The sequence below is a fragment of the Marmota marmota genome, unplaced genomic scaffold (assembly GCF_001458135.2).
Source record: "Marmota marmota marmota unplaced genomic scaffold, marMar, whole genome shotgun sequence".
In the NCBI taxonomy this organism is placed as follows: Eukaryota; Metazoa; Chordata; class Mammalia; order Rodentia; family Sciuridae; genus Marmota; species Marmota marmota.
In genome coordinates, this window is record NW_026000185.1 from 2,258,373 (window position 1) to 2,324,259 (window position 65,887).

Sequence of the window (65,887 nt, forward strand, 5' to 3'; positions counted from 1 at the left end):
GGTGCATCTCCAGTCTTCCATTCGGATGCGCCACTCCTCTGCCCCCACTCTGCCCCGCTCAGCTCAGCTCCCTGACACCCCTGCACGCACTTGGCTCTCTGGCCCCAGAGGGCTTATCTCTCCCTGGCATTTGTCAACAGGGCATTGTGATCCTCAAACCATGAAACAGCCCTCTTAAAATCGATGGCAGGCAGGTGTCAAAGTCTTATTTACTTTGCTAATGAGATCTGTGCAGGAGGACAAAAGAACACAGAGACCCAGACTTCCTGGCAGGGAACAGCAATCGGATCCAACTGCCGTGAGACACAGATTTGGCTAACGTCCTACCAGGCAAAAGCACGGACCCCCGGTGTCTCACAGGTGGACCGAAAAGCAAACGCCCACACGGCTTTGGCTTTCAGGAGCTGTGACATGCTGTGCCCTGATTGGTGGTGGACGCGGTTCTCCACAAGTGCTTCAGTCTGTGGTCACCTTTTCGCCTTACTTCTAGTTTGGGGTCACTGTGCCTTCCCCTGCGTCACAGGTATGTGTACCCGATCCACTGAGCTTTGCAACTTAGCAACAGTGCGCTGTGGCGCACATGGCGGCCCAGGAGGGGGGTCAGAGCTGGAGGGTCACTCCCTTCCTGACCTCCCCACCACCTAGTGACTACCCGGCACCTGGGAGGGGCTTGGAAAATGTTTACAGGAGGCCTGCCACTCGGGCTGCCAGTCCTGCGTCATGGAACTCAGCCCAGGAGGGGACCGACAGCCACCACGGCAGGTTTGAAAAGACCTGTGATGTGGGAAGGCTCTGTGGATGGTTTTGGGGGTGGGGTGCGTCCAGGCACACAGTGGCAGCAGGGGCCACTCCGTTAAGGTGGGCAGGCAGGTGAGAAGGGCGGCAGGGTGCAGACCTTGGAGGGCCTGTGGAGGGCCGGGGGTCACACCATGGCTCCTCACGGCCATGTCCACAGTGCAGCCTTGACACCCCCGCTGACACACCAGCCTGGAAAAGCAAGCCCCCACCGGAAAGGTGGGGTCAGTCCACGGCAGGAGGCTCTCCTGTCACAGTCACCGGCTGTAGAGTAAGTGAAGGCCTCACACGTCCTCCTGGGGCGTCCTTCTGACCCACACCAACTGCACCTGTGGGCTCCGAGCACCCGGGGTCCATCTGGCCTTCCCAGACCCAGCAAACTCTCCGCTGCGCCCAGCCCTGGGGTCTGAACTGGAGATCTCTTCCTCCCCTTCTGGCCTCCTGCAGCTGCAAAAGGTTTGCACACACCCCACAGCCCCCCTGCATGGCTGAGTGCGCCCTTTAGGTCCTCTGTGATTTTCCTGTTGCACAAACCAGGGGATTTAAAACAACAGAAATCTGCTCGTGTTTTTCCTCAAGTCCAGAGTCAAGGTGCTGGCAGAACCCCACTCTCTCTGGAGCCTCTGGGGGTCCCCCTTCCTCTTCCAGCTGCCGGGGTCTCCAGGTGCTCTGCCACTGGACCTTCCTTCCTGTCTCACGTCTCCCTCTTGTTTCTCCTAAGTGGACATTGGTCACTGGATTTAAGGTTCACTTGGAACCCAGGATGACTCCCCGAATGAGGCCCCATTCCCAGGTCCTGGGGGTTAGAACGGGAACATGGGGCGGGCACTAGTCAACCTGCTACCATTTGTAAAGGCGGAGACACCAGTTTTCTTTTGTTTCTCAGGAATGACTGAAGTCATCTGGAGCTCAAAGTGTAGAAAGGAGCCAGGTTTCACAGAGGAGGGGTCTTCCTGCCTTGGTAAAGAGGGGCAGGAGAAAGAAGGGACCGCAGCATCTCTCCTGCTCCAGCCCCGTCACCTCCTTCACGACACTTGCTGAAGCTGCTTCCCACGTGTATTATATTGACTTAATAGTGTCTAGAAAGTCTTTAAAAATCATCAACTGAGCCTCAACCAGGCAATGTCCTTCCTGTCTCGGGTTTGCAACCCCTAGGTAGGTCCCCCTCCCCCAACACACACAGCAGGGTGCAGAGGTAGGGTCTGCTGCTGAACCAGCCCCAAGGGTGACTCTAAGCAGGTTTTGTGGGACCTTGTAATGACACAGATCCACCCAAAGTGGAGACTTCGTCCCTCATCTTGCTGTGGGAAGGGTCCCCCTGAGTGAACTTGGGGGTGGCAGCAGTCACCAGGACACAGGAGCACCCCTCACTGCTCCTGTGGAGGTGGGTGATGGATGGCTGCTGCTTCTCCTGCCCACACAGCAAGTCTGCATCAGAACCACTCTGTCCCCTACTTGGCCAGTGGCTGCAAAGGAGCCTAGTCTTCCCAGCCCGGGTGGCTGGTTGTGCAGTTGATACCAAGGTCTACTGTGTCAGCCCTGGGGGAGGGCAAAAGGACCCTCAAGGTCCAAATGGAAGATTACGGGGAGTTGGGGCCATGGAGAGGAGAGTCCCTGCTGAGAGTCCCTACCGTCTGCCGCACACAGACCCGGGGTCAACTTCCCACCTCACTTACCACCTGCCCAGTAGCACGGGGTCAGAATCGGCCACACTCTGAGAAATCGTGTTCAAGCAAAGATGAGGAGGTTAGGATTCATTTTGGGGTGAGTGTGTGGTCTTCCCAAGGTGGTCCCCAAGCTGGAAAGGCAAGCACCCACCCCCTTAGCCCCTCGCATGCCTCGGGAACGGTCCTTGGCTCACAGGCCTGGGGTTAGGACGCGCAGACCTGATGGCGGGCTGGAGGAGGACCACGCCTCTGTGTTGGGGGCAGGCTCCGTGCTGCTTCAGGGAGGGATGTGTCCTTTGCTGTCTCTGTGGGCAGCCTCTGACATGGTCCCCAGTGATCCCCCTCTGGGCGGTCCTGTCCCCTCCAGTGTGGGCTGGACTTACTGACTCACGTCTAAGGGACTGGAAGGACAAAAGTGATGGGGTCGGACCTGAGTCTCTGGGTCCGATCCCAGTCTCAGAATGGGGGAGCAATGGGGTGTCCCCTCTGAGATCACAGGAAGCCTGGTCCTCGTGAGCATGCTCTGCTATGTCGCCGTCAGGTCAGGGAGTCTCGGGGCCTGCGGCCTTCCAGGACCTCAAGGCAGAGGCCCCAGTAAGAAAAGCGGTTTCAGGCCCCCAGAAGCGGTGGGATAACTGCCTGCAGTTCTGTCACACACAGAATGGAGAACTAGTTCAGTTTCTGTCCCCAGCGCCCCCTCAGGGCTTGGCTGATGTGGAGGGGGCTGGGCAGCTCGCGTGGCCCCCACTTCTGCCCCCTTCTCTGTAGGGCTGGACTTTGGATTGCACTTGTGGCCATCAGCACTTCTTGTAAAGAGCAACAGGCTGGAAACAAGGGTAAGACCTACCGTGGGCTTCAGCTGCCATTCTGCCTGCGGTCACTTGTTAGACCAGGACGCAAGAAAAGACCACTGACTCCAATTAACATCAAATTAAAGCAAGCTCATTATTTCTACCGGTCGGGCTGCCTCTCCCACCCAAAACCACGGGAACAAGACAGCCGCCGCAGCTTTCCTGCAGCCCAGCTTTATAGCCCAGAAAGTTACACAAAGGGGGGTTACAGATAACAGAACTCTGCCGAGCATCACACAAAGGCTAGTTTACATTTTTGCTGGCCCCGACATCAGAATTTATGAAAGTCGTTAGAGTCTCAGAGAGGGTCGTTATCTGGCCAGGGAAGGCCAAGATTTGTGAGGCGTCACTAAAGTTCAGAGAGGGCTGCTAGCTGTTCGGAGAGCCAGGCATGGGTGAGTTCAAGGCACGGGCAGACATTCCAAGCAGGTTCAGAATTTGCAGTAATTTATAGTAAAGCCGAAACTATCTTTTCATGGCTTTGTGGTGAGATGGCTCCCAATTTTAAGAGAAAATCAGGTTGGGTCTATCACACTCTCCCCTGGCCTGGAGCCGTCCTGTTCTGTGCTTCTGGGCCTCCACTGGAGGAGTGTGGTGCAGGGCCTGGCAGCCCCAGACCCTCCTGAGGACTGGTTTTCCCTCTAGATTGCTTCTCTAGGTCTTTCTAGAATCTTTGGGCCATAGTTGATTTTATTTTTCTAAATTGGCTACAAAGTCATATTTCAAAGGTTGGCTGGTTTGACCCACTTGCCTTCAAATGTGTTTCTTGGTGGAGGGTGACTTTTGGGTGTGTGTATCGTTATTTTCAGTAAAAAAAATAAAAAACAAAAACAAAAACAAAACATAGAAATGACCCACACTGGTTGTAAAAACAAACCATCAAGGGCATCAACGGCATCAAGGGCGGTCTCTTGACCATACCTCTCCCCACCCAGTGCCCAGGGCTGGCCACGGCCAGTGGCCTGCTGAGGGGTTTGCACATACCAACACACGTGAGTTAGGCCCTGGTGGCCAGGTGACCTGGAGCCCCAGATGGCCTGGACCCTGGAGCCAGACTTCCTGGTCCAAGACCTGGCTGTAGCCTTCCCCACATGAGACCCTTGGAGGGTTACCAAGCCCCTGTGCCTTAGTGTCCCCGCTGCAGATGGGGCCAGTACTCCCTGGCTCAGGTGGGAGTGGGGCTTCACTGGGCAGGTGTGCAAAGGCTGAGAACAGCTGGCGTTGTTGCTGCTGCCATCCTGATGTCCCCAGGCCTCCCACAGTGCGTCCTCCTCCAGCTGGTCTGGACCCAGGCTTCCCCCAGACTCTGGCAAACTGAGGATCACGTCTCCCGGTGGGAAATGGCTCCACAGCGCTCCTCTGCGGCACTGCCAGGCAGCGGGCAGCAGGTCAGCGCCATCACCACGGCTGCTCTTGGCCTCCTGCCGCCTCCCCCGCGTGGTCCACGGGCCCAGGTGTTTAGGTGCAGGGGGTGGGGACCACGCGCTGCGGATCCCGTGTCCACGTCCCTGTCCTGCCCACCTCTGGAGCCTTGAGCCAGGAAGCGATGGGGCAGCAGGTTTCATGAACTGCGTTTGGCCAAGGCCATCTTCAGCAGCGGGAGGACAAGGTGCATTTTAATCCCACAACTCGGCTCAAAACCTCCGAGCCCCTCTGCCGATAGCCAGCTCAAGACCATCCCTGCTGGCCTCTCAGCCGAGGAGATGGATTGTTGCTTAGTGTGCCTGTCCACTGCCCTGTGCTCAGCCCTGGGTCCCGCTGCCGTCAATCGCCCACGGTGGCTCTCCTCCCACTCCTCACACCCCTTCCTGACATCCCAGCCATACTTTCCTGTCATTAGGAATCACAGTCCCCGAATGCCAGACCCATGTGACAAGGGTTGGTGATGCTGCAAGGACAGAAGTCAGCCACCCTTCAGAGCCCAGGCACCAGTTTTGAAGCAGGCCAGAGACCCCCACCCAGAAGACCCTTACCGTAATGAAGCAGAGACCCCACCATGTTTGTGGCATGTGAGTTCCTCCTCCGATCAGGGAGCTTTGTGCACAGAACATTAGCTCTCAGCAAAAATCTGCAGAAGGCAGTGTGGTCTGTAGCTTCCTTTGTTTTGGGAGACCCCTGTCTGTCTAGAGGATGGAATGAGACACCCCTGTCATGTGACCCTCAGAGCCCTGCCCCCCACACCGGGTATGAAGTTCAAGGACTGTCCATATCATGGTTCAGAGGAAGAGTTCTTAGGTGAGAGCCACCTCGGAACCCTGTAGTCAATACACCTGCTTCCTGAGAATTCCCCCCGTGTCCAGCCTCTCCTGTCCTACTTCAGTTTGAGGGGCGGGCTCTGTCCCCTTTTGATTTAGATCTTACCAGAGCCCTTTGTGGTCTTTAAAATTCACAAAACTACCAGGCTGGTTTCTCCATCTGTTTGTGGAGAGTCCATCAATAACAAGGACTGGCTCACGGACTTAGAAATGACCAGGTGGCCGTCCCAGAGAGCCTGGGCAGAATCACTAAGCAGTGCTGGAGAAGCCAACGGTGCTGACACCCATTGTGGGCCACCCGTGGGGAAAGGCGTCTGGAAGGGCTCCCGCCTGGAGGTATTGCGAGCCCTGACCCGGTGCATACCCCAGATGTGGAAGGCTCCACTCTCCATCACTCTGCCCAGCGCCCAGAGGACGCAGACAGGACACGGCACCACCCACCTGGAGCACCAGCTCCCAGCCACCGGGCTTTGTTCCCCCGGGTACCACTCAGGGGTGCTGCAGTGGGCTGTGGAGGGCAGACACGGCAAGTCTGCTTATCCCACAGTCACCAGGGGCTAAGGGCTGTCCCCAACCCATGGCCCCTGGTCTAGGTCAGCTCTGCATGAGTTTCACAGGACAGGGGCAGACACGTCCACTTTTATCTTAACTGTGATCTGAAGAACACATCCTTGATGATGTGTGGGGGAGGTGATTTGGGCTGCTTCTGGCCCTGGGGGCGTCTCCAGTAGGTGTCAGATATTCTTTGGTCCGGGAACATTTGCATGTGGGCACCACTGGTCTGTGTGATGGTAAGTCGGATTTGTCTGGCATCATTGCCTGCTGGAGAAATCACCGTGAGCCATCTCTCCCCATCGAAAGTCACCTCCCTGGTGGCATTTCTCTGCCAAGGTCAGTGGTGTGGAGAATGACTTGCTGTTTCTCTGAGGGCCTCCAGGGTCCTTCCGAGTGACTTTCGTGTACAAGAAGAAGCCTGGTTTGAAATCAGGCCTGTTCAATTTGACTTTTCAAATTTGTACTTTCTCCAGCAATTCCTCGAGGATGGGGCAACAACTGGGATTCATTTTATTTCTGGAGGTGGGTTATGTGCGGTTCAGAGACCGCCACAGAAAGTCTTCAGGAAGCTTCCAGCAGCCATCCTTACGATGGGGCCCTAATGGGCCAAGAGGGTAGATTCAAGTTTCAGGCCACATGACAAATGGTGGACGGGATAAAGAAGAAGAGACCAGGGTGCACCATCTCCTCTTAAGGAAAGGTCCCCAGATGGCTCCACGACACTTCCTCTCACATCCCTTTAGCTGTGGGTCATGCTAGTTGCAAGGAGGGCTGGGGAATGTAGTTTTCAATTCTTGGTAGACATAAGTCCAGCAGAGCTGTTATACAACCATGGGAGAAGAGCGGACTGGATACTGCCCATGCCTCTGGGAGCAAGGCGAGGCTGGAAAGGTCAGCAGGACCCAGATGGAGAGTTTGAACTTGACCCTAAAGGTGACGGGAAGCCTGTGAGGACATGAATCACTTTGGCGTCATAGTGATAAGCTTCCCAGACCCCAGCCACTCTCTGATCAGCTCCGTGAGGTACCTGAGCCCCCGAGATGGCCAGTGACATTGAGTCTGCTGTTCTCCACTTTGGTTCAACAAACTTTTGCAGCTCTGAGCACTTCCTATGTGCCAGGCAAAGTGGACAAGTCTCTCTGCCCTGCTAGAGCGCACAGTCTGGTGGGGCAGGTGGACATTAAGCACTTAAACAGGTAAAATATCTAGTCTGCCAGAGAGTGAGAAGGCTAGGGAGGACAGGGAGCGCTGGGGCGCGGAGAGATTGCTGGACATACGATGGTCAGGGGAGGCCTCTCCACAGAGGCAACCCCGGAGCCAAGGCCTGGAGGAGGTGGGGAACTGGGTGAGGCAGGAGGGCGACTAGGGAGAAAGCATCTTGAGCCCGCGGAACAGCCCATGTGCAGGACTGGGGGGGATCATGGCTGGGGCTGGAGGGGCTGAGTGGGAGGTGAGATAGGGAGTGGACGAGAGCCAGAGGAGGGACTTGATCCCATCCTTGGTTTCTTTTGTATTGATTTTTTTAAAAGTTGGCTTATTGCAGTTACAGTGTGGAATTCACTGTGACGTTTGTTTTTAAAGATCGCTCTACTTGCTTTATTCCCCCAAGTTTAAAGACAAAATCTCCCAAGGGTGAGGACGCCACCTCCCTCAGGCCCTCCCTACCAGTCCAAGACCCCTGGGGAAACTGAGAAATCTCTCAGTGGACTAGAGAGAAAGCCAGGACCTGACTCAGGTCCCAAGCTGCCCTGCTGTCTCGCTTCTGTACTGTCCTAGGAGATTTCAGGAAATACAATCTGTTTCCTTCAAAATAATTTTTTTTTTCTTATTTGCGTTGTCGGTCCCCCCATCAACCCCCTGTGTTTTATCAACAATAGCCATGAAATGGATGTTGACTCATTGCTGTTTTGAAAAGAGAAATCTATTTAGAAGTAATTAATCAAAGGGCGCCAGCTGAGGCTGTGTGTGTGTGTGTGTGTGTGTGTCTTCACGCGCTCAGACAGGCACAAGTACTCTACACCTGTGAGAACTTCCTCATGCCAGCAAAGTGGACGAGTCTGTCTGGCCTGCGTGTTTCCGATCGTGTGTTCGCTGGGTTGTGAGTTCTGTGGTGGACACAGCTGTGTGTTTCACCCACCTCCGCTCACCTCTTGCCAGGCCACTTGATCCCTCTGCACTCCCCAGTCCTCTTCTCCGTTAACACCCATTGCTACCTGGCACACTGTGCTTCTATTGTATCTCTGGCTTTCATTGCCTCTTCCCCAACAGAATGAGGGCAGGAACTTCCTCTCCTTCCCTCCCACCCTGCACCTAGGATAGTCTGATACCCGACAGGCACTGGATGAATACTTGTTAAGAACAAATATCCCTCGGTAAATTCTGGGGGGGGGGGTCTGCGGATCTACAGGTGCACACTTGTGTGTATCTGTCCTGGCACCTGCATGGGCACACGGGTGTGGAGTGTCCATCTGTCCGCATGTCTGCTTGAGCCTCGTGCCTGTTAATGTGCCTCTGGGGTTTTCTTGGCTGCCCTGGTTGAGTACAGACCAGACGGATGCTGAGTTGTCGGCCAAGGCCGCAGTGTTGGCAAACATGGGTGAGGCAGGTTTGGGCACTTGCAAACCTGCGGCTCATGGGCCAGGACCATGTGGCAGTGATGACCCTCTCGTTCTGGGCAGGCTCCATCCTGTTTTTAGCAACAGAGATGAAGTTCACCCCGGCCTGAGGCCTCCCAAGGGCTCCCCCTCTGTCGTGTTCTCTGGGCCCCCTTCTCCAGGAGCCCTGGTGCTCACAGAGAAAACACCCACAAAGAGCCCCTGGATGATGCACAGAGGCTACGGGTTTCACATCAAGGCCTCCAAAAACCATTAGGAGCTTTATGGTTTGGGGGTTGTGAGGTAGCCCCCCAAAAGTTCATGTTAGACAATGCAGGAATGTTCAGAGATGAAACAATTAGGTTGTGAGAACTGTAACCTAATTAGTGGATTGATCTACTCGATGAATTAATAATTAGGCAGTGAAGCCAGATTTACAGATAGGTAGTTAGTGTAGTTAGGTAAATTGGGTCTAATATCGAATAAAATAAAGAAAACGGAGGCCACTATAGAGAATGGAGTCCAGGGAAGCAGAGAGCACTTGGGGAAATTGAAATGTTAATGTCCCCAAGGCCCAAAGCCCATCCTAAGGAAATGTTAATGAAACAGCTCCCAGCAAACAGGGAGGTGCTAATCAAAAGCTGCCCCAGGCCCTTCCTGCCCAGACTACTGCTCCAGTCCCCCTATGTCCCACCTTCTGGCCTTCCCACCTGCATTCTATCACTGCAGGATGGAGGGAAACCAAGGACCGGGATGTGGGAGGACTAAAAGAAGACCTCAGATACAAAAAAGGGAAGACCTCCCCCTTTCTCGGATTCCGCCTTTTGGGTCCCCTTCTTCTTCCTGGAGAAGTCTTTTCTGCTGTCCTTTAATAAAGCTTCCACTGTCCACTGTCCACTCGCCTGGGCGTGCTTCTCTGGTGTTATACTTCAGCATTCGGGAAGCAAGGACTCCAGTCCACAGCGGCAACAACAGGACTGCTGGACTGGGTGATAACTGCAAGGCCTGGCTGGGGAAGGTAGGTCCCTATCTTCTTTGCATCCCCTCTCTCGGCTTCCCAGGAGTCATCATCCGAGCCGCTTTCCTCCACAGCGCCCTTCTGCCATTATGTTCTGCCTCACCTAGAATCCTAAGCAATGGAGTTGGCCCACCATGGACTACGGTCTCTGAAATCGCGAGCTCAAAATTGAATTATTTCTAAGTTGTTCACGTTTGGTATTTTGATCACAGTCACAAAAAAAGCTAAGGCAGGCATCTACCACCTTCAAGTTGACTCAGAGTTTCACTCCAGCACTGGATTTTGTTTCTTGTCCGTTAGACTCCCACAAAGACTGCAATGATGGATCGGCCCTGGTGTTGGAGACTTCGGGAGTGGATGGATGAATACCAACTCTTAATAGTAACCAGCACTAGGGACAAGGACAGGGTGGCACCAGGGGTATGGAATAAGCCAGCACGTGGGTGAAGGGCACAGGCTCTGGAGCTGTGCACCCTGGGCTGGAATCCAGACAACACTACTGAGGAGCTGGGTGACCTTGGGCGACTTATTTAACACCTTTAGAGGGTTGGGGTCGCACACCCTCGGGTAGAGACACCCCCTGCCAGGCCAGGCACAGCGAGCAACGCTGGACTGGCAGCTGCCGCGCCTCCCAGACACCGCAGGGCGGGCCGCCGGAGCAGCCACCCCACACGCATGCGCGGCCGGCAGGTGGGTGGGGCCACGGTTGCGCGGGGCGGGACGGGAGGGATGGAGCCGCGCCTGCGCACGCCGGCTGTCAGGGCGGCCGCCTGAGTACCGCGGCGAGCGTAGGGTGGGCTCCCCGCCCGGCTGCGGCGGGTAAGTCCCTGAGGGGCGTGGCAGGGTGGGGAGGGTCGAGCCGGCCTGCGTGGCCGCGCGGCCTGGCGGCCGTGGCGGGCCGCCACCCNAGGCGGAGGGGCAAAGGCTACGGCGGGACGTGACTGTGGTGTGTCCAAGCCGGGGCACGTGGTGGTCAGTTCTCCTCCCTCCGCCTTTCTTGGCTGTTGAAAGTTTCCATAGTGGAAAAGTTGGGGGGAAAGAGGAGAACGGGACTTCATCACCGTTCACAGGTCTCCTGCCGTAGACAGAAGGTTGCTGTGACAGTGGACAGGGTGCGAGCAAGACACCAGATTCCCGCTGGATTCTTGTCCCTGGCCAAGGCTCTGAGACTTTCTCCTTAGAACTGGGAATTGGCAGGGGAACACCCTGGTGATAGTGGTGGTGCACAGTCGTTGGCCCCCCGGCTGGGTATGTTACCTTGCTCTCTTCCGGAACCTGCCTTCCTGAAGACCTGTTCTTGCCTCTCAGGTGCTTCTCCCCAGGAATAACTGGGACCCCACCATGGATGAGGTCACCTTCAAAAGTGACACTGTGCTGTCAGATGTTCACCTCTACACTCCAAACCAGAGACACCTCATGGTGCGGCTAAATGGTGTGGGGCAGCCTGGTAAGGACCTGGGTGGGGTGGAGTAGCTTAGCACCCCCAGAGTTCCCACCTCATCTTCTATTTTCCCCTATTAGTCTTTTTTGGGGTCGATTGGGAAGACAAGATTGTTTAGTTGCCGTCTTCACCACACCAGGTCAGCTCGCCCTTGTTGATCAAGGTCCTGCACTTTCCTGAGCACCTGAACCTGTGCTGTGCCAGGCCCAGGACTTGATGCTGGGAATACAGAAGTGAGACAGACTCTACCTTCGGCAAATTCACAGTCCCCAGAGGGACCAGTGCTGGCTTGTTCCGTCACTGCACCCCGTTCCTCTGCCCAGCCCAGCATCTCCACCTCTGTTTGCCTGGCTCCTCTGTTTGTTTACCCCAGGCTCCTCAGCTTTTCTTCTACACGTCTTCCCCCATCTTCTCCCAGCAGCCAAGAGGTTTGTTTGAAAACGCAAACCAAATCACAGCACTCTCCAGACTCAGATTCCCATTAGTTTCCCTTTGCTCTCAGAGTAATGTCCAGACTCCTTGTCTTGGCCTGCAAGGCCCAGCCTGAGCCAGCCTGGGCCTGCGTGTCTGCCCAATCACTCTCCCTCCCTTGCAGCTCCGTGGCCACTTCAACTTCTCCCTCAGACCCTGCATCTGCTTTCCCCTTCCTAACCCTGGCTCTGCAGGGTTCAGCTCCTCAGACAGGTTCCCCGATGACCCTCCCAACTCAAGTTACCCTGTACTGGTTTTTTTTTGTTTGTTTGTTTGATGTGATTATTTATTTTTTAAATACATACCCTGTGTTTTTTTTAAATAATTATTTTTAGTTTTAGTTGTCAATACCTTTATTTTATTTTTTCATTTTTACATGGTGCTGAGGATCGTACCCAGGGCCTCACACATGCCAGGCAAGCGCTCTACCGCTGAGCCACAACCCCAGCCCCTTGATGTGATTATTAATAACTCCCATTTCTCTCCTGTTCCAAATTGTTGATTAACCAGTGGTCACAAACTTTACAGCTTGTGGGCTGCACCTGGCCATGGCTTGGTTTCATAAATAAGGTTCTACTGAAACACAGCCAGGCCCACTGTTTCTGTTGTTATAGCTGCAGTGGCAGAGTGGACTAGTTGCAGCAGTGACCATGTGGCCCACAGAGCTGAAAATATTTATGATTTAACCTGTTGATCTCCGAAAAATTTGCTGACCCCTGCATTAGATGGTCGCCATATCTATGCCACATGGGATAAGTTCTGCAGAATCCAGGGGAGTTCACACACAATCTGTAATCTTGGATAATGTTCCCCATCATCACGCCTAAAATGTGCCCCTGCTTTGTATCCTCAGTCCCAGCATGGCACTCAGTGCAGTTTTGGTGAATGTCTGTCGGGGGTGGGTAGGTGGGTGACTGTTCAAACTTTGGCGTAAGCTTGGGGTACTGTGGGGGGCCGCAGGAAGGGGCAGCGGAGCTGAGCCGTAAATGCGGAAAAGATCTTTCCAATCAAGTGGAGGAAGGCACCCCAGGCAGGGGACAGCGGTACGAAGGTGTGGCCGGCTCTCCTTAGGCCTCTCCCCTGTGCTGTGCCTCCTGTGGTGCCAGGTGGTTCCCAGGAGGAGATGGAGGCCAGTACCCTCCATCTCACGTGAAGTCAGGGTGAAGGGAACTCAGGGCAGAAGAGCCCTGGAACACAGGTTGGGTGCCCACTCAGCTAGGGTGCCCAACCACAGCCTTGGATTCCCCAGGGGTGGACACTCGTGTTCTCCTGAGGCAGATGAGTAAGTTTGGGGGCATCAGACCCCTGGGAAGACGGAGGACTCAGCCCTGGGCACCCTCTGGGAAATCTTTGCTCCTCTGCCTCCAGCCCACTCCTCCTGGCACAAGCCCTTATTGAAATTGTCCCAGTGACTTTCTGGTCACCAGGTGGTAAGGGATATCTCACATCCTGTCACCCTCCAGACCTTCAGAGGCGGAGCGGTGTGGTGAGAGGGTGTCTGCTGGAGTCAGCAGGCTGTCTGCTGCCTTGGCCGCTTGGCTCAGCCTTGATCTCCACGTCTGTGAGGTGGAGCTGACGTGCCTCCTTCGCTTGGTGGTGAGGGTCAAATGAGAAGACCTGGCCTGCATGTGGGTGCTCATAAAGCAGAGGCTGCTCTCCCTGGTGGCTGGTGCTGAGTGGTGGCCCAGCCAGTGATCAGTGCCCAATGCAACGGGCCCTTTCTGCTGGTGTTAGTGTATCTCCCACTGCCTTCAAAGACTCTCCCAGGTGGTAACCAGACTTCTCAGAGAGAGGACATTTTAAACACACCCCCTGAGTTGCTCATTTGTGTTTTGTCTTGCCTTTCAGTCTTCCTGTCCCAGTTCAAGCTTCTGTGGAGTCAAGACTCTTGGACAGACTCGGGAGCTGAGGGTGGCCATCACAGAGATGCTCTCTCATGGGAGGTCCCTCCTGCTGGCTCAGGCAGCCCAGGGTCCATTCCTGGAAGTGGCCACAGCCGTGAGGGTTCCCCTCTCCAGGCAGGGGCTGATACCTCTGGCCAGGAAGGGGCAGGAGCTCAGCTGGATGAGGATGGGGATTTGGACGTGGTGAGGAGACCACGGGCTGCCTCTGATCCTGATCTGGAGGGGTCTCCAAGAGACAAGGTACACCCCATGATTCTAACACAGGAGGAAGACGACATCACGGGAGACGAAGCACCAGAGAGCTGCCCCCACAGTGTCATCCGAATAGGTAAATAAAGGTCAGTCTCTCCTGCCACCGGGGCGGCTCCCCAGCAGCAGCCAGGGCGCAGGAGCGTCAGTGTCGGCTCTGGCTCAGGCCCAGGCCAGGACGGCGTAGGCAGGATAGCAGCAGAACGGCAGACGCAGCTGGAAGCAGGCGGTGCCGCTGCTGGCCCAGGCTCAGGACTCCGCAGTAGCTCCCCGTTACCTCAGGATAGGCTTCAGATGGCTGCTTGCCAGGCCGGGTGTGACGTGGCCTCTGCTCGCCTCCGCAGCTCAGTTCACCCCGCCTTCAGCCCTCCTCTCTGCGAGCCTCTTTGTGCTGTGCTGGGTTCCTGGGCGCTTTCCTAACGCATCCCTGTTGAAGACTCCCAGCTTAGCCATCGGCTCCCCCAGGAGGCCGGGCTCCTGCTGCCTCCACGTCCAGGTTCTCACTCAGCATGCTGGGGTGTCGGGCAGGGGGGCTGTGAAGGCTCAGCCAGGCTGGGCTGGCCCCAGGGCCCCAGGGATTGTTTACTTTACTCTCAGCCCTCACTTCCCTGCCTCCCTGAGGGGCACTGGAGCCCGGGACTCCACAGTGAGGCTTTGGCCTCCAGTGTGTGGGCATTTCATGTTCTGGGATCTACTGTCCTCCAGGCTGAGAACCCTATGGGAAAGGGCCAGTGTGTGGTGGCCCACCCAGGGGCAGAGCAGAAGGTAAAGTTGTTGAGCGTAGGTCATGGCTTGTCTTGTTCCATTCTGGGCTACAGCACCATCTTCTGCAAACCTTGGTTGATGGGGGGCTGGATCGTGGCCCTGCAGGGCTGGATGTTGAACCCGTCTCCACCCCTCACCAGCAAGTGACCATGGACAGGGTCCTCTCACCCAGAGATTCAGTTTTTGCACCTATAGAATAGGATCAGGGATACTGCCCTCCAGGGTTTGGGTGGTAATTTAGTGAAATAATGCCCAGGAAGTCCACTTTTTATTGATTCCTGAATGAGACTCCCCCAGAGTGCACAGCTTTTGAGCCCTCACTCTCTGTGGAGCACCTTCCGGCTGCGCCTCAGTCACCACGTCTGTGTCTGTGAAGTGGGGGTGCCCCAGGTCAAGGGGAACCTCTGAGGGCGAGCCCTGGGCCCGGCTCAGAGGTGTCTGGCCAGCGCAGGTACAGGGAGAGAACGCGACCACCGTGGGTGGGGCGTGGACGCACTTCTGTTCTGGTTTCAAACCAGATGGCCACGTTGGGCCTAACACTCCCATCTCATCCTGAAAGTAACTCCAGACAGTGACGTCAAGCCCAGCCGGGTGCTGGCGGACAGCGCATGGGCCGCTGTGGACTCAGAGCCCGCGTGGGAAGTCCGCATGCTGTGCAGAGATCTTGGTCAGATTTCTCCTGGAGAAGTCCTCAGGCCCACTCTCCTGGGGGACTCCTCAGTCACTGTCACCTGGCTTGGGTACAGGGTAGTTGGCTTGTGTTGGATACCTTGTTGGGGTCCCAGGAGCCCTGGGCACAGTGAGGAGCTCACACCAAGAGCCCACGGGAACCTGAAGGAGCCAGGCTTCAGGGCTCCAGGGCTCCAGGAGCGGCAGCACCACCCACCTGCAGCCCTGCACTCTCCACCCTGGGCCCCTTCTTATTTCTGTGACATCATGGTTTGGTTTTGTGTGAGTCTGATGAGCAGTGGAAGCCACCCACCCTCCTGTGCCGCGTGTGTTTGAGCTTGGTTGCCCTGTGGTCCTGCTGAGGTGGTTGGGAGTTCTGATCTGGCACCAGAGACTGGCACCCTTCCTCTTCCTCCTCTCACCCTCGGTGCCCTCCCCACCACCAGAATTGTATCCTACCGTGTTGTGCCCTCACGTTGTGCTTGGGAACACTTAGACTTCCTTAACATGCTTCTCTTCAACCTTTTGGGAAAGGATAAGAACTCAAACTAATTTTGTTAACTTCTAGCATGGTTCTAAGTGTGAGAAAGGTTTTGGAATGAGCCGTGGTTATTACTAGCACATAAACAAGGTACAGTTTTAAAGATGCAGTACTGGACTTGGGGCCTCATGAGATGCGAGTGTTTAATGAGGCTGTTGTGACCTAGTCTCCAGCCACAGGTGGGGTCACCTGGTGACGTGAGGAGAGGGAGCCAGGGGCCTGCTTCCGAGGGATGCTTGCACACTCCTGCCTGGTAGCATGGCCCGAGCGTCCGCTTCTCTCTGGAACACCTAGCCCAGTGCCCATCTGACTGCGTTGGCAGGTTACCATTCACCCACGCCACCCACCCCTGCCATCCGGTGGCTTCTGTCTGTCCCCATTCACAGTGGGCATTTCTCTTTCGGTTTCCATCCTGTCCAGAGCACACCATGGCCACCCCCCTGGAGGATGTTGGCAAGCAGGTGGGTAGGTCCTGTCCACTTCCTGTGGTCCTGAAGAGCCTTTCTCTGGAGCCTCACATCAGCTGGTGCTCCTCGTTCTCTCCCCTCCAGGTGTGGCGGGGCGCCCTGCTCCTGGCAGACTACATCCTATTCAGACGGGACCTCTTCCAAGGACGCACCGTGCTGGAGCTGGGAGCAGGCACGGGGCTTGCCAGCATCGTGGCAGCCACTGTGGCGCGGACCGTGTATTGTACAGGTAACAGGCATTGGCTCAGGCTGCAGGGAGGTGGCGGTCCCCACAGTTGGTGCAAACCCTGTTGGGAAAGGAGACGGAGACACCGGGAAGGGGATGTTGGCTAGTCCCTGGTTTGCTTAATAATGAGTGGCCCAGCGGTGCCCAACGAGTGGCTACAGCATCGCCCAGCAGGCACCAGATCAGTGGTGTCAGTGTCTGATGCCCTTTGATGTTGACACCTAGAAAGAACAAACTTCTCAAGGAACCGTGAGGATATTCCCTCTCGTGAGCCTTAAAAACACCACAGACGTCTTGCCTGTTCGTTGGGAAATTAGTGAAATAAAGTCACTCATGATTTTACAGTCCCCAGATTTATGCAGCAGTATGCAGTTTATTCAGCACCTCATGTGCCCAGTATATGTGTGGGTGTAGTCAGGCCCGTAGTGAGTAAAATAACCACGTCCCTGCCCTCGGGCTACTTGTACTTCAGAATCTCTGCTTAACCTGTTCTTATTTGCTTGCATGTGCACGACCTTGCACACACACACACACACACACACACACACACACAGTCTCTTTCCTTTTAGGAATATGTACAGAGTCCCAGAGAAGAGTTGAAATGCAGTGTCTGGGGCTCTGTCCCGCCAGGTGCTGGAAAACATTTTTCAGAGCATTTTCCTGTCACTAGCAGTTATTTAATTATGGTTTTGAGTAATCAGATACTTTCTCACCTCGTTTTCAACCCCTCAGCTGCTGAGCGTTTGGGTGGTTGTGTTTCTCTCATTTTCATGACACTGGGGTGAAGCCTTTGCGTGTTCGGATTCCTTTTGTGCCATCTGATACCCATTGGGCCAGGTTTCCTGGAGAGGGAGGGACTTGTCTTACGCTGGTGCTCCTTGTTGTCAGCTGATTTCTTTTTATTATTATTTTGAAATCTCATTAGACTAACACAGAAGTCACTAAAATACTCTGCAAAGTGCCATATACTTGTTTTAGTCAGCTTTTCCACCACTGTGACCAAAAGACCTGACAAGAACAACACAGAGGAGGAAAACTGTTTTGGCTCACAGTTTCAGAGATTCAGTCCACGGTTGGCCAGCTCCATAGCTCTGGGCCCAAGGTGAGGCAGCGTATCATGGCGGGAGAGTGTTGAGGAGGAAAGCAGCTCAGGACGCGGCACTTAGGAGGCAGAGAGTGAGTTCCACTCACCAGGGGTGGAATATAAACCCTGGCACACCCCAGCCGCCCGCTTCCTCCAGCCACCCCCAGCCTGCCCAGGTACCAGCCAGCTAATCCCTTACAGTCAGTGGATTAGCCTGCTGGTTGGATTTCAGCTCCCACAGTCCATTCTTCACCTCTGAACATTCTTGCATTGTCTCACACATGAGCTTTTGGGGGCACCTCGCATCTAATCCCATTGATAACATCTTACACAACCATAGTGCAGTGGTCAGGACCAGCAAAGTGACACGGGTGGGTGCTGCTGGCGGAGCTAGCCATGCCAGAGTGCCCTGCTGTGAGAGGGTCAAATGAGCATGATTACCCTACTTCAAACCTGTAGTGTCTGCTGGGCAGAGAGAGGATTTGCTGATGGGGTTTGCATTTTGTTGCTTCCTAGTGAAGGTTTTCACGGCACAGACTTTTGCTTCTGAGGTGGGGAGGGAGTTGGAATGACCTGGCACTCATAATGCTGAGTCAGCCACTGGCAGGGGTTGACCAGCCACCTGAGTGCTGCCTCTTGACAGTTTCATGTAAATTGCAAGCCAGGAGCATCACTGGGTGCCTGGTGCCTAGTAGCAAAATAGCATCAAATTGTCTTATCCTGAGAGAAAAAATCTCCAACATAGAGAAGAGAACTTCACTTAGGTGGCATGTCACAGTTAGCAAGGCCCTGATGGTCAGCCACATGATGAGTGCCTAATTGTAACTTAACAGTGACAGCCAGAGAGCCAAGTTTCATTCCCTTTGTCCAGAGGGGCACACTGAGGCTAAGGTTGAATGGCTGGTCCAAGCTCATGGTCACGCTGCTGATGACAGCCAAGACCCTTGACTCAGACCTCCTGGTTCAGGGTGCGGTGCCTTGATCACAGGCAGGTATATCAGACTGTTCCCCAGAGCAGTCTCTGCAGAGGGGTGACGTGGCTTCTCCAGGGCTCCATGCTCCTACTGCGCGGTATTGTTAGAATCCCTTGTAAGATCTCTTGTAACAAAAACTACCACGAGGATTTAAAAGCTGGGGTTCTGGGGGTGTTGCTCAGTGGCAGAAAGGGAGCTTAGCAAGCACAGGCCCTGGCTTATCCCTGCAGCATAAAACAGAAACTGTTGAGGGCTGGGTTGTGGCTCAGCAGTAGAGCACTCACCTGGGTTTAATCCTCAGCACCACATAAAAATAAACTACAACTAAAAAATAAGTATTTTAAAAACACCTGTTGAAGCAGTCCTGCACTGCCTGCAATGTCCCCTTTCCTCAGTGGCCAGGACAAGGGTTGGGTCTGAGCCTTGGCTGAGCAAGCTCCCTGCACTAGGCTCCGTGTGGCCTCCAGCACGCACCGTCTGGTCCCAGGGGTCGAGGTGGCAGGGTGGGTTGAGCATTGCCGATGGCGAGACGTCCTGTGCTCCACTCGTGCATTCTCCTAGTGAAGATTGATTTTTTGCAAAGTGCTGCTTCCCTCAGTGAGAATCCACTGTATTGGTCCCGCTGAGATGTGAGAAATGTCGTCTGTCTGAGCAGCAGGCCCCCAGCAGTGACTGGGCATGAGAGTCCCTTGCTGGTCACAGCCTGCTGCATCTCCAGTGACTGTCATTCGCCCTCTGACTCCAGCCGGTTTTCTGGAGTGTCAGAGACCCTGGAATTGGATCCCAGCTCCTGCTCCCACTAGTTAGGTGACTTGCTCAGTCTGTGACATGGGAATGCTGCTGCCCCGGATGGCTGTGAACACGCAGGGAAGTGCCATGTCTGCTTTGCATACTCAGGGATGGGCACTCACCCCGCCTCTGGGCACACCCACAGCGCTGTGTCCTCCAGGACAGGATTCTCACGTAGGGAAGACAGTGGGAAAGAGCCCAGGTGCCCCTGTGTGGTCTGGGCATGGAACTCAAGGGACAGCGCAGCTCTAGTGTCTGGGTGGTGATCTTGGTGGCCGCTCTGCTGGCACAGCCCTGGAGCTGTGTCCTAACAGCCAGCATGTTTGTCCTTCCAGACGTTGGTGCAGACCTCCTGGCGATGTGCCAGCGAAACGTTGCCCTCAACAGCCACCTGGCTGCTGCCGGAGGTGAGGCCCAGCTCTGAGGGAGGTTCCTGTTTGTCAGGCAGAAGAGGCTGGGATGGGGACGCTGGGAGGTGGAGGAGGAGGCTGGGTGGATGGAGGAGCAGGCTCCACTCAGCTCCGGGGCACAGTGCTCTGTCCTGGGGCTCCTCACCTCCGCACACGGCCACATCCTCCCCAGCTTCTTCTGGCCTGGACATGGTCCCCCGCCTCATCTTTCTAGCTCCTCTTCTGACCTGTCCTGCTGTCCTCCACGTGGCACCCAGTGTGGCCTTGCAGAGTTGCAAGTGCTGCCCCCCCAGCCCTCAGGATCCCTCAGGCCAGGGGGTCGCTCCTGCTCTCTTGCGCCTCTCCAGCCAGGGCTCGCTACCCAGGCTACACTCTGCCCTCTGCCAGGAGGTCCCAGCGGCATCTGCCCAGCTGCCCAGTCCCTGCACAGCCTGCAGGAGGAGTATACACAGTGGCCTGGCTGGACTGCCAGGCAGACAGACCTGAGCAACCTGCGGTACCCTCCACCCCCAGGCCTCAGGCCCCCCAGGTTTGCCCACCCTAAGGCATCGAGGTGAACTCCTTGCTGGTCCGGCCCCCACTCTGGCCCTCCAGGCTGTCCCTCTGCCTGGACTCTCCAACTCAAACAGCACTCCCGTGACACTGCACTTAACCCTTGCTTGTTGGCTGGCTGCCTGGTGTTGCCCACCCACTAGACGTGAGCCTGGTGGCCAGGCCCCTTGCCTCCCCGAGAGGTGATGCGAGACGATGCTGAGCGCCCTGAAGGCAGGGAGGACCGACAGCGTGCTCCACGCCCTCCTGCCCTCGCCCTCCTGCCCTCGCTGCCTCACACACCAGTCCGGTCCCCTCCCCCTTGCCTTGCAGCATTGCCCTGACCACAGCAGTCACCCCTTAGGTGGCTGGTCCCCGACAGCAGGGGCCAGGAGTCAAGCTGTTATTTTTCCTGTCTCTATGGTTGCTGTATGGTTGCTGACACTTCACACTCAAAAAATGCAGAGGGGAGTGAAGGAGCAAGGGAAAGGGCCGGGTGGGTGGTGGGTGGTGGGTGGTGGGTGCCCCGCCATGCGGCCAGCCTGCAGCTGGGCCCTCTGTGTCTGTTCTCACAGGTGGAGTGGTTAAGGTCAAGGAGCTGGACTGGCTGAAGGACGGCTTCTGCACAGGTGTGTTTCCTCGGGTGCCGGCCTGGGCTCAGGGGTCCTCGGCAGCACCCAGGGCACGGCATGGGCGCCGTGTTGATTGAGCAGCAGAGCCCGGCTGCCACCAAGCCCCAACAGCCAGGCAGGGTCTCTCCACTGCCAGTGGGTGTCATTTGTTGGTTACTGAGCACCTGCCGTGTGTCAGGCACGTCATGTCCATGCCGTTTCCAGACTTCCCAGTGCCACCATGTATTGGGCGTCAAAACCCCTGGGTCTTGGGACTGGGGCTCAGTGGTAGAGCGCTTGCCTAGCACGTGCAAGGCCCTGGGTTCGACCCTCATTACCACATAAAAATAAGTAAGGTATTGTGTCCAACTACAACTAAAACAAATATTTTTTGAAAAAACCCGAGTGCTGCCTTCCCTGGGTCACATAGCTGGTACTGGGCAGGGCTACTGACCTCGGGCATCCGCCATCTCCCAGCAGGTGGTGGTTCTGGGAGACCCACTGGGGGGAAGAGTCCTCAGAATTTCCTTACAAACTACTTCAGACCCTGGTGCTTGGTCTTTACAGAGGCTCCCGCAGGTGGGGGGACCATCCCTGAGGACCTGTCACCTGCCGAGTGCCCTGCATACTGTGGGTCCCTTGACCCTTCCAGCAACCCCATGGGAGAAGTGCTGGCCCCTTTCTATGTGCACAGAAACAAAACCCAGAGAGTGGGTCACACAGCAAGTGAATGGGCAGGAAAGCCCTGGACAGGGCACGGAAGACAGCTCATAGATGGCTGGCTGAGGGGGAGGGGAGGTTGGGATCTGCCTGCCTGTCACTGGCCCTCACTGGCCCTCAATACACTACAGCTGTCCCCAGGGGCCCTGAAGCTGGGAGCTGGGACTCAGGTGTGGCCGGCAGTGCCCCCTGCGCTGAGCTGCCCAACCCTGTCTCCTGAAGCTCCTTTGGGTCATCTTCCAGTAAGAGTTGGTGGCTGGCAGAGACAGGATTGAGCCCAGGCCCTCCCCTTTCTCTGGCAGACCCTGAGGCCCCCTTCAGCTGGTCGGAAGGGGACATCGCTGACCTGTACGATCACACCACTGTGCTGTTTGCAGCTGAAGGTGAGCGAGCTCTGCATGGTCACCGTGTCCCTGTCCTCACCTGGGGGGTGGAGCACCTTACGCCTCCACTCTGCCCTGCCTCCCCAGCGCTGTCCCTTCCGCAGTGTTCTACGATGATGACCTCACGGACGCACTGTTCGCCACGCTCTCCCGCCTCGCCCACAGGCTGAAGAACACCTGCACGGCCATCCTGTCTGTGGAGAAGAGGTAAGCGGGGCACGGGGCCTGTAGCGGGTCTCCCCTGCACTGACGCACTCCACAGGTCATGCCCTGTCCAGCTCCTGCTGGTCCCGGGCCAGGCTAGTCCCTGACACAGCACCTTTCCCAGTCCCCTGGGTCCCCGTCTGCAGATGAGGAAGGAAACTGACAGCATCAGGGGACTATCCAGGCCCCTGCTAGGTTGTGACAAGACCCTTGTCTGCTACCGTTGGCGTTGCTTGTGTTTTGAGTTTTTATGAAAAGAAGACATTTTTCGCCAGGCGTGGTAGCACCCACCTGTAATCCCAGTGGCTCTCGGGAGGCTGGGGCAGGAGGATTGTGAGTTCAGAGCCAGCCTCAGCAACGGCGAGGCACTAAGCACCTCAGTGACACCTGTCTCTAAATAAAATGCAAAACAGGGCTGGGGACGGGTCTCAGGGGTCGGTGCCCTTGGGTTCAATCCCGGTGCCAAAAAAATGAAAAACCCTAAAATGAGAAGCTAAGTGTCTGGTGGTGAACGCAGGTGGAGAGGTGGCTGCACTCACGGAGGTCACCTGCTGAGTGACACAGGCTTCGGCTTCACCTCCCTGCACGAGACTTTTGCCCAGAACCGTAGGTTCTTGCACACTCGTGGCAGCATCGTTTGTGCCGGTGGTGCCGAGGGCCCCGTCCAGAGACATGCCAGCCCGGCCTCGTTGGGATCTGGCGTTGGTCAGACCAGGAGGGGAGCCGTTACCAGAAGGGGTCGCGAGGCATGCTGAAAGGTCACCAGGAAGTGTCCTGGCGGAGGGTCCTTAGTGTTTGGAGTTGCGCTGACTGTTTACAGGGAAGTGCTTGTTCATCTGGGAGGGGGCTGTTGTGAGGAGGGCCTCGGAGAGCGGAGGGGACACACTGCCCTCGGGTGACAGTGCTGAAGCTGGGTGATGGGTCCATCATGGTTTATGTGCTGTCCTCCTTTTGCATGTTTGTGATTTAAAAAACGAGAAAAGAAAAAGAAAAAACAGTGTTTAGCACTGGGGTTTGAACTCTGGGGCACCTTGCCGCTAGCAGTTTTTATTTTTATTTAAAACAGGGTCTCTAAGATGCTGAGGTTGGCCTCAAACTTGAGATCCTCCTGCCTGAGCCTCCCAAGTGTCTGGGATTTCAGGTGTGCGCCACTGCACCTAACATGATTTTTCATAATAAAAGATTTGCGAAAGAGATGAAGAGCTTGAATTTCAAGCCAAATCATCTTGCAGATTCTGTTTTGGAAAGGTGCAGAAGAGAGGGTTGGGAAACTCAGTTCTGAAGTCCTGCCCTCTCTCTCCCTCCTTCTCTCTCTCACCTCCGTAACCCAGCAACTTCCTGGCCATGTCATTGCGCTCGGCTGTGCTCCCAGAGTGCACCTGCCTCTGCTGTGGCCTCTCCCGTTAATCCATAGGTAGTCACAGGGCCACTCTGCTGGGTTCTGTGCTGGCTGCAGGCAGGACAGGTGGCAGCACCTGCAGAGACTGGCTGATAAGTCTTCCCTTGGCCAGTTTTCAGCAGCTCACAGTCGGAGCCTGTCTTTCCAGGGGTGTGATCATGGACACACGACCAGCTTCCTAAGCCTCAGTGTCCACATCTGTAAAATGGAGCTGGTAACCAGTTTCGGGAAGATCCAGGAGGGCATTTGCTAAAATGCTTTGCACATAATAGTCACTCAGTTAAAAAATGAGAGGGGTGGGGCAGCAGGAAAAGGCTGAGGAAGTGACAGCCCGAGGGTGGTGGCTGTGTGCTGGCTGCCTGCAGGCTCAACTTCACGCTGCGACACCTGGACGTCACCTGTGAAGCCTACGACCACTTCCGCTCCTCCCTGCATGCCCTGGAGAAGCTGGCCCCCGGCAAGCTGCGCTTCATGGTGGAGCCTGTGGAGGCCTCCTTCCCACAGCTCCTCGTCTACGAGCGCATCCGGCAGCTGGTAGGTCCTGTGGCGTGAAGCTGAGGCTGCTGTGCCAGGCAGAAGCGGTGATGGACCCAACCCTCGCACCCAGGCCCCCGCCCCGTAGTCCAGTGGTGGCTGCAGACGTGGTGCCCTCTGCAGCAGAACCTGCACTATGCTACATCTCCAGCGGTTTTTATTTTTATTTAATAAAATAAAATTTTATTTTAAATGGGCAGCCCCCACGCAGACCCTTGCTTCATAACGGCCACGTCCCACGGTGGCCTGGGCAGCAGACCTTCACCTGGCTTTTTAGCAGTGTCTTTCCCTGTGGGCAGTTCAGATCCAGAGGAGGCAAGGCCCTGGCAGGACTTGGGAGCTGGAGTCAGTGGAGGGGAGCTGGGGCCCCAGAGCCCAGCACAGGCCCTGCATGTGCTCTGTGGAGACAGACTGCAGCCCGGTGTCATCGCCGCTGGCCGCTCTGGCCCAGGCACAGCGGGGCCCCTCACATCAGGCCTCTCACGACCACCCTGAGGTGAGAGCCTCACGTGCCGGGCACCTTGCTAAGCACCTCTCGTCCACCACCTACCTGCCTGACGCTCACGGCAACAGCCGAGGCAGATGAGTCACCCTGGCAGGAAGTGGCAGCACTGGGGACTTAATCCTATTGCCATGTCACTTCTTATTACAGCTTTTCAACCCAGCACTTAGGGAATAGCCGCAGGTCCAGAGTCACCCTCCAGTGGCCAGGGCTGGGCTCCTGGGAGTGCGGGGTGGAGAGTCTGCATCTTTTGTTCTCTCTGCCCTTTGGCTGTGGCCTCTTTCTCTGGAAAGGGGAGGCTGGGGACAGAGCCAGCTCTCATGCTCCCTGTCCGCTTCCCGAGCAGAGGCAGCCCTGCATTTGTCTGGGTCACGGGTGGTGGTTCAGAAAGGCCTGCTCGCTGCCCGGCCACCACTGGGCAGCTCCACGCAGACCCAGCTGGTCTGCTCGTGAGGACCCGTGAGGCTGGTACCAAGAGCATGCTGTGTGCCTGCATGTCCACCTGCTGGCCGTCAGAGTGTGTCACGTGACCAGAAAGCCAGCTCCTTGGGGAACTCGGCAGCCACCGAACATGGAGGCTTCCCCAGTGGAGAGGTTGTGGTGACCTGCTGCCATCCCCCTGGTCCCTGCAATCACGTGACATCCTGATGCCCTTTCAGCTGGCTGGCCTTTGTCCACCCAGCCTCCCTGCCCAGTGAGGCCCAGGAACAGTGCAGAGCTCCAGAGGGTAGGCAGAAGCTCGCGCCCCTGTGCCGGCTCTGTGCCACCCCTGGAGCTGTGGTGGCATCACCCGCACAGCTCAGGAGCCTGTCCCTCCTCTCTTGCAGGAGCTCTGGAAGATCGTTGCAGAACCAGCAGCGTGACCAGGGCCTGGGCCAGGCCTGGCGGCTCAGCCGTTCCCATGATCTGCTTCTAATAAAACCAGAAGCTCACGCAGTCATCGTCCGAGGTCCTGTCATTTTCACATGGTAAATGTGCCTTAGGTGGCCCCACGTGGATTTCTGGGGCCTGTCGCTGCCTCCCAGCAGCAGCCAGAGAGCCTGGTTGCTCTGCGTGGGAGTCGACTCAGGCCCATGGGCCTCTTGCTGGGCACTGGGGTCAGGGAGTCCTGGGGCTGCTTGGCGAGTGCGTGGTCTCTGTGGCCCCCAGGCGCACCCCCTGGCTGGGCCTGGCAGTGCGTGGTCCTTCCCTTCCTCTCTGAGTTTCACCAGTGTCTTCAGTGCCATGATGGAAACTGCCCTAACAGCTCTGGGCAGGGAAGCTCATCTCCTCCCAGGCTCCGTGTTCCCGGGGACCTGTTCCTGCCTGCCCTGGGCCTCCCTCTCCACCTGTGCATGGTGGGTACGCTGTGTCTGTGCCCGCTCCCCTCTCTGCGCTCCTCTTGGTCCCTCTCACCGCCCCTCCTGCCCCACCCTTGGCACTCCCTGCCTTGCCCCTGCTGTGCCCTGTCACCAGGGTCCAGCACAGCCCTTCCCGCCTGCCCCGGGAGCACATCTGCCTTTTCCTGTCCAGCTGTGCCTGCCCACAGCTGCTTCTCCCGAGCAGCCGGGGCCAGTTCCTGCACTCACGTGCCCCAGTCATCGGCTTATCCCCAGGCCAGGCGTTTGCAAGTCCAGGGTCATGTTACCTTTCCAGCAAATCAGTCAGCAGCGGGTTAAACCCATTGCACAGTTGAGATGACCAAGGCTTCAAGAGGAAACCCCGTGGGGCCAGGGGCCTGGTTTGTCTGAAGCAGCTCTGCCTCCCGAGCGCCGCCCGGCCCAGAGCAGGGCCTCGCACTCACTGTGGAGTGAGCTGTTCTCTGTTCCTTCATCTTAGTTCTGCCTAGTGCTGGCTCCTTTTGACATAATGATAGAGGCACGGGATACCGTTTGCCCCGCTGCAGTCTCCAGTGCTGCCCTCTCCGCCTCCTCCCTTCCCTGTCCCACTCCTCTACTGATCTTTCCTCTTTTTATTTATAGTTTTTTTTTCACTTTGTGCATTATAGATACACACAAAGGTGAAATTTGCCGTGGGGTAGTCGTATCTGTGTAGCAGAGTGTGATCAGATTCATTGTTAGGTGAATTATCAATATAAATTACCACTCAGAACAGTGTTTCCTCGCTGTGGGTCATTTTGTCTCCAGGGACATTTGGCAATGTCTGGAGACATTCTTGGTTGTCACAGTCAGGGAGACGGGTGCTACTGGTGTCTAATGGGTGGAGGCCAGAGATGCCACTGAACCTCCCGAGTGCACAGGATGCCCCACAACAGGACGTGGCCCAGTCCAGCCATCAGGACTGCCAGCGTAGAGAGCCCATGGCTTAGAAGAAGAGAACCTGGACTCTAGGAAGAAGTGTGGGCCTCGGCGGAACGTGGAGTGCAAGGAGCGCAGGGTGTCTCGCCCACCTCTGGGTGTGGGAAGGAAACCATGCACATACAGTGTCTCCAAATCCTACAAAGACCTGAGACGGAAGAAGTGATTCCTCTTTTACATGTGGTCCTGGAGTTCAGAGAGGCTAAGGGAATTGCCCAACATCACACAGCTACCAAGAGGAAACTCGGGCTCAGAGCCAGGCCCACCTGACCGCCAGGCCCTGCACCTCCCCCGATCCAAGTGTGGTCCCTGGCGGCAACAGCATGTGTGGCCCCGCACTGCACTTGAGTCGGAATTTATATTTTGGCAAGACCCTAGGTGATTCGTGTTCACAATCCTTCCAGAGGCACCAGGGCCACAGTGGAGTCTCTGCCCTGTGCCTCTTTCCAAGATTCCTACACAAAAACATCCCTGATAGACTGGCTGTCGTCGAGCAGCACTGCAGATGGGACATGTTAACAATGAGTCTTCACAACAACCCCACTTGACAGTCACTTCCCATTCTCCTTCCCCTGGGGCCCTGGTAACTGGTGACTGCCTTGAAACTGAGGCAGCACGGAGGTCCCCTGGAATCCCCGATTCCTGCCATCGCCCCGGGAGGACTTCAGACTTGTCACTCGGAGCCACAGACATGAGTTTACTAGAAGGGATGGGAAAGGGAAGAGGGGACAGTGTCTAGGGGGAGAGTGGGCCCTGCCCTGCAGTTTTACTGGGAGTCGCAGGGAAGGTTCTAGACATAAAAGTGACTGCTTAGCAGAGCCCAGGTCTGGAACCCGGATCTGGAGCCCGGTGCAGGCAGCTGCACCACACTGTGGCCTTGCACCCGCCACTGAATCCATGCTTCCACACGGCGACGCACGTGCACGTGAGCTTCCCAGTTAAACAGCAAGATGCGCCAGGCCAGAAGGGCACTGAGATCAGAGTGTGTGTGTGTGTGTGTGTGTGTGTGTGTGTCTCTCTGACTGTCTGTCTGTCTTAAGGGAGGCATGGGTGAAGAGCTCAGTGATGGGGAAAGGGTGAGGAGAACTAGAAAAGCCTGGTCAGAAGGGCTGATCCCACGAGAATTGCCCAGGACCTTAAAGCCACTGGGAGGAAAGAGTCACTCCCAGGCTCACAGCCACTGCAGGAGAAAGAGGGCACCACAGTGTGTGACTTCTGGGGCAGCCCCTTAGCCAGAGAATCACAATGACGCCTTCAGTGATAGGACAAAGTGGCATGATGTGCTCTTGGTGCAAAGCCCCAAGCAGGTCACAGTGTCCCCTGTGAAGAGCCCCAGGGAGCCCTCGGTGCTCCCGAGGTCTCCTCCTCTCTCTCCCGACCACATTCATGCCCGTCCCTTTAGTGCCGGCTTCTTTCACTGAGCACAGTGCCTTCCAGTCTCTCCCACCTGCTGGGATGTGGGTTTTTTTTTTTTTTTTTTGTACCAGGGATTGAACCCAGGGATGCTTAACCACGGAGCCAGCCTGGCTTTGACCTTCGATCCTCCTGCCTCAGCTTCCAGAGCTGCTGGGCTCACAGGTGTACCTCTGCACCTGGCATGCTTTCTGTTTTGGTTTCTTGGTGGACCTGCTGCCATCTGGAGCGTCCTACACATTGTTTTTATTTGCTTATCATCTGTCTCTTGCTGCATGGGACTAGGGCCTTGGGGACCCACTGTGAGGCCTGGGCCGCTCTCTGCCCAGTGGAGGGGATGGTGGAGATGCCCGGCCAGCCGCTGGAGGTGCCGCTGCCCTGTGCCTCGGGAAGAGGTGGCTTCAGAGGCTTTCGCAGGCCGCCTGCTGAGAGGGGAGAAGAGGTTTCAACCATCTGCCGAGGTCTGGATCAGAGTGTTCCCTCCTGAGATGAGCTGCAGGAGTCGCCCTGTTCTTTCTGTGACTGCGTCTGGAGGTTAATAAATATTCCCAGCGGTCACAGTCCACTCTGCTTTCTGCCTTGCTGTTGACCCCAGGACCCCAGGGAGGCCACAGAAGCTGCTGGAAGAGTCTGAGTGGCTCTGTGCCCTTCCAGCCTCTGCTCCACCCAGCACTTGTAGGACCCCCTCAGCCTCCTGGTAGTGGAGGGGGTGGGCGCATCTCCTGGATACGGCCCAGCAGGAGTGGGGGCTAACATTTGCCCAGTGGACCCTTTGGGTCTCCCATCTGATTCCTTCCTCTCTTCCTTATTTTTTTTTTTTTTTAATTTTGCATTGAATGGTGCTCTGTCATTGAGCCACATCACTGGTCCCTTTTATTTTTTGTTTTGAGACAGGGCCTCACTAAGTTGCTGAGGGTCTTGCTGAGTTGCTGAGGCTGGCTTTGAGCTTGTGATCCTCCTGCCTCGGCCTCCCAGCCTCTGGGATTACAGGTGTGGCCATCTCACCCGGCTCTCTCACCTGGTTTCAGATCCTATTTATTTAGACTCTGTTTCCTTCCAGGTTGGACACTGGTCACTGGTTTTGTTTTTGTTTTCCTAGCCACGCGAGGGGGCAGTGACGCCAAGAGGAATGGAGCATCTGCCTCTCGTCCTGCATATTTTATTACTTTTTCCTCCCAATGACCCTATGAAAGGAGTGTTGTTGGTCCTCTTTTATGGATGAGGCGCAGAGAGATTAAGTTATATGCCTAAGATTCTTGTCTTCTGTTCCCTTTCTTTTCTTTCTTAAAACATTTTAAAAAATCAATAATTTTTATTTTCAGAGCAATTTTAGGTTCACAGCAAGGTAGAAAATGCAGAGATTCCTCGTGCCCTCCCTGGCTCCCCCCAGCTTCCCTGCTACTGACATCCCATGCCTACAGCCAGCGAGCCATCTTGGCACACGGCTGTCACTCAGGGTCCACAGTCTCCATGAGGGCTCTCTGGGTGCTGTGTCCAGAGCATGGACTGGAGCACTGTGACAGGCACCCACCGTGGATGTCCCACAGAACAGCGTGACTTCTCCGGAAACCTCCATGCTCCACCGGCTCGCGTCTGCCTTTCCCCAACCCTGGCCACCACCAGTTCTTCTCCTGACTCCACAGCTGGCCTTTCCCAGAAGGTCACACAGAGCAGGAGTCAGTCACACACCCTTTTCAGGATGGCTTCTTTTCCCTGGTGACACACACTGAGGTTTCTTGTGTGTCTTTTGGTGGCGTTATAGCTCACCCCTTTCCAGCCCTGAGTAGTATTCCATCGTCTGGATGCACCACAGTTTGCCCACTCCCCTCTGAAGGGGTTTTTCCTTGCTTTCAAGCCTCGGCGATCATGAATGAATCTGCAGGTTTGTGTGGGGACAGTTTCCAGTTCATTTGAGTAAATACCAGGGAGCACAATTGTTGGGCCCCATGGTAAGAGTACAGTTGGTTTTGTAAGAAGCCACCCAACTATCTGGCAAACTGCCGTTTTGCAACTTACCCCCCCCCCCAACCCCCCACCCCCACCCCAGCCATGAAGGAGCCCTTGCCACCTCTCCTCCTTGTCAGCTCCTGGTGCTTTTGGTGTTCCGGATGGGGGCCATTCTGATGGGCGTGTTCTTTAATTTGCAATTACCTAAAACATTCCCATCATGCAGTGTAACATATCCATTGAATAGAACTGTGCAGAACAAATAGCTACAAAGCCAACCCCTATGTAATTGCCGACCAGTTCCAGCGGCCCCTGATTATTCCTATTCCCTCCTTCAGAAATAACCAGCATCCTTCTCTTTGTGGGCCTCAGTTGCATTCTTGTCTTTATAACAGTGCTTTTAAGCCTGAGCCCCCCAATTCAGTTCAGTGTAGCGTCGTGCCGGGTGTATCCTTTTCTGTTTGCATATTTTTTGCTCGATATTATAAAACTCATCTATGCCATGTTCAGCGAGTTTCATCTGTTGTCATTGCAATATGACATTTCATGGAATAAACTTAAGAGGTAAATGTGATGGATGCTTGGTGAATTCTATTTTAGCTACCTCGCCTGGCTCTTTCCAACATGTCAGCCTGTGTGACCCCACGAAAGGCAAAGACAATACAGCTAATGTATTCAAGTAACTGCAACATCCCTTGGAGCCATGCAGTGACACCTAGAGGAGGTGACTTTTTTTTTCTTTGTTACTGGGGATTGAACCCAGGGATGCTTCACCACTGAGCTGAGCCTTTTTTATATTTTATATTTTATTTAGAGACAGGGTCTCACGAAGTTTCTTAGGGCCACACTAAGTTGCTGAGGCTGGCTTTGAACTTGTGATCCTCCTGCCTCAGCCTCTGGAGCCGCTGGGATAACAGGCGTGCACCACTGTGCCCAGCTAAGTTAGGTACCATTCTAAACTCTGTCCTGCCCCACCTGGAGATGCCCTGGGGTGCAGCCAATGTCTTTGTTCACCCCAGCAGATTTCTTGTCCTTATGAGGAATGAAGCTGGCTGCAGAGAGCTTCTGTGCTGCCTTCCCAGTGGCAACTTGAAATCTATGTTGATGTCGTTCTTGATGTCCAGTACCGTGGTGGCATGACGGATGATGGCCGTGGATCCTGCTCATCATGTGAAGGACAACGAGGGCTGTGCTCATGGAGATGCTTTCCTGTTTGCTTCGGAGGGTCCTCTGGGTGTCGTAGCTGCACTGAGCAAGAACATGCTGTGGTCTGACGTGGCAGGTGGGGCATACTCTGCAGGATGCAGAAAAGAACAGAGTCAGGAAATACACCAGGCTGCTTGAGGGGCCCTTGGTCTTGAGCAGAGGTGGGGCCGAATCCTACCTGTGGGGCCTCAGGCAACCCGCTGGGCATCAGCTTCCCCGTCGGGGCGGGGAACCCAGGACAGGCTTTCTCAACGCCTCCCCCATCAGCAACACCGACCCTGGGAGTGAGGGCCGTTGCTGGAGGGTCACTCTCTTCCCTGTTTTTGTGATCTTTTGTTCTTTTTTCTCCCAGCAACTCGCATTTTTCTGCTTTCCAGAAGATGATGCACCTTCAGATCTCACAAATACACTTTGATTATGTGGCTCACCAGCGGCTCCTTTCATCTCGGGAACATTTTGCAAACCAAATCTGATTGACAGTGGAGCAGTTGAGGGCTTGTGGAAGTCCATGTCTCTCCAGGGTTGGCTTCCAGAGCTCTGTGTGGGGTGAGATGCTATCCCCACCCCAGACCCACCCAGCGGTGCCGCAGAGCCCAGGCGGTGACACCTGCCGTGCTCTTACATGTGTCATCTCAGTTCTCCCAGCAGCCTCCTGGAGGGGATGGCAAGATGGCTCCATTTTGCAGAGTCACTTGCCCAGGGAGGGATGCCAGGCAGCCTTGGTCTCCAGATGCCCACCCCAAAGTCCCTTTTCCTCTTGCTGTTCCAGCCACACCAGGCTGTCAGGTGTCCTGCCAAGACCATGCCCGTCCTCAGGTCTTTGCTCTGGGAATGCCCATTCATTAATTCCCAATCTCCATCCTTCCAATCTCCATCCTTGGGACTGTCTTCCCCACTCCCTTGCAGGCTGAATTAGGGGAACTTGGTGCTCCCTCGGGCCAATGCTCACTTCTACCAACTCCATAAGGAACCTCCAGCTCCTCCCTCCTTGTTCACCAGTCCCTGGTCAGCCCCCGGCCAGCCCCTGGCCAGCTTGGGTCCACAGTACAAGCTCAGTAAACCTTGGCTGAAGGAGGGCCAGTCTTCAGTTTGACTTGTCATGATGGGCAAAGGTGTGACTTATGCAGTCGAGGGGGAGAAATAAAGAATGTCCACAGGCTTCTGCCCTTTTCAATGCTTTATTCACTCAAATCTCTCAATACAACTTTATAGGTTCTTAATCAAGAAAATGACAATCCTTAATGCTGGGCACCACAGTAGACGTAATCAATTCAGAGCAAACAATTCTAGGTTACTTCTAAGCAGTGCAGACACACTTAATCATGACAGGTTCACGACAGACATTCCCTCTGCGTGCTAGGCTCAAGTGCCAGACCTAAAGTCTCAGCCTTGGATTTTAAGTCCAGCAGATATGCAGTCTCTCAGACCAAGGTCATCAGGTCAGGAACTGATGGAGGCTTCTCCTGGGGTGGAGCTGACGGCCAGCTGAGAAAAGGGTAGTAGGGAGAAGTCGCCATTCTCACCAGGGTCAAGATGTGGCTGTAGAGTTTGAGAGTGGTGAGGACGATGCAGAGATCAGGCAGATGGTGAGAAGACTTGGATGCCAGCCCAGGTCCTCACCAGGCTCTCCGGCATGTGGGCATTGGTGTCGGCTGGCTGCATGTCTGTTCATTTGCTCCACCATTTATACTAAATTTTGGAGTTTCTGCCCACCCTTTCAGTCCCTATCAGCTGTTACCTGGGTTCTCAGTGACATCTTTCATGCTGGGGTCAGGACATCTGGTCTGGTGGTTTCCGCCTTGATCTCTCACCTCTGACTTTATCAGGGCGAAGGCAAGTGATAGTTACTTCACTCTGAGTTTTATCAGCTTGTGGAAGTGACTTGCTTTTACCAGGCTGTGCCTGATGACCACATTGGAGGGCTCCGAAGGTGTGCCTGGGGGGGACTGCAGTTTTGTTTCAAGATGGAGTTACTTAGGCTAAGGCCTTTCTTAGGTTAGGGCCACCCTTACACTTCTGTATAACTCTGGAAATTATTGCTCTTCTGTGGGGAGGTTTTAGCCACGGGTGAAAGGGATCACTTGTGCCAGAACATTTTCGATTCCTTTTTTCCCAGCTGGGAAAATGTGTTCCTGACAGCAGCGCTGAGCTCTGTGAAGAAAGAGGCCAGGACAGCTCATGCGGGGCCTGGGGAAACTCGGGGTGGGAACAGGCGGAAGGGACCGCGGGCCCCAGAGGGTCACCAGCCCGGAGGCCCTGACTTGTCCTCGTGGATGAGGGGCTCACGTGGGGGCTGGATTGTTAGGGTCTGTAAACAAGTCAGGATGGCGCCTGGCATTTTGCCAGAGGGAGTGGTTTGTGAAGTAATGCCAGCGAGCCATTAAGGGTGGAGATTCCTTATTGGTTGACTGCTGTATTGAGTTTATGCTAATTAGATAAGCTGTGTGGAATGTATAAATACCTCTGTTGTCCTACAATAAATGGCTTCCACTCCTGCTGTATCAATCTACACAAGTTGTTCGTCACCCGCCCCCCCCCCGGTTATTTTGCTGCAGCCAAACTGCAGCACTGGATGAAGGAGGCTGGAATGCGGGGGCTTGTTGGAGAGGAAGACCCCTGGGTGCTGCATGGTGGGGACCACAGACCTGGGCTTTGGAGACTTGGCATTGGTCTCGACTCTTTCCCAGAGTTACCAGCTCTGTGACTTGGGTAAGTTATCGATGTCTCAGCCTCAGTTTCCTTCATCTATGAAATGGGGACAGCAGTGCCCACCTGCTAGGGTTGTTTTAGGGACCAAATGAGACAGTCCAGCGGCATACCTGCATGGGCTGGTTGTTTGATAAACACCTTTTCCTCTTTTACGGTCCTCGACCACAGTTATGGGAAAGTTCCTGCAGAGCAGGGCCTGGCAAACCACACCCTCAAGCCAGATGAAGTTCACGGATGAATGTAGCACGTCTTATCGGGGCGCAGCCAGCCCTCCCAGTTACAATTCCCTGTGGCGCTGCTGTGCCACAGGGGTGCCGTGGCCTGGGAGGCCTCAACTGTTACTACCTGTCCCTTGAAAGAAGAGTCGGCCGCCCCTTGTATGTGGAGGACACATCCTCTCAGGTCTCTCTGCATTTCATTGATACCTGCAGAGAAGGGGACCCCAACTTCAGTGCTCAGGGGTCTTGGCTGGTGCCGCCAGCGCACAGTTTGCTTTGCAAACACTTCTGTAGGTGAGATACTCGTGCCCAGCTCTCTTGAAACACGGGTCTTCTACATCTTGCAGCTTCTGTGTTTGTTTCCATGTTTGGTAGAGATTGAGCACTGAGGGATTTATTTATTCACTAACACACCGTTGAAGGTGTGCTGTGTACTTTGTGTGTACTCTGAACGAGGCTTTAAATTCTTAGGATTCTAACAAATTTACAGTTAAGTAGTCACATGTGACCAGTGGCTGTCCTTTTGGACGGCACAGCTCTATCACATATGCTTGAAAAGATCTGCCCCTAAATCCCTCCTTTGTGATTTTTGCCAAAATCAAGATGTCTAGTTAATACTTTTCTTTAAATGGACTTGCTTTGTTAAAAAATAAACGGGGCTCGGGAGGTGGCTCAAGCGGTAGTGCGCTCGCCTGAAATGCATGGGGCGCTGGGTTCGATCCTCAGCACCACATAAAAATAAAAAAATAAACATGCTGTGTCCACCGAAAACTAAAAAATAAATATTAAAAAATTCTCTCTCTCAAAAAAAAAAAAAAAAAACAAAAATCCCCCAAACTTCTCTGTGCTTCTCCTGAAAGGAAACACTGCTCTTTCTTGTCACAACGAGACAAGGGAGGGACACCTGATTCTAGCCTGGAAGTATGAGCCTGGGGCCTGCTCCCCCTTGGTTACTGTTAGGGTTTAGATATGAGGTGTCCCCAAAAGCCAATGCATGAGACAATGCGAGAATGTCCAGAGGTAAAATAATTGGATCATGAGAACTGTCACCTGATCAGTGGATGAAGCCACTGATGTGGATTAACGGGTGGTAACTGTAGGTAGACAGAGTGTGGCTGCAGGAGGTGGGTCACTGGGGTGAATCTTCCGGGTTTATATTTTGTCCCTGGTGAGCAGAGCTCTCTCTGCTTCCTGGTTGCCATGTCCTGAGCTCCTTTCCTCTGCTGTGATGTTCCGCCATGCTGTTCGGCCATGCTGTTCTGCCATGATGTTCGGCCATGCTGTTCCTCCATGATGTTCCGCCATGATGTTCCGCCATGATGTTTGGCCATGATGTTTGGCCTCACAGGCCTCACAATAGTCCTATAAGAGCCCAGGGCTATGGAGGCAGCCGAACCTGGACTAAACTCTAAAACTCTGAGCCAAAATGAGTGTCTCCTTCTCTGTGTTGTTATCAGGTATTTTTGTCACAGTGACAAAACTGAAACTGTCATAAAGGGAAGCTGTCAACTCCAGTTAAGCCTTCTCCCTTGGGGCCATCAGACTGACCAAGGAGAAATGGACACGAATTGGTTTTCCTGTGGGGTCCGGGTGAGGCCATGAGGCCTAGAAGTTAATGCGGTATCCGGGTGCAACTCTGGGCTTTGGGGAGGTAACATGGCTTCTCCTCCTGCACCAGTTTCCCTCCCTACAAGCTGGGAAGGAGGACAGCACTTTCTTCACAGGTTGATGGAGTCCAGGCAGCGAGCTGGTTCAGAACAGGGTCTGTCACACAGGAGGCTCTCAGCCAGCCTCAGCCATCATGATCATGCCTTCATGATGGGAGGGCAGGGAGAGGCGGGCATCCCTCCCCCTCTCCTGGGCTCACTCTCCCACTGACAATATCAGGGGCAGCACAGGAGCCGTGAGTGTGTGGCCCCGTGGGCATGTCAGCTCGCGGGGCCCTGACCTTTGCATCCAGCTGGCCACGCGCATCGAGACTGTTCTTCAACCGTGTTCACTGTGTGTTGTTGGGTGGAAGGTTGTTTTCCAAGCCTGCCGACAGCAGCCCTCTGTCCTGGTGCCTGAGCTGCCCTGAGTTTGAAAAGGTTAGGGGAGGAGGGGAGGAGGTGTGTGTGATGGAGAAGATGTCTCTCCAGGGGGAGGGCCGCAGGCAGGCTGCAGGCTTCACCTCTCAACATGCACAAGTGGGGCAACCAGGTGGGTTTTGTCAGAAACCCACCCTCGTAGATTAGAGAGGGACTGTCAGTTATGAAAATAATGCCCTTTGGAAGGGCATCCTGTGATCCAGAATGGCCAGTCGGAGCGCCCCAACTTCCTGGTGACAGAATTTCAGAAATGGGCATGAGATGTGGCCAAACAACCAATCAGATTCTTCTCTGGGATCAGTCTGTGGATTTTGGGAGAGGGAAGCTTTTGTTCTCCCAGGCTTTGTAGGTCAAGAGGAAGCAAGTCTGGGATCCTTGTCTGAGAAACAGATGCAGTGTTCTGCTGAGACTGGTAAAGATGGTGCCTTGATGATAGCTTTCCGGCCCCTGGATACAGCCATGCCTGGAGGCAGCTGCCCCACTGAACTCCCTAGTTCTGTGAGTCTTTTTTGGCTTAAAACCCTTTGGGTTAGCTTCTGTGTCTTGAAGCTGAATGATTCCTACCTGTGAAGGACCTGTCATGCACCAACCTCGTACGAGACACTGGACCCAGAATTCAGTGAGCGATGTCTGGTGGGTGTTGGGCAGGTCACTTCCTGTCTTGGAAGTTGGGGTGCTCTTAGAGGAACAGGACTGTTGTGGGGCCTTGGAGAGCAGAACACGCAGAGCTCCTGGAAGCAGCCTGTTCCCGTTCAACGTCAGATACTCTGCCTGAGTAGGGAACTCTGGGATGGATGTCCTCATGCAGGAGTTTAGGGCAATCGCCTCCATTTTCCTTAGCAGAAATGCCTGATGCTGAATTGCAGAATCAAAGGCTGTTCACTTCTTAACGTCCTTGACACACAGGGCCCAAGGGCTCTCCAGAAACAAGCTGACCGTGTGAGCTGTGTAACAGACAGTCACGAAGAGTGGCTTGAAGAACATGCACGTTCTTGTCTCACAGTTAGGTCTGAGATCCACTTGGAGTTACTTTTCGCATGTGGTATAAAGTAAGGATTGAGGCTGACTTTTAGTTTTGCCCATGATATTCAATTGAGCAATGAGATTTTAGTCAAAGAGCGCAGGATGGAAACCGCACGCAGGTCTCAGCTCTGAGCGTCGGCCTTTGGTGAGCGCCTGCTACGCATGCGACTGAGTGCTTACCTGCATTGATTCATGTGCTTCTCACAAGGACTCCCGGGGGCGGAACCAGACAAACGTCATCTCAACATGATGCGGTTGGTAAGTTAGAACTGGCCTTGGCTGATATGTAATGACCCATGAGATATTTTAGAAATCGTCTGAATTCTGAGTGTGTAGTCTATGCCCCGTCTGTTCTTGTTTCGGTCACATTTTCGTGGCTGTGACCAAAAGACCTGATGATAAAACATGAGGAGGGGAAGTTCATTTTGGCCGATGGTGTCTGTCGATGGCTGGCCGACTCCAGAGCTCTGACCTGAGGCAGGACATCATGGCGGAGGCTGTGGTGGAGGAGAGCAGCGCAGGACATGGTCACCAGGAGGCAGAGGGAGCTCGGCTGCCAGACAGCACACAAACCCCAAGTCACACCCCAGGGACCCACTCCCCAGCCACACCCTGCCTCCTGCATTTACCACCCAATTAATCCACGTAGATGGACTAACCCCTGGATCAGGACACACCTCTCACTATCTAATGACTCTGGAAAGATACCAACTTCAGTTGCTTCTGGGTGGCCGCCTCAGGAGTGGGGGGCTTTTGATGGGAGGGCATCCTGTGCCTTTGAATTTTAAAACTCGTATTTACGATTTGTGTCAATATCACCTATATAAAGACTAGACACAGTTAGCGAAAAATAAAAAGAACCCCTAGTTGTCTGCCTCCAAAGTCTAGTTCCTTATCTACCACGTGGCCCTGTTTTCATTCATTTATATTCGAGTCTCTGCCATGTCCGTGGCCCCCTCTTCCTTGCTGGGCGCTCTCCCCTGTCAGCTGGAGGTCCTAGGAACCCCGTGGGGTTGTGGTGAGGACTGAGGTCCTGCTGATGAAGCACTCCAGCAGGGTCCTGTGCCCAGAGAATGCTCAGTCATCGCTCGTATCGTTATTTTAATTCATGGAAAAAACGTTACAAAGAAACAGACCCAGACAGATTAGTAGAGGTTTCTCTGGTTGTGGGTTAATAGTTGACTTTTATTTACCCCCCCCAAGATTAAAAAAAATGTAACGCACTCTGTGTGTGTGTGTGTGTGTGTGTGCAATCGTGATTTATAATGAGTGTTTGTGCTCCTTCCCAGCTCATGACTCGGAGTCTGCCCTCCAGACCTCTGGTGGGTTCTGCTGGGGCTGGAGGAGATGGCACTGCGGGAAGGCCGGGCTGGGTCTAGACACTTTATTGCCCACGTCTGCTGCAGAACCGGGCACTCCTTCGCATTGGAAGAGCTTCTGAACAAAGCCCAGGCTCTGGCGATCGTGCCGAGTTGATGGCGGTGCCTCAGTTGTCCCCGGGGAGCTCTCTCGTGGGGGTCATGGATGAGCAGGAGGCTGCACCTGAGTGGGGTAGGGCTGGGGAGTCTCCGTGCCTTCCCTCAGCTCTGCCGCGAACCCACAACTGCTCCAAAACAAATAAAGAGTTATTAAAAAACAAAAACTAGACAAAACCCAGCTGCACTGCAGGGCCAGGTGCAAGAGTGGACGTGGTGGAGGAGGGGTCAGGGTGAGGACATCCACAGGCATCACGGTGCCCATCCTTCAGGTGGGAGACGATGCTCAGAGACACCTCAAGCCCTCGAGTGGGTGGGGGCTGGGGTGCCGCCCAGTGGGAGAGCGCGCGCCTGGCAGGCTCCAGGCCTGGGCTCTGCCCGCAGCATGGCACAACCCACCAGCCTCTCGGGAGAGCGGGGGCTGCACACAGCTGGCTGGTGGCCTTCCCGGAGCTGCTTTCGCCTTGGTGACTGGGGGCCATGGGGAAGCTGGGCCGATGTCCAGTCTCCTTCCCGACCTCGTGCGTGTACATGCTGCTCTGGTGGACTGGTCCTGAGGCTCCTCCCGGGCCGCGCTATTGTCTTTCCCATTTGTTCCCCTCTGCCCCAACCTTCTTATCTGGCCTGTGCTTGATTTCTCTCTGTATTTTACAGCAGAGTGAAGACCAGACCCCACTCTTAGGGATCCAATAAACAGGCTCAAATTCCTGCTCCTTGGTGACCCCGCACACATCCCTCCTCCTGGTTCCGCTATTCTCCGTTACCATAATAAAATTCCCGAGGCAGCCTAATTTTATCAAGTAGAGAGGTTGATGAGCTCAGGGATCTGGGGGTGGTTCCAGGGATGGAGGCTGCCTTAGTTCAGCTCTGGTGAGGGCCCTCTTGGCTGCGTCACAACGTGGCGGGTGGCGATGGTGGGAGCGTATGTGGGAAAAGCAATTTCATCCTCACTCAGGAAGCCACAGAGCTGGGTGGGGCCCGGCCACCTCCTGGGGAACAGACTCAGGGTCTCACGAGAACCTTAATTTCTTCATAGGGCATCCCCCCATGATCCCAGGACCTCCCTCTAGGCCCAGTCCCTTAAAAATCCCACCCCCCCACCCTGGCCACACCAGGGAGCAAGCTGCCAGCCCACGGGCCTTGGTGGACCAGCACCAGCCACGGTGCCTCCGTCGGCCACTCTCCTCACCCCTACGTGCGCAGGGTCCAGAGTCTGAGGCTGGTCGGGTTCATGGAGGGTAAAATCGTGGCCTAAGAGAGATGTCCACCTCTCAATCCCTGAAACCTCCGACCATCTTACATGATGAGGCCAACGGGACTTTGCGGGCGGTTAGACCACGGTCTCCTGATGGGGGCCGTTCTCGGGTCTAGATGGGCTAGTTCGGCTCAGTGGGATCAGAGGACCTAGACAATGAGCGTCAAGAGGGTCGGAGGCACCGGCTCTGCTGACGGAGGAGGAGCCCCACGTCTGGAGCAGAGTGGCCAGAGCTGGGCGAGTGTCTCCCTGGAGCCTCCGAGGAGCACAGCGCTGCCTGGCCCTGGCCACTGGCCTCTGCCCCCCAGAGCCGTGGGAGAACAAATCCGTGTTATTTCAAGCCAGTTATTTGTGATGACGGGGCACAGCCACCCTAGGAAGCGAATCTAGGGCTACCGTGAGCATGAAGGGCGGGCTGAGGGTGTGAGGAGGGCTGCGGGGGGTCAGGGAGAGGGAGGGGGCCGCCCGGACCCCCGGCTGGAAGGGCTTTTAAAGTCGGCACCAGCAGATGGTGGTTATGCCCACGGCTGTACGTGACCTGCTCTGCCACTGGGCGAGGAGCCTGGAGTCTTCCCTACTCTTGTTGCATCCTAAGAGCTGGGCATACAGTAGGTGCTCAGTGAACTGGTGCTCGCCAGGTACAATGGGGAGGCTCTCCCTGTCCTCTGTGAGGGGCGGGGTGCGTCCTGTCTCCTCTCCGGGTCTCATTTTCTCTGTAAGGTGACGGGCCAAGGCTGTGGCTTCTCCCAGCTCCACGGTTCCCGTCCCCAGCCAAGCCCCCGTGGGCAGAAGACCCGTACCTGCCTCCTGTGGTCTGTCGTTGTGCATCCTGGCCAGGGAGGGGCATGCCAGGGGTCCCAGAGGCTGGCAGATCTAGGCGACATGGCCCCCAAGAGCTGGCCAGCTCTGGTCCTCCCACACTGTCCCTTGTCATGTTCAGACTCTCTACTGGTGAATTTCTAGCGTGGCCTTGCTGTGTCCCCGCTCAGAGGGCTCTGGGGAGCTGGCTGGCGGCTGGCGCTGGGCCCTGACGTGGTAATGCTGGCATTAGCAGTCGGCAGAGGAGCCGGCTCCTGGAGAACTGGGCGGGGCGGCTGGCGGCTGGCCCCTGTGCGCCTGCGGTGCTGGGCAGGGACGATGTCAGACCTAATTGTGGAGATTAATCCCCGGCCGCGGCGCCAGGCCTGGGTGTGAATGCCAAGTGCTCCTCTCGTCCCCGCGTGGCCCTGGGGAGCTCCTGCTACCAGCTGTGCTTAGGTGGCCACGTGGACCTCGGCTCACGCCTCACGCGGGTCCTTCCAGGCCACGTCCCCAGAACACCAAGGTCAGGTCACCCTCGTACCCCCTCCCGATGGAGGACCTGGGCTCTGGGCGGCCTCCGGCCTTGCTGAGGCCCGAGGCTAGAATAGGGTGCAGGTGTGGAGCGAACCGGCAGTCGGCGCCTGGGCCGACTCTGACCGTGGTCCGTCCCCGGCAGGCGGGGGTGTTGATCCAGTGCGGTGGCTCCTGGCACACAGCAGGCTTAGCCAGGGTGCTGCTGTGAGGACTGCCATCGTCACCTCCACCACCATCTCACCACTGTCCCTACACCCTCCTTCCCGAGATCTGGGTCCCCGTTCCCTGGTTCAGGCCTGGGTCAGCCAGACAAGGCTTTTAAAACTGTGCGCGTGCGTTTGACGACCGGATGCTTCTTAGTGCGTGACAGAACTGTGAGACTGATCGAGTCTCATTTCAGAGCACTTGCCCCCACCCCGCCCTCCTGCCATTCACGGTTATTCCTCCCCCTTCCCCATGCAACCAGGGACCTATTCTGCCTCCTGTCCTTTTTGGACCTTCCATGTAGATGGGATCCTGCAATATGTGACCTTTCCCACTCCCCCCACTTGGCACGAAGGTCTTGAAGGTCATCTATGTTGACACAGTCAGCACTTCATTCTTTTTTCCTAGCTACGTAATATTCCGTCATACAGATGGATCACATTTTGTTTATCTGTTCGTGTGTTGATGGGAATTTTGGGTTTATGAACTTTTTGGATGTAAAACATCTGTTTTGCAGAAGAAGAAAACAACTTGTTTAGTGTTGCTTTGGCTACTAAGCAGTGAGGAGACATTTGAGGTGAGGTCTCTCTGATTCTTTCATTTTTCCTTCTATATCTCCTATATTAGGCGACTGGAAGCCATTACAATGACAGATATCGATCAGATATTGATCATCTCTTAGATGTTAGTCTTGCTTTAGGCTCTTGTTACCCGAAGGCCTGAAACCAATCCACATTCAAAGTGTGTCTCTGGGATCAGCCAAACCTGTGTGTGAATCCTGGCTCCTCCACCTAACCGCTGTGTGATACTGAGCCACTTACTCAACCTCCCTGAGCCCTCGTGTTCCCATGTGCATTGTGGTGGTAGCAAGCAGGCTTCTCTCAGGGTTGGTATAAGAGAAAGGAACTGCACCCGCAGGTCGTAACGACTCAGCGCAAGACGGCTTTACCCTTCTGTGGAAGAGGAAACTGAGGCTCACAGAAGGGCAGCCCCTGGGGGGTCTTTCAGCAGGCTGGTGGCAAGCTGGTGCTGGGTCCTGGGTGTGCTGGCTGCAGTCTAAGCTCCCTCCCGTCTGCCGCGTGGCCCCTGAGAGCAGCTTCTCTCCAGCCCAGGGCACTGCATTCCAATTTGGGGAGGTCCTGAGTGGGTCGAGCCGCCAGCTTCCTCTCCGGGAGCCGCGCCAGGCACGTAATGGGAAGAGGGGGCCCGTGGGTCAGTGATCCCTCTTTACTCAGTGATCTACTCCACGGAGGCAGGGAGAGTGGCAGCCGGCTCCTCTGGACGACTCTAATGGACGGGAGGCTCCTGCACTCACATGGTCATAAGGGGCTCGGGTCTTTGGAGTCCAGATGGCCAGCAGCACATTGCGACCTTGTGAAATTCAATCAACAGGCATTTCTCTCAGTGCGGGGATCTTAAGAGCTGAGCAGATACCCCAGCTACGTCTCAAGTCCTCAGCTGGCCACTGATGGGTTCTGCCTCACAAGATAAGCTCTGTGCTTGCGAGAAGAGGTCTTCTTTGGGGCAGAACTCATTTACTAAATTAATGTGTATCACCCATCTACAGCCTGTTGGCTCTAACCTCAGAGCCAACGACATGCTGGATAGGCTAGCGCAATCCCTGTCTGACTCAATTCACAATGTGTTCAGTTGCAAATAACAGGCAACCTTAAGATGGGGGCTTGAATACATACCGGTTTATTTTTATCTTCTAAGAAGACTTTTGGAGGCAGGCTTCTCAAGGATGGGGCAGCTGGCCACGACGCTATAAGGGACTCAGGCTTTCTATAGCATTGTATTTTTTGCCACTGACAAGGAGGTTTATCCTCATGGTTACAAAACGGCCACTGTACTTCCAGAAATCACACTTACACTCCAGGTGAACCCAAAACCTTCTCCCAAATCTTGTATTTTTTTCTTGTGGAAGTCCTTCTTACAGGTTTTGTTTCTACCTCATTGATCAAAATTATGTCACATGGCCATCACCAGCTGGAATGTGTCTAAAAATGTGAAAGGGGGAGATGGATCAGAATGGTGTTGATGAACCTTTTGATAGTATCTATCATAATGTCTGAGTGAGGATGATGGCTGTGCTGGGCAGAACAGGTCACCCAGGGTCACCCAGAGCCTCAGAATGAGAACTTCCTTGGAAGTAGGGTCTTCACGCTCCGACTAGTTCAGATGAGGTCATACTGGACTGGGGGGCCCTGAGCCAATGACCGGGCGACTGCACCACAGTCAGGAGAGAGGACCGCCTGACCGAGGGATCTGCCAATCACTACTTCACAAAGAGGGAAGCCGAGGCTCCAGGAGGTGCACGGGACGGGAGACCCTATTTTAATGGTCACGTCCACACGACTGCTCACAGGTCGCGGAGGACATCACCTTGTCATTTCATCCTGCCTTCGTGCTGCTGTCCTGGGGTTGGTAGGAACAAGTGACCCCGTTTACAGCTGAGGGAGCCGAGGCTCAGAGGAACAAGGCAGTCCCCGGGCCCCACGGCTGTCAGAGGCGAATCCCAGCCTGCGGAAGGTGTCCCCACCTCTCCCTGGTGCCCGCCCAGCTTTCCTCCCCTGGGCTGCGGCTGGCGCGGGTCCTGCCTCCAGAGCTGCAGGGTTATGGGCCGCTTGGGTTGACTGGCGGGGTAAGATATCCCACGACGTAGATGGGATCCTCCCCTCCCCAGATCCTTAAAATCATTCCTTTCTGTCCTTTATAGAGTGACTGAGCACGATTCAAGTAGATCATATTAAAATCCTCAGGAAAAACAGAATTCTCAAAACCCACAAGGTCATCTTCGCACAGGAGCTGCAATGAGGACCCTTAGGTAGGCGAGGAATCTCTTCTGGTGAGGAACGAGGACCCAGTGACTGATGTGCCTGTGCTGGGTGTAGGGGTGTCTCCTGGCTCTGCCTACCATTGTCCATTCGCGTGGCTTTGGCAAAGGCACCTTGATCTTTCTTTATGGAGCCAACTAGGTTTGCCAGATAAAATACAGAATACCCAGTTACATGTGAACTTCAGAGAAACAGTGCAAACATTTTTTTAGGGTAAGTATATCTCAAATATCACATGGGACATACTTACGCTAAAAATGATCCATTATTTATCTGAAATTCTAACATGGCTGGGCATCGGGTGATCTTACTTGCTCCATCTGTCAGCCATGACACCACTTAGCTCAGAGGGTTAGGGCAGGAGTGCCGCGTCCTACTCTGGCTCTAGGACCAGCCCGCGACCCAGGTTCGGTCAATTTCTGCACATTCTATCCTTCTGAACCATAGAGACGGGTTCAGAGATGAGCACATGGCCAAAGACAGGTCAGTGAGCTTTATTTCTGGAAGTCTGGCTGGCACCATGGAGAAAAGGTTCTTTCTGTGGAACTTGGCAGACTGTGCAAAGTAGCATCTCTGGCTCCGCGACAGTGAGCTCCAAGAATGAAGTCAAGCAAGAGTAGAGCAACAGCGAGCAGAGAGAGAGAGAGAGAGAGAGAGAGAGAGAGAGAGATGGATGCTCAGGCAGCAGCAGGCCCCAGGTGAGTTTCACCTCCATCTGCGGAGCTGACGGCGTGGGCGTGGCGTGGGCGTGGCTTAGGCGGTGCTGCGAATGGAGGTCATGGTCACAGTGAGAAGGTGCAAGAAAAGCAGTGAGTAGCAGCTGCCAGGGAACCGCCCATCTCCTGCAGGATACTGGTCAAGGGGTGACGGAGCATGTGGTGTGCAGAATCAGCGGGCTGTGATCTTGCTGGTGACAGTTCTGTCCCTTGCTGACACCCACTCCATGATGAGGATGAGTAACAAGGAGGAAGACGTGATGGTGTTGGAAGAGTCCAGCGACAGGCAGGAGAGTCCTCCCTGCAGTCCACCACCCCATCCCGTCAACACCACTCCCACAGTTAAAGAAAACCTTTCACCTCCCCTGGCTGGGCACGCCACCACCCCAGCCCAAGCCCCTGACCGTGATCACGGGCCTCTGGCTTCCCTCGTTTCCCTCCATTCTGTGCTGCACGGTGAGCCCCCAGAGGGATGGAGGTTTTTAAAAACGCGAGTAGGAGCATTTCAGTTCCCTGCTCAAGTCCATTTAGTGGTTTGCGCTGAAATCCAAACTCCGTCCTGGAGTCCAGGTCTGTTCCTCTACTCACCCCGCCCCCCACTCCATGCCCTAGCCTGGTTTCCCCCCTCTCAGAAGGTATGTCCTTCAGCCTCAGCATCCAGGTCACTTCCACAGAGCGGCCAGCTGAGCCTCCCTCTGTCCCTTCCCCTGGGTGCTTAGACAGCTCCACGTTTGCTTAGGGATTCTCTCCCGACCCAAGCAGAGCTCAGCAACTTTTGGATCTTCTAATGACGGTTCCTTAAGAATGTGTCATGCAGTATCTGGTCAGTGGTGCACACCTGTAATCCCAGCGACTGGGGAGGCTGAGGCAGGAGGATCCCAAGTTCAAAACCAGCCCCAGCCACTTAGTAAGATCCTGTCTCAGAACAAAAAATGAAAAGGGCTGGGGAAGAGTTCAGTGGCAGAGTGCCCGCGGGCTCAGATCCAAGTAGTGGGGAGGAAAAAATGTCACGATAGGCCAAGACTCTGACCTCCCAGTCAAAAGGGCAGCCTTCAAGGGGCTTCACTGCAGCCCCCGAGGCTGGCCAACTCCTGGCCTCTGGAATCCTCCTCTTTCACCCCTCTGTGCCACACAAGTATGAGAATTTTCTCTGTGAGCCTTGCCTTGAAAAAGGCGGGGCAGCTGCACCAAACACTTGTCAGGACAGGCCTTGCTGGGGGTGGGGGTTGTTCACGGCTACATTCTTAACATGAGCCCCAGTGTCAGGCGCTAGAAGGCTCAAGAAGTATTCCTTAAAGGAATGAAGGTTTTATGCTGGTGAAGAAGATGGTGGAATGATAGGGACATTAGGGTTGATAAGAAGAGAATGGCCATGGTGGTACTGAAGGAGATGGTGATGATGGGGGGTAGTGAGGGCTGGGACGGTGGTAGCTGGGAGGTGGAGGTGTCCTGTGGTGGTGACGTTTAGTGATGGTGGTGGTGGTGGTGGTGGTGATGGAGATGGTGGTGGTGATGGTTAGTGATGGTGGTGGTGGTCGTGGTGGTGATGGAGATGGTGGTGGTGGTGGCTATGATAATGAAGAGACTTTGGCGGCAGAGACGACAGATTTAGAGAATCGGGGCTACCCTGTTGCTTCATTGAACTTTTATAAAACACGAACCTGCCTTTCCCTCTTAGCAGCCCGGAGAGACCGCTCCAGGTGGGTTTTGGAAGCAGGGTAGTTGGAGCTGGACGGGGGCGCCCTTGCAGAGAGTCTGCAAACCCTGGCGGGACCCTGGGGCCCGCGCGTCCCTTCCCGCTCCCTCCCACGATCCCCGTGGTGCCTGCGGGGCACCGCCCACGTCCAGGCGGCGTGGCCTCCTCTCGGTCCTCGGGCGGAGCCAGAGCTCCGAGCCGGGAGGGCGGAGTGGGGCGCTGGGGGCTGGCGGAGCGGAGGGCGGCAGAGCGGAGGGCGCGCGGTCCGGGGGGGAAAGTGAGGCGCTGGGGATCCGAGATCGGAGCGCGGAGGCCGGCAGGTGGAGGTGGGGAGGGACGAGCCCGCGGAGCAGGGGCCGGGGGTCTGAGCGCCGGCGAGGGGGCGTCCGAGGGCGGAGCAGGTGTGAGCCTGGCGGCAGGTGAGGGTGCGAGGGCGGAGCCGGGTCCGGGTCGCGGTCGGGCTCGGGTACGGCGGGGAGGGTGGGCTGGAGCCGGGAGCTCGCGGCGGGCGGCGGGCGCTGGCAGCGCAGAGGGGCCGCAGGGACGCGGTGGGGTCGGAGCTGGCGATGCGGGTGCGCCTGGGCGCGCTGGCCGGCTCGGCGGCGCTCACCGGGGCGCTCAGCTTCGTGCTGCTGGCGGCCGCCATCGGCACCGACTTCTGGTACATCATTGACACCGAGCGGCTGGAGAGAAGCGGCCCCGGCGCGCAGGACCCGCTGGGGACAGCCAACCGCAGCCAGCCCGAGTCTCTGAGCTCGCACTCCGGGCTCTGGCGGACTTGCCGGGGTAAGGCGCACCAGGGCCCCGGGCGGTGGTCGCAAACGCCCCCTGCGAGGGCCCCAGCTCACTGGGATCTGTTGTTGAGCGCGAACCCCTGCTCCAGCCCCAACCCCCGAAGGCAAGGTCTAGGGGAGCCGGGGAAGGTGGGTCAAGGGCCCGGGCTCGAAATTCTTGCTGGAGCTGCTCCAGCCCTCCTCCTGCCCTCCCGGGGGAGCATCCAGGGCGACTGCAGGGACCAAGCCCTGGGCTGGTCAGCTTGGTCACTGATTCCTGTGTCCCATCCAGTGCAGAGCTCGTGCACCCCGCTGATGAACCCCTTCTGGCAGGAGAATGTGACAGTCAGCGACTCCAGCAAGCAACTTCTCAGTGAGTACCGCGGGGAGGTAGGTTGGAGGGGGAGCAGCCCCTGCCCAAGCTCAGCTCTGGAGCCTTTCTGCAAACAGTGGGACTGCAGAGCTGGCAGCTGGGGTGGCTTGAGAAGGGAGTAGGTTAAGACCAGGAAGCTGGACTCTGCCGCTCTGTCTGCAATGTGTGGTTAGGGTTCAGTCGTCAACACTGACTGGTGGATTCTATGTGCCTGGCACCTTGCTGATGGAGGGTTAAGATTCAGTCCATGTGCTACAGGCGCTCAGGACTAGCTGGGAAGAGAGAGGTGGCGATGTAGTTTTCTTTTGGAATGGCGAGCAGCGTGAAGGGGCATGGGAAGCCCAAGCAGGCACCTAAACCAGCCTGTGAGCCGAACGTGGACGGAGAGTTCTTATCCCAGAGCCGGGGCTGGCCTGGCCGTGGTGGGGTGCTCAGCACCTGATGAGGAGTCAGCAGCAGCCCTCCCCCGGGCCATCCTGTCTGCCTTTGGTGGCTGGCTCTCCAGTGCGAAGCCCATGCATGGCGCTCAGTAGGGGGCCAGACTGGCAAAGAAGGAGGAGAACGAGCTCCGCTCCATGAAGGAGGCTTGGGACCATCAGGCGCTTCAGGACCTCCCCCCGTCTCTCTCTGGTTCCTGCACCCGCCTATGGTGTCATTAGCTCCACTTACGTGTTCACGGTTCCAGTGAGGAATCGAGGCCAAGGGAGGCGGCCTGGACAGGATCTGATGAGGAAAGGAGGACGGGGACCCCCAGACCCTGAACAGCGTGGAGAGCCTCAGGTACAGCTACTGAGGCTTGAGGATGGGACTCAGAATAAAGAAGCCGGGCAGGGTCCCTCTTCAGCCACAGTGGCCTTGGGCCACTTCCTGGAGCATGCCACCCTTCCCTGTCACAAAACTTGGAATGCATTGTCCCCTGCACCCAGTGTCTCCCTGCTCCCGCCCTGCCAGCTGACTCCTACCCATAGCACAGGTGTGTGGCATTTTTCAGATAGAATCTGCCTCCCTCAGTAGACCGTGGACCCCTGAGGTCAGGGATGGAGTCTAGTTGTGCATTCTTGACACTTAACCCAGGACCTGGCATAGTGTGGTCATGAGTTTGCTGAACACACATAAGAACTATTTAACAACTGGCTCTCTGGGAAATAATAATTTTCGAAAAGCCCCTGGATTGCAGCATTTGCCAATTACTGTGGCATAAATACTTCACCTGTGGTGAATTTCAGGCTGCAACACAGCAAGCAGTACCTGGCTAAAAAAGTTCCCAGAACTGGCTCTTGTGAGATCTGTGTGACCCCCAGCACCCCTCTGTGTAAGGCCCCTTGGAGGGGACACCTCCCGGATGCCTGGGCTGTGGAAGATAGAGGACAGGTGGGGACACCATGCACTTCTCTTGCGATCCAGATGCATGGGGTGGAACTCTGGGTGTTCTTGGGGCACGGTTTCTAGCATTATCAAGAATTCCTGTATTTGAAGTAAGGCAGATGAGGGTTCATCCGGCTCGGACCCTCACAGGAGCCTGACTGGCCCTGAAATCGGTGTCTTAATAACCTCTCTGAGCCTCATTTTCCATCTTGATCAAAATGAGCCATCAAAACCCTGAGGGGTGTGGTCAGGATTCCATAAGAACGAAAATGCATGAAAAGACGAACGTCACCAGGACCTTGTGTGGTGCTGGGGTTGCCCTGGGAGCTCCAGGTCACATGAAGGAGTGAGGTGACGGACACAGGCCAAGAGCTCAGTAGGTGTCAGTTCTCTCTTCTTAGCTGCAGTTACACCATGGAGTGCTGACCCTCTGGCAGGCTGGGTGCTGTCATGTAGCCACCATGTCCCAGGGAGGGGTAGGTTGCATGGCTAGCTGTCCTTGGCACGGGGCTGGCTTCCTTTTCAAACTTGGAAATGCAACAAGCCTGCTCTCCAGGATTCTGAGACACAGGCAGAAGTCACATGGAGAGGCTCCACGTCCATTTGCCCTCAGATGTAGGTCTCATCATCTGGGCGTCACCACCAGCTAGCCAGCTGGCCTTGAATGTCCCGACACCCCTGAGCCCCAGCTCCCTCACGGGCAAAATGAAGGCCACTGTCGATCTCCCTCCTGAGGCTTCCGTGAGGATGGCACTGGAGAGCACCTTTAAAGACCTAGGGCAGTGCGCGGCCTGCTGTTATTGCCGTGTCTCCTCCACGAAGGAGGGCAAGCTGCCCCTTCAGACCGCAAGTTCATTGAAAATCACCCCCAGAGAGAGCTTTTTCTCCTGGAATCTCTTCTTCCCTCAATGCGTTTTGAGTTTGGTCCAAGTTCTTTCATTATGTGAAGGCTTTTACATAAAGGCTCCTTCAAGGAGCTGCTGCGGAGGCCAGAGAGGCCAAGCGCGGAGCGTCACTGCTCTGCGTCACCTCCTGGGCAATCCTGGGGGGGGGTGTATGGGAACAAACCTTGATCTCCTTCCTCCAAGAACCCAAGCAGGCCGACAGAGAGCTGCTGGGCAAACCCGCCTGGCCTCCCTGACTCTGTCGGACCTGGTGGTGCGGGAAGCTGAGCAGCAACATCAGGGTCACGAACAGTGTGCCCCACGCGCTCAGCGATTTCTGTCAGGTGGCAGAGCCGGGTTTCCAAGGGACGGTTCCCTGTCAGCAGGATCCCCCTTGCTCGGGGTTCCGGAAAGCTCTGGGGAGCCATGGGTTTGGCTCCTTGGCCAGGGACCAGAGGATTTGGGGTGGCTGGGATTTCTTCCAGCTCAGCACGGTGTGTGGAGCAGAGCCAGGCTCCCCAGCCAGCAGGGGACAGAAACTCAAGGTCACTAGTTTAAAGAAGAGGAGCTAGGAGCCCAGGCAAGGGAAAGGCTGAGCCCACCACCATCCAACCCCTCTCCCCTTGCCTCTGTGGGCTGGCTCTCTTCAGCCCCAGGGGCCTCAGCAGCCCCGCAGGAAGAGATGAGCCACGTCTCAGCAACTTCGCACACTTCCAGCCAGCCTTTCATTGGAGCAGATGGGTCACATGCTTGGTGCTGAGCCAATCACTGTAGCCAAGAGGATGGGGTGTGCTGATTGGCCAGGCTGAGGCAGTGCCCACCTGTAACCACAGGGATGGACCAGCCTATAGCTGATGAGGGATGGGGCCTGGGGTCCCCTGCCCTCCACTCAGCCAGCCCTGTGACTTCTTATGGGTCAGCTGGTTCCATAAAAAGGCTTTTCTGGGAAGAAATGAGATCACACATGCAAAGCACCCCAGGATGCACACAGTAGGAGCTCAATTATTGCCTCTTTCTGCGTGGAATCATGTTACCTCTCTGAACCTCAAGGTTTTCATCTGTAAAATGGAGCTAGTGATCACAGACCCACCAGACTCATTTACTTACTGAGTTATTTACCTCCCCTACCCCCCAGCACTGGGCTGGCTGGCTGAACAGAACATGGGACCCGTGGCTGTTTGTCAAACATGGCTCTGAGGTCTCTCATGTGTCCATCAGCTCGTTTAATCTTTGCAACAGGCAGTAGTACCCTTATCATCCCCAACTTTGCTGGTGAGGAAACCGAGACACAGATCAGTTAGATCAGTTACGTAAGTTTGCACAGCAAAACTGGCAGATCTGGGATTCGAACACTGTTTGCTTCTACCTTGTTAGAGCAATGCTACGCTGAGTTTCCTCTCAGTGTGCTCTGTGTACATTAAGATCGGAGGCCTTGGCACACCTGAAGAGGAGCTTCGTGCCTGCTTTATTCTGGGTTCAGAGTCCTGCTACCTCACACTGCCTCCTTCCCACTGGGAGCAGAGATGGGCATTACAAAGATGGCTGGCAGGGACATCCCGGAGGCAGGGCGGAGGCAGGGCTGAGCCGGTGGGTTCCAGGCACCCCCAGGAGGCCGGCATTCCTGGACAGTGTGGCCCAAAGTGCTTCTCAGGGGCGCCCTGGTCTTTCCAGGTCCCTCCTGAGCTGCACCTCCCGAGATCCCATGAGAATGACCAGGCTGATTGGATTGGACCAGAGGGGTCAAACGCTTGGCCCAGCACAATGCACCTGTGGCTGAAGCTGGACCCAGGTCAGCAGGCTGGCCTGGCTGGCCTCTGAGCAGGAAGTTAGGAATTACCAGTCTGGGTTTCTAGTCTTGCGGGTGCTGGGCTGATGCAGTAGCATGGAAAATTGAAATCAGCCCTCCCACGGTGCTGGGTGCAGCTCCAGAGTGGAAGTGGTGGGGGACAGAAACAGACAAGGGACCGGGGACATGTCGTGCGGAGTTAAGAGGCTGTCTGGGCTGGGAGGGAATGCTGGGTGTGAGTTACACACAGCTGGGCTGCAGGCGGGAAGGGTGGAGGGAGGGGGGCGGGTCCCCGGGCCAGAGGCCTGTGCTTCAGGCTGGCTGTCTGGAGTATCTGTTGAAAACTAAGACCAAGAATTATTTTATATAATTCTACTTCTAGTGTTTTCCACGTGAGACTCCTGAGAAGTTACTGTGCCATATAAGAAACAATAAGATACAGCCTTGGTGCCCCTGGATGACACTTGTGTGTGTGTGTGTGTGTGTATATGTGTGTGTGTGTATATGTGTGTGTGTGTGTGTGTGTGTGTTAATCATTTTAAGAAATATTATACAGCCAGTACGACAAGGCTAACAGGGTAGAACCCCAAGATGTGGAATATTGCAAGCAGGTTACAGAGGTTGTAGGCATTTATTATCCCTCCCCGAGGAAGCCATGTTATATAACTTTTCTGTGGTATTTAACAAAACTTTAAGATGCCCCTTTATTTTGTGTGCCATTAAGACAAAGAAATACTATCAATTATGACCGAGGCAAAGGAGGGCCAACTTTCCTGTTTTCAGCTAAGTTAAAGCACGACCGAGCGTGGGTATAGAATTAGGAAAACATGTCGACATATAGAAAATAGACAGAACACAGAAACAAGCCGGGCGAGTCCGCACCAAGCCGTCCTCAGAGGCCGCTCTGTAAGGGGAGGGAGGGGCGGAGCTGGTGTTGGTTAACTGGGTCTCATCTGAAGTTTCTCTAGGAAGGTTTCACATTGGGGTAAAAGCCCCCAAGAGGGCTGCCTGCGCCGGGCTTCTCATCAGCGGGCCCAGGGACCCCCTGTGCCTCCCACCACCCCTCCAGCCGCAGGAGCTGAGGTCACATTGCTCCCAGTGCCTCCCGCTCCTGGACGGTGGCAATCTGTGTTGTCTTCTGTGCCCACCCGTCCACCTCTGAGCCCAGTTCACGCCTCCTGCCCTTACCTCGGGTCTCAGCCGGGACGCTTCCCCTCTTTCCTCGCCCCCACCCCCAGCTTGGCTGAGTGCCCCTCTCTGCAGCCCCACGACCCTCTCTGCCAACCCGCTTTCCCGTGGATTTCAGAGGGCCCTTCACAGCACGTGGGCAGGTGGCCTGGGTACCTGGGGTCTCAGTCTGTGAATGGGAATTAAAGCTTGTTCCTGGTGGAGTCGGCAGGATGAGAGGAAAGGAAGGAACGCTCGCTTGTCCTCGGTGCAGTGCTCACCGAGGCTCCGCCAGGCCAGCGTCCAGGGTCCAGTCGACAGGTGAGGAAACCGGGCTTTGCAGAGATGGTGCTGTGCTCAGTGGGAGGCGGAGTCAGGATTCGAATGCGGGACTTTGCCGACTCCTGCTCTTTCCATGTCACGGTGCATCACGGAGACCATGAAGGCAGCGAAGGACAGCCCTGTCCTCAAGACAGACTCAGGGGCAACTATTCACCAACATTTAAAAAGCCACGCCCCTCCCGGCCCCATAGGACCATGTGTTTCTGAACCTCCCTGGAGTCCCCAAGTCACGGTGACACGTGGAGTCAAAGTCGGTGGCGTGGTGGTCCTTGGTGGCTGGTTCTGGAGCCTGTCTTCTGCCAGGGCTTGGATGGCTCTGGTTCTGCCTGGAGCTGAGCACCCTGCCCCACCACGACCTTCCGCCATGGCGATCTGCCTCACCTTGGGCCAGCGCTGGCGCCGGAGGACCACGGGCGAAATCTCTGAAACTGAGCCCAAATAAACCTCCCCCCCGAGTTGTTCTTGCAGGTGTTTTGGTCACAGTGGTGAAAGGCTGATGGGCACGACGTGTTGGTCACAGGGAAACACAGATGTCCCCTGGCAGGAGCGTCTCGTTTCTGTTCCTCGTGGGTCGCTTGCCCCTGACTTACTGCAGCAGAGCGTTTTTGAACTGAAAAGATGCCCTCACTTGGGCATCCACGTTGACCTTGATGAGACGCCTGTCGGCATTTCATATTATCAATCCTGTATAATAACCACAGCTGTCATCTCCTGTGCCGCTTATGAGGCTCCTGCTGTATACCATACAAGACAGTGGGGAGGGACATGGTGCCACCTGCAACCAGATGTGCCCACATCCTCAGCCCCAGAACCTTATTTGGAAGAAGCGCTCTGCAGAGGCACTCGGGGATCTGGGGACGAGATCATCTTGGATGCTCTGGGCGGGCCCTAAATCCAACGACAAGGGTCCTTATACAGAGAGGAGAGAAGAGGGCCCAGGCGCGTCCAGGGTCCCTGAAGCCACAGGAAAGTGGAAGGGGCAAGGGAGGCGTTCCCTGGAACTCGGTCCTGTCACACCGTGGTTTCAGAATTCGGGCCTCTGGGACTGTGAGGGAGTAAGTTCCTGTTGCCTGCTAGCCGCCCAGTTTATAGCGGCAGCCTCATTATCATAGAATAGGCCCCTGCCAGGCCCCCTGTCCCCAAGGCCCCGGGGTGAGGAGGTGTGTCTGCTGGTCTCAGGTCCAGGACCCTTTCCTCCCAAGACCACCAACAGGGAATGGCATGAGACTGGAGTCCAGGAGTCGGGATTCTTGCTTCCGAGTCCGCTGCTGTCCCTGTCATCCCTGCCCGGCCCTCTGGCTCGGCTCTTGGACCTTTCCAGTTTGCAGATTGTGCACGTTGTCGGCTCCCCAGGAAATGAACCATGAGGAAGAAAGCTCTGGGTCTCTGGCCTTGGGTTCCTCCTGCCCTGCCTGACTCCATTGCGCCCTCCCCTCCTAGTGCCTGGGACAGCCCTTGGCCCTGCTGGTGCCCTCAGCCTCAGACCCCCAGGGACCATCTGTAGCTGGACAAGTGGCTCACTGCTCATTGCAACCAGGTCGACACGCACCACGAGGACTCTGGGCGCCTCAGACACAGGTTTTTAGAGGGACCAACAGGACCAGGGATTTGATGGGTGGTTTTGGGAGGGTCCAAGGAAGCAGGGTTTGGTCTGACTGGGCAGTGTCAGAAGTGGGGACAAACAGCCTGTCTGTAGGGAGGGAGACTGAGCAGGACCAGGCAGCCAGCCCCTGTGCTGGGGAGGGGCTTTGGCCTCTGAGAGGCTGGCAGGCCTGGATTTGCCTGTGACTTGGCCTTGCCTGGCTTCCTGGGTCATGCCCCCTGACCTTGTCAGGTGGTGCAGCTCTTGGAGGTCACATCTAGGACCCCGTGGCTGGCTATGGGCCCAGAGCCCCTATGGGCTACAGAATCCCTGTCTTCCTAGGAGTTCAGAGGTTTCCATGCTTCCTGTGGGTCCCCGGGGCCACCCTGCACCTGGGCTGGGCTGGAAGCGCTGCACCAGAGGGGCTCTTTGACCCGTTTCCATCCCTGGAAGCCTGGAGACAGGGTTGCAAACTTGGGTCATAACCTGCCTCGGCCGTGGCTGGAAGCTGCCGGAGCTTGTAGGCAGCAGGTGTTGGGTGTTTGCTAAACACAGGGGTGGACACAGGCCTGACCCGCTGTCCTGGTTGGCCCTGACTGCTCCCGGTGTATGCTGCGGTCATGGTAGATGGCTTAGTGACTGCCGATGATTATCTGGCTCTCAGAGTGTTTGGTTTGGGTGATAAGCCCTGTGTGTGCTCTGTCTACATAGCCACAAGGGGGCAACTCTCTGTGACTTAGGCGTTTTTGTGTGCTGAGCTCTGTGTGTCTGCTGAATTTAATAAGTCCTCGGCAGTCGTCAGGCAGGCGTTCTCATCTAACCCATGAGGCGCAGAGTGGTCTAGTCGTTCGTCCACAGTCACACAGCTTGTATGCCCTATTAAGTGGTCTTTTGACTGGTCACTCTCACTCCAACCCCACAATGATATCCCAGCACCGTCCAAATATCCCAGTTCCCAGAAATCTATCACTCTGCCACATCCACACTCTAAGCACATTCTGAGATGTGGTTTGAGACCGGTGCAGTTCGCAGTAGAACAAAACTTGGAATCGATATTCATGTTCCACGACTTCGATTCTGGAAAAAAAAAGAAAGACAAACCCAAACAAAATAAAGAATATGACTTCACACATATGCACACAGAGCTCGACCAGATTTCTGCAGGAGATTGTACAACCCTCCCCTGGGGAGCTGTTCATACCCAGACATTTAATTGAATGTGTAGGTCAAGTTGGCTCGAGGGGTGTCTGGGGAGCTCCGGGGGGCCTGGAAACCTCATTAATTTCTACATGAGAAATGATCCCATCTCTCAGCTGCTGACGGGGATGGAGCCGCGCAGGAGCCTGAGCTTGCGGGGCCAGGGTCACACTTCAGCAGCTGCACTGAGCCGCTGTTTCTTCCTTGGACAGGAGGAAGGAGGGCAGCCATGCCGTCTAGGCCACGGTGACAGGACTGCCATCTCTGGTGGTCCCGGGAGGGAGTTTAGCCTGGTTTTCTCCGCCTGCCAAGGCTGGTGGCTCTTTGGGGACCTGAAGACAGAGCGGTGTGGTGGAGGCTGGACGGCTATCTTCACCATCTTTATTACTGTGGACGGGTCAGTGCGTTTTCTGTTGCCCATGACAACCCTCCCTGTCCAGTAGGTTTTAATGAAGAAGCTTATTGTGGCTCACATCCTGTAGGTCGAGGTCCAGGGGCCGCCTCTGGCGATGGCGTCTTGCCGGCAGAACCCCGTGGCAGCCTGTGTCTGGCCAGCTGACCTTGCTGTCCTCTTGCTGTCCCAAGCTGGGGGGGGGGGAATTCTATCTCAGGCTCCACCCTGACGGCTTCTCCAGTGGCCCCAGGCCCGGTTCCAACCCGCTGGCCGGATTACACCACGGGGGCCCTAGAGTCCCATACGCCACCGTCGTGAGGGGTCCCAGGCCACCTGTGTGACTATCTGCCTGTGGCAGGGCTCCTCCCTTGGCGGTGTGCTGAGCCCCTGCTGCTGACCCCTGGCTCCAGCCGCTGGGTATCTGGTCATGAAGAGGGATGTCCCACCACCGCTCCCCCCAGCCAAGGGCCACTCCACTTCCTGCCTTGTCCTTTGCCTTAGTGTCCTTGGGCCACCACAAAGTCCATGGCCTAGGACGAAGCTAGCTTTGGGCTCCTCCAGGCTCGGCCTCCACCCTCTTGTCCCTCCTCCTCCGCGTCTTCAGTCTTTCTGCGAGGAGACACTCCTGCGACGCAGGACCTTCGAATCCAGGACGATCTCATCTTGCGCTCCTTAACTTTAAGCATCGGCAAAGACCTTTCAAGACCTTCCTGGGAGCCGGGCGGTGTCAGTTCCAACCAGCACCCAGGGCAGTCCTGCAGAAGCCCGTTCCCTTAGGTGGACTTCGCTGTCCTCTGCCCCAAACTGTGACAACTCTGGCTCTCTGGGAGAGAAGGGCCAAGGCCCCTGCGGGCTGGCCCCGCCCACGGCTCCGCCTCCTGCAGGCTCCGCCTCCTGCAGGCTCCGCCCCTCGCCCCTGGTCTCCCGGGCGCCTGGTCCCACCCTGCCCCCGCTCTGTGCACCCGCTCCTCGCTCCGCCGCGTGCTGCCCTCAGCGACCGCCGGGGGCGCTGTTGCCAGCCTCCTTGCTACTGGGCAGCCCTGTTGGTCACCGGCTCTCAACTCTGGTGTGCGGAGTCCGCTCACGGCTGGACTCCACTCGCTGGCGTGTGGCCGGAGGGCAGGATCTTGGTTTCTCCGCTCCTGAGTGGGCACCGGGGGATAAGTGAGGAGTCCTATAACAGCACCTCGGGGTTCCCAGGGCGGATGGCGGGGCTCAGGGCACACACCGTGCAGGACGAGGCACTGCCACCGAGTCATTGTCATCAGAAGCAGTGGTGGTCATTTCCCCAGCTTCGGGTGCGGCCGTGGTGGGTGCTCAGGAGCTGTGTGTTGGGGGGACGGGGCATGTTAGTAACCTCTGCTGCCCGTGTCCCCTGTCTCTCTCCTCAAGCTATGCACGGGACGTTTGTGATTCTGCTGCCGCTCAGCCTGATCCTGATGGTTTTCGGGGGGATGACGGGGTTTCTGAGCTTCCTCCTCCAAGCCTACCTCCTCCTGCTGCTCACTGGGACCCTCTTCCTCTTCGGAGGTAGGTGTCCACTCTGCGGGTGGCGGGTGCTGGGCAGGGACTCTCAGCAGCTTGTCAGTTGAAGGGATCAGTGGTTTCCGGCCAGGACCCAGGGCCGGACTCCAGGAAAGAAGCAGCGGTGGGGACAGCTTGTGGGGACTGTGGTGCCTTTGCCTGGCCCTGCCAGCTCCGCGCCTTCAGGCTGTGGCCTGGGAAGGGGCCTGGCTGCAGCCATCCTGGAGAGCCACATGGATGGATTAGAAAGAGGCACCACTGGCTCAGAAGGACAAATGCCACATGACCTGGCTCAGACCTGGTCTCAACAAGCCAAGGTCATAGAGAGGGGGCCGTGGGTGGGGCCGGAGAGGTGTCAAAGTTGGGAGGAATGAGTTCCAGACCTGCTGTGTGTCCTGGTGACTGCCATTAATAACAGTCTGTTGTGTACTTGAAACTTGCCAAGAGGGCAGATTTTGAAAGTTCTCACCACAAGAAAGGGTCAAGTGCGGGAGGTGACATGGGTGGCAGACAGCCAGCCCATGCCAGTGTGCCTCGATCACAAGTGTCCACAGTGATGCCTACAATTTCTATGTGCCTAAAAAGACTCAGAAAACTAAACAAAGGGAAAACCAGTCACGGCCGGGTTGATTCTGTGTGTTTGGCAGAAGGGAGGGCTTAGAAACTGGATCAGGCCACCGCAAGCCACCCCGTGGCTCCCTGTGCCCTGTGCTTGGAGAGCTTCCTCATTAAAAGAGGAAGAGAGCTGAGGCCACTTGGGACCCAAGGAGGGAGACAGTCTGCGGGTGGACAGTGGTGCAGGCCCTGAGCTCCAGCCCCTACTCTTTTACTGATGCTGACATTGATATTAGTACTAGTAGTTCACCCAATGGCTGATTCTCAAAACCATCACCGCCCGCAGACCTCTCTGTGATGGTGAATTCTCCAATCCACACTGTGCTGTGCGGCCAGGGCGCCGGGAGACAGGCTCGAGTGGCCAGTGCCAAGGAGAGACTGGGCAGTTGGTGAAACTGAACTTAGATGTGAGAGCCCCACGGGGCCAGGCTGCTGTGTGGATACACTGCCCTAGTCTCATCTGTGGAACCGCCGCCCGCCGTCTGCGCCCTTCTAGGTCTGGGGAAATGAGATGGGACTCACAGCCCACAGGGGGACAGGCACTGTGGGTGACAACACACAGGAGAGCAAGACGCAACTGTGACCTGGATGTGGGGGCAGGAACAGGAATAGAGGTGTGAGCTGGGACAGGGAGGAAGGTAGGGGCAGGCAGAGGGAGAGCCCAGCTCTGGAGTGGGAGGGAGGGAGGGAGAGAGCACTGGGGAGGCCCACGGGCTGGGGTGGGTGGGGGGGAGGAGGAGGGGGCAGGAGGAGGGGCGGGAGGAGGAGCGGGAGGAGGGCGGAGGCGCCGGCAGCTCTGATCTGCTCTCCTTGCCCCTGCAGCCATGGTGACGCTCACTGGCATCAGTGTCTACATCGCCTACTCGGCCGCTGCCTTCCGCGAGGCGCTGTGTCTGCTGGGGGAGCGGGCGCTCCTGGACCAGGTGGACATCCGCTTCGGCTGGTCGCTGGCCCTGGGCTGCATCAGCTTCGTCTCGGAGCTGTTCACTGGGGTGGCCTTCATGGTGGCCGCGCGTGTGCTCAGCCTGCGGCGGAGGCAGGACCAGGCCATCTGAGCTGGGACACCCTGTCCTGGCGGCGTTGGGAGGGAGGGCTTGGCCCCGGGGCCTCCCAGACCCACCTCCTCTCCCTCAAAGGCTGTCCGTGGAGGCCAGGGGTGGCCCTGCCCTCTGGGGCCTGAGCTGCCGTCCGTGCAGCCCAGAGTGCTCTGTGCCAGGTGCCCGTGTGTCTGCCTGGGCCTGCTGCAAGAGGCCGAGGAACTGCTGGACCCATGTCACTTGAAATAAATGACAGTCCTCTGCACAGGGAACTTCAAGCTCTGTTCCCGTGACATCTGTGTCTGGGTGCCTCCTCTGGCATCATGGGCTCCTCCTTGTTATGAAATGTTCAGAATGACCAGAGAGGTCAGGTAACTTGTGCAAAGCTGCACAGTGAGCCAGCAGCACCCTCCTCTCTTAAGGCCAGCTCCTAGGCCCCAGTGCAGCTTCTGGACAGGCCCAGGGTCAGCTGCCTTGCGCCCACTAGGCATGGAGTTGCCCTGGCTCACACGCTGGCATGGGAAGGTGCAGCGGAGGCCTGCAAGGAGTGGGCACAGCCCTGGGCTCTCCGCCCTGAGGTGCGGACGCTCCAGCTGGACCTTGCTCCTGACCCTCCAACGGAAAAGGCACCCAGTGAGCTGGTCCTCAGGACCAGGGCTGGTCATCCCAGAGGGAAGACCCCTGGGCCAGTGAACAGGGCCCCGTGTCACCCGGGAGTGACAGGAAGCAATCCTAGGACAGCAGCCACCCCACGGTGAGTGGGAAGAGCCACCCACAGCCCTGACTTCAGCTTTGCAGCACCCAGGAGACCCCTAGGGCCTCCTGTGACAACCTCACCAGCCCTGTGACGTCACCATCCTCATTGACGTTGTCCTCCTTGTGACACCATCCTCCTCACCGTGACACTATCAAACCTTCACTATGACAGCACCATCCTGGGACATCCTTCCCACTATGACGTCATCCTCACAATGACCTCACCACCACCCTCACCTGACACTGTCCTCCTCATATGACACCATCATTTTTACTATGACATCATCATCCTCACCATGACTATCATATTGTCATTATGAAGAACATCCTATGACATCATCACCCCATGACATCCTCCTCCTCACCACGACACTATCATCATCCTCACTGTGAAGTCGCCGTCCTTGCCTGACATCCCCCTCCCTCACTATGAGGTCATCACCCGTGACTCCACCCCTCACTATGAGGTCATCACCCGTGACTCCGCCTCCTCACTATGATGCCATGGTCCACACCTTCACCCTCACGGTAACACCACTGTCTTCACTGGGACATCCGCTTCTCCCCAGGTGACACCATCATCTTCGCCATGGCATCCGCAGGTGACGCCCGGTAGGTGCTGGCTGAACACTGGGCAGCGCTGCGGGCCAGTCACCCTTGGTGGGAGGCCAGCCTTGCCCTCCGAGCCGCAGGAGGGCGAGGCCTGGGAACGCGCAGCCGGCGACGGGGGGTAAGCGTCGGGGTACAGATGCGGGGGGCAGGTGCCGGGCCGCAGGTGCGGGGCTGCAGGTGCAGGGCTTCACCGGCGGCAGGTGCGGGGCCGCAGGTGCCGGGCCGCCCAGCGGGTTTCTGCACGGGAGAGCGGCCTCGCTGCTGAAAGGGCGGTCTTTGCTGCCATCTGCTGGCCACACGGTGGCACTGCGTCAGAGGCCGGACTCGTCAAAAAGACTCCTCGAGGGCGCCGCACCGCGGGCGGGTCCTCAGCGGGCGGTTCTCCCCACCAGGACATCTGGCCCTGCCTAACGGGGCAGGGTGTTCACCTGTGCGGGGCCGTCGCGTTGAGTGACCAGCATTTTCCTTCCCGGGATCGGTAGAGGCTCTGTCGGTCACTTTGGTAGAGAACTGGTCACCTTCCTAGTGTCCCTAGACGCTGCCCCATCCTCTAAGTAGCTGAATGTGTCTTCAGGTGCAGGCCGCCTTCCTGCAGCCCCTGGGTCCGGCTCCGCTCACCTGTTCCCTGGTGACCTGTTTGGGACAGGATGTTCCCTGGAAACGCCCTTTGACTGTGCCCTTGGGTGTGGCCTACCCAGGTGTCAGTCAGCTGCTGACCGTGGACATCAGGGAGATAGACTCAGCCCCCGAAACCTGACCCCTCGTCTCATTTGAGTGGCTTCTCCTCAATAAAAGGGTCAGCCCCTGCTGGCTCTCTCTTCCTGTGGACCCTTAAGGTCAGAGGAGCCGTGACAGGACCCCAAGAAAAAGGCACCTCTGTCTCTGTGGGGTCATTTCACACAGCCCAGTTCTCCTGGAGTGACCCTGAGTGTTTTTGTGACCTGGAACGCAGCACTCACCTGGTGCCTAGAGGGTGGAGGCTGGAGGATGCTCTCCACATCCCAACCCTGCTCAGCACCCAGTTATCCTCCCACGCGACGGCAGAAAACCTGGCACCCCGGGGAGCTGCCGTCGGGAGCTGCCGTCGCAGAGAAGGGAAAGTCTTCATTCACTCATGAAACCAGTGTGAGCCAGACACCGGTGTGGAACCGTCCTCAGGCCTGGAGACTCCTTAGCAGGGAGCCCGCCCTACCAGCTTACATAGATCAGAGGGTAGCACGTGTTCCAGTCTGACACACGGGAGCGGCAGAGTGGCCGGCACCACAGCACTGGGAGAGCTACTGCCCCAGGGTCCACTGGGGGGGGAGGAGCAAAGAGCAGAAGAGGTAGGTGCAAAGGCCCTGTGGTGGGTAAGGCTTATGTGTTTGAGGTCGACAAAGGAGAGAGAGGGAGAAAGGAAGGGGGGGAGGAGGAGAGGAGAGGAGAGGAGAGGAGGTGCCGCCCAGGACACAGGGCAAGAGGGGCTGCTCTGAGTGGGGTTGGGGTTCTTCTCTGTTCACTCCCCTCGGTTCCAGTGGAATCATTCTGAGCGTCATGGCAGTGTCCGGGGCTTTTGGCAGCTCAGTCTGGGTGTGCGGATTTTGAATGGTGACTCTTGCAGCCAGTGTAACCTGAGATCAGGAAGAACCCAGCCCCGGGCACCAGGGCCCCTCAGGCCCCGGGGATCAGAGGCTCGGGCCTGGGCCCTGGTGTTTCTAGGACCAGCTTTTTGCCCTGCAGGGGGTGAGAGCCCTTGCTTAAGATCTGTTGTGTGAAGGATGGACGGCAGGGGCCAGAGTGGACGAGGACGTCCAGCAGGGAAGCTGGACGGTCCAGTGAGGGTCAAGGAGCTCAGCCGGGGGAGGTGTGCGGGTTCAGGGGTGTGGGGCTCAGCAGGGAGCCTTCTATTCATAAACAGGAAGGAAAGAGGGCCTGCCAGCTCGCGAGGGGGCACACCCAGCTGGGCCCTGGCACACGTGTCCACAGGGCTGGCCATGTCCCCCACCCCCAGAGAGGTGGGCCAGCAATGAAGCTTCCGGAAGTCTCTGGTTCCCCACTGGCCACTTTGTTCACTGGCTCAGTCACTCACTTGCCATCTGCCTGCCAGTCCGTCCAGCACCCACACCCTCTCTCTGTCCACTGTTTTCACAGGGATGCACACACTCACTCACGTGTCCTTTCATGGGTTCACCTTTGCACATTCACCCATTAATTCGTGCCCTCACCACCCGCCCGTCCCTCCATCTTCCATTTGCTCATTCACAAGGTTTTCCCATCCATCCACCTATCTATCCATCCATCCATCCTTCCTTTCTTCCATCCGTCCATCCTTCCTTCCACCCATCTATCCATCCATCCATCCATCCATCCATCCTTCCATCCTTCCATCAATCTATCCATCCATCTGTCCATCATCTGTTGATCCATCCACCGATCTTCCTTCCTTCCTTCCTTCCATCCATCCGTCCATCCATCCATCCTTCCACCCATCTATCCATCCACCCATCCATCCATCCATCCATCCTTTCACCTATCTATCCATCCTTCCATCCATCCATCCATCCATCCTTCCATCCATCCATCCATCCATTCTTCCATCCATCTATCCATCCATTCGTCCATCATCTGTCCATCCATCCACCCATCTATCCATCCTCCATCTGTCCATCCTCCATGTACCCACTGATCCATCCGTCCGTTCCCTCATCCTTCCGTCCACTCATCCACACTCACTGCTCACCCACGGGTTCCTCCATCCATCCCTCCCTCCCTCACTCATGTGCTTCCACAGCAACTTATTTGATGCTTGGGGTGCCAGGTGCTGTTGGCAGCCCCAGGGGTTTAGTAGTGAGTCCTGGGAGCTGACGTCCTGGGGTGTGCGTGTGACTTGGGGGCAGTGAGCCTGGCTGGGGCGGGTCCTGGAAGAAGTTGCCTGGATCAGACGTGAGGGGCAGGGCCGTGGGGTCCCGTCTGCTTGACAGTCTGAGGCCACCGAGTCTTCTCCCTAATTTTACCCGACTCGTTAGCCCAGGCTTTCCCCGGTGAGGGCCAGGGCAGGGCTGTCTCCTAGGGTTGATGGGGCAGAGCGGAGACGGGACCTGCATCCCGGGGCCTTCTCTAGAGGGGCACCTACAGGAGCGCTGCACAGAGAGGGTGCCCAGGAGGTTCAGAGCAGGCCCTGCTGCCTGCCGGGCTGGCCAGGAGCTGGGGCCCCCAGAGGCCTCGCTCGGGGACACCCTGCAACAGGGCTGAGCCCCGGTTCCAGCCTCCGCCTCCCCCGCGCCAGGCAGGCTGCTCTCCCACGGGTGCAGAGGGAGCCACCCACAGTCTCTGCTTCCCCTGGGTGAATTCCCACAGGACACCCAGCTGGGACACGAGGTGCGGCTTCCGTGGAGGTGGGAGGCAGACTGGCAGTCCCCGCCTGGGTCCCACGACAGCCTGCGCCTTTCAGATATTTACCAGTGAGGTTCCCCCGGAGTGTGTGGAGGATGGGACAGGCCAGGTGGGGGGGAGAGAGATGGACACACACACTCACACACACACACACAGGCGTGCAAGGGAGACACAGAGACCCAGGGCAGCAGAGTCAGGTGACAGGTGTGTTCTAGGGAACGTCTCTGGTGACAGCTCCTTGTGTGAGCAGCAGCAGGCATGGCCGACCCCCAGGTGGTCCGGCCCACACCTGCTGTGTGCCGTGTGCTGGGAACAGGGAGGGGATCCTGTCGCTCCTCGAAGAGCCACGCAGCACCTGACCGTGTCCAGCACGGGAGAAAACAGCGCAGTTAGGTGTCCCAGCCACCCTGAGGCTGGAGCGGGGGACGGGCACACTGTGTCCTAGTGAGCTTTTAACAAGTAGAAGGTGTGCAAGCTGCAGCACTGATAAGAGTAGGGGCCCTGCAGCTGGCCCCCGGGACTTGGCCCCTGAGCCTTGGGGAGCTGCTCACTGCCCACCCTGGGGAGAGCCGGCCAGGCTGTGCCCTCCCCACCCAGCTGGGCGGCCACGAAGGAGACGGAGGGCAGGGTGCAGGCTCTTGGTGGGTGTATTTCTCCACGTGGAGGGGAGGTGCCGGTCACCTGTCACGTTCTCCCCACCCCCCGCCCTGGAGAACAAGACCGCGGGGCAGCAGGCGCTGGCTCCCCAGGAGGAGCCCTGGGGTGTGAGGAAGGCAGAGCCTGGTGCTCCTGAGCACCGCGTCTGTGACTCCAGCCCCACCTGTGGCCCCGGGCAAGTCCCCACCTCCCTCTGGCACAGGCTCCTCTTCCGTCAGTGGCCGGTGCCCTCTGCTCTGTCTCCCTCCTGTCTCGGCCATCCGCCTCCATCCCTCTAGTGCCTTCTCTGCCCTGAGTCCTCTGGGACATGGTGGTGACAAGACGGGCAGGGTGTCACGGGTCCCAGTGAACCAGCAGTTGTGGACGCAGAAAGTCCTGCCTGGGGAGGGCATCCTGCTGTTCTCTGGGGGCAACGGGGGGAGGG

General features: G+C 56.4%; 2 protein-coding genes and 1 long non-coding RNA gene across 10 annotated transcripts; all 3 read left to right on the plus strand.

Moving 5' to 3' along the window:
• Positions 1 to 10,428: 10,428 nt before the first annotated feature.
• On the plus strand, positions 10,429 to 25,545 carry Mettl22 (methyltransferase 22, Kin17 lysine). 3 transcript variants are annotated; one of them, XM_048789190.1, is made up of 12 exons: positions 10,650 to 10,707; positions 10,806 to 10,847; positions 11,044 to 11,182; positions 13,496 to 13,879; positions 16,196 to 16,236; positions 16,327 to 16,471; positions 19,651 to 19,722; positions 20,832 to 20,885; positions 21,890 to 21,970; positions 22,075 to 22,177; positions 23,939 to 24,107; positions 25,437 to 25,545. In XM_048789190.1, exons 3-12 carry the CDS (start codon positions 11,077 to 11,079, stop codon positions 25,470 to 25,472), a joined length of 1,191 nt encoding a protein of 396 aa, XP_048645147.1. In that variant the 5' UTR covers positions 10,650 to 10,707; positions 10,806 to 10,847; positions 11,044 to 11,076; the 3' UTR covers positions 25,473 to 25,545. The 3 variants fall into 3 exon arrangements, with proteins under 3 accessions (XP_015346232.1, XP_048645147.1, XP_015346233.1); XM_015490746.2 differs by lacking the exons at positions 10,650 to 10,707; positions 10,806 to 10,847 and adding an exon at positions 10,429 to 10,554; XM_015490747.2 differs by lacking the exon at positions 10,806 to 10,847.
• A 2,079-nt stretch (positions 25,546 to 27,624) lies between these two features.
• Positions 27,625 to 32,631, plus strand: LOC125612302. 2 transcript variants are annotated; one of them, XR_007342599.1, is made up of 3 exons: positions 27,625 to 28,853; positions 29,214 to 30,990; positions 31,081 to 32,631. It is a non-coding gene; the product is annotated as an uncharacterized LOC125612302 (long non-coding RNA). The 2 variants fall into 2 exon arrangements; XR_007342600.1 differs by lacking the exon at positions 27,625 to 28,853 and having other exon boundaries at positions 29,254 to 29,309; positions 29,419 to 30,990.
• A 14,628-nt stretch (positions 32,632 to 47,259) lies between these two features.
• Tmem114 (transmembrane protein 114) lies at positions 47,260 to 60,359 on the plus strand. Of its 5 annotated transcripts, none has more exons than XR_007342601.1 (5): positions 47,260 to 47,813; positions 48,093 to 48,173; positions 58,283 to 58,420; positions 59,526 to 59,643; positions 59,852 to 59,861. XR_007342601.1 is itself a non-coding variant. In XM_048789191.1 (5 exons), the coding sequence occupies exons 1-5, from the start codon at positions 47,594 to 47,596 to the stop codon at positions 59,858 to 59,860; spliced, it is 561 nt and encodes a 186-aa protein (XP_048645148.1). In that variant the 5' UTR covers positions 47,260 to 47,593; the 3' UTR covers positions 59,861 to 59,992. The 5 variants fall into 5 exon arrangements, 4 of the variants coding, with proteins under 4 accessions (XP_048645148.1, XP_015347026.1, XP_015347027.1 ...); XM_048789191.1 differs by having other exon boundaries at positions 48,098 to 48,173; positions 59,852 to 59,992; XM_015491540.2 differs by lacking the exon at positions 59,526 to 59,643 and having other exon boundaries at positions 59,852 to 60,359.
• Positions 60,360 to 65,887: the final 5,528 nt, after the last annotated feature.

What these genes read in the sequence shown, in the direction of transcription:
- Mettl22 (XM_015490746.2), top strand. Translation starts at nt 11,077, where the DNA reads ATGGATGAGGTCACCTTCAAAAGTGACACTGTGCTGTCAGATGTTCAC. An exon ending in TGGAGGATGTTGGCAAGCAG is followed by an intron (nt 16,237 to 16,326) that starts GTGGGTAGGTCC and finishes TCTCCCCTCCAG; the next exon opens with GTGTGGCGGGGCGCCCTGCT. An exon ending in TGTGCTGTTTGCAGCTGAAG is followed by an intron (nt 21,971 to 22,074) that starts GTGAGCGAGCTC and finishes TCCCTTCCGCAG; the next exon opens with TGTTCTACGATGATGACCTC.
- Tmem114 (XM_015491540.2), top strand. Translation starts at nt 47,594, where the DNA reads ATGCGGGTGCGCCTGGGCGCGCTGGCCGGCTCGGCGGCGCTCACCGGG. An exon ending in GCTCTGGCGGACTTGCCGGG is followed by an intron (nt 47,814 to 48,092) that starts GTAAGGCGCACC and finishes TGTCCCATCCAG; the next exon opens with TGCAGAGCTCGTGCACCCCG. An exon ending in CTCCAGCAAGCAACTTCTCA is followed by an intron (nt 48,174 to 58,282) that starts GTGAGTACCGCG and finishes TCTCTCCTCAAG; the next exon opens with CTATGCACGGGACGTTTGTG.